This window comes from Callorhinchus milii, unplaced genomic scaffold (genome assembly GCF_018977255.1).
Source record: "Callorhinchus milii isolate IMCB2004 unplaced genomic scaffold, IMCB_Cmil_1.0 Scaffold19, whole genome shotgun sequence".
NCBI lineage: Eukaryota > Metazoa > Chordata > Chondrichthyes > Chimaeriformes > Callorhinchidae > Callorhinchus > Callorhinchus milii.
Genome location: NW_024704760.1, coordinates 2082567 through 2153938, shown reverse-complemented (window position 1 = coordinate 2153938; position 71372 = coordinate 2082567). Strand labels below are relative to the sequence as shown.

The 71372-nt window shown below is 46.1% G+C and overlaps 3 protein-coding genes across 5 annotated transcripts; 1 reads left to right on the top strand and 2 right to left on the bottom strand.

Moving 5' to 3' along the window:
* Positions 1-11314: 11314 nt before the first annotated feature.
* On the bottom strand, positions 11315-20407 carry LOC103182464 (proline/arginine-rich end leucine-rich repeat protein). Of its 3 annotated transcripts, none has more exons than XM_007899494.2 (3): positions 20310-20407; positions 13226-14203; positions 11315-11580 (listed from the first exon to the last, which is right to left on the bottom strand). In XM_007899494.2, the coding sequence occupies exons 2-3, from the start codon at positions 14184-14186 to the stop codon at positions 11405-11407; spliced, it is 1137 nt and encodes a 378-aa protein (XP_007897685.1). In that variant the 5' UTR covers positions 14187-14203; positions 20310-20407; the 3' UTR covers positions 11315-11404. The 3 variants fall into 3 exon arrangements, with proteins under 3 accessions (XP_007897685.1, XP_007897684.1, XP_042198145.1); XM_007899493.2 differs by lacking the exon at positions 20310-20407 and adding an exon at positions 19618-19797; XM_042342211.1 differs by lacking the exon at positions 20310-20407 and adding an exon at positions 16249-16320.
* Positions 20408-24961: 4554 nt separating this feature from the next.
* On the bottom strand, positions 24962-39559 carry zgc:113307 (uncharacterized protein LOC553753 homolog). The gene is made up of 7 exons (XM_007899616.2): positions 39543-39559; positions 37479-37525; positions 29922-29947; positions 28381-28453; positions 27044-27682; positions 26050-26367; positions 24962-25281 (listed from the first exon to the last, which is right to left on the bottom strand). The coding sequence occupies exons 1-7, from the start codon at positions 39557-39559 to the stop codon at positions 25130-25132; spliced, it is 1272 nt and encodes a 423-aa protein (XP_007897807.2). The 3' UTR covers positions 24962-25129.
* Positions 39560-42420: 2861 nt separating this feature from the next.
* On the top strand, positions 42421-60870 carry LOC103182549 (fibromodulin-like). The gene is made up of 9 exons (XM_007899615.2): positions 42421-42631; positions 45053-45165; positions 46626-46839; positions 47061-47174; positions 47862-47955; positions 48343-48481; positions 49364-49464; positions 57586-58502; positions 60610-60870. The coding sequence occupies exons 1-9, from the start codon at positions 42421-42423 to the stop codon at positions 60759-60761; spliced, it is 2055 nt and encodes a 684-aa protein (XP_007897806.2). The 3' UTR covers positions 60762-60870.
* The last annotated feature ends 10502 nt before the right edge of the window (positions 60871-71372 follow it).

Genomic DNA, 71372 nt, shown 5'->3' with positions numbered 1-71372 from the left:
CCAATAAAAGGAATAAAAGGAAATGGATTAGCCCCCCACCCCCCCCACACCACCCCCACCCCCGTGGAACCCGTATAAATGTGGCCACACTGACTGAGCAGAGGAGATCAGATACAACAACAACAACAACAACAACCAATTCTGTTTGTATAGCGGCTTTCATGTCAGGAGCACGTCCCAAGGCGCTGATACACACATGGTGTCTCACTGTACTGCAGCTCGTTCAGTTTCAGATCAAAGTTGTGCGCAGAACCTTCTTCTTAATATTATTATTATTATTAATATAAATTTTTGTGAGTCGGAAGTTGGGGATTTCCCATAAGAAACAAGTCAATGGAAAGATTTTCTATTCCCAGAAAAACAGCATGTGCATGGCCTCACTCTCCGAACGTCTTGTTGTTTTTAGCCGCAGCTAAATTTATATCTTCGAGTAGCGGGGGATGGCGGTGGGGGTGGGGGTTGGTGGGGGGTGAGGGGGTCAGAGTCAAGATGGGTCTGTGAGCTCTGAATCTTCCTTCTGCGTGGAGAGAAGGAGAGGGAGAAAGGGGGGAGGGGGAGGAGGGAGAGAGAGAGAGAGAGGGTGGGAGAGAGAGGGGGGAGGGAGAGGAAGTGGGAGGGGGAGCGGAGAGAATAAAATGACAGAAAGAGCATCCATTGTCCTCTAATAAGCCGCAGTCGCTGTACGTTAAGTGCCTTGGGCCGTCCTCCCGACCTGAGAGGCGCTATACAATGTCATTTGTTGTGGTTGTTGTAAACTCAGGACATCTCACCCTAACTCCCCCCCAGCCCTCCCCTCCCCTCACCGCCCGCCCGCCCCCCCATCCCATCCCATCCCCAATTCCTGAACCCGACCCTTTGAAAGATTTGGGGCACTCAATCATTTCCTCCCTCAGTGGGTCAGCTTGACATTGGGTGGCCTCGGAAACGGACAGGGGAAGCACAAAGAGATAAAAGATTTCCTCTGACAGTACCGGAGGTTAAAGAGAGGCCAGAACGTTCCTTCACCTCTCCCCAACTCCCTCGAGTCCCTCTCGTTTGGCCGGCAAAAATACACAGCCACTACGCTTTACAGTAAGTAGCGAGAGAACACTTTGCGACGTCCTCCTGATGTGTCAAATGCAGGATTTATAATATTACTATTATTATCAATTTAAGTTAAGCGTATGAAAAAATATTGACATGAATAAAGCTCGACCGTGTCTGCTCAGGATTTGGTGACTCACAATGTCTATAGCTGTTCCATTTTGTGGTGTGTGAGGTGGGGGTTTGTGGGGGAGACAATTGATTTCCTGGAACAAAATCCCGAGGCGGTGATAGATTTCACTCAGTCCAAACAGTACTGAAGGAAAGCATACTTTGTGTACCATGTTCATTCCCGGTAAACACCAGCCAGCGCTCATAATTTATTAGAATTTCATTTGAATTCATCAATAGTTCATTCACATTTCATCATTAATTCATGGAGAACTAATGAAACTTATTTTGGAGGGCGGCTGATGTTTGCTGTCCGGATGCCAGGTTTTCCGTGCCACAGGTAATGATTGTACCGTCGCTGTCAATTTTTGTGAGTTACGTACGTACCCATCGCGTAAGCAAGAGTACGTTTGAGCAAGCTTCCATTACAAATTGTACGTCAACTTGCTTTGGGCTAAGGCGCATTTCACCAGCTTGTGGCCAGACCGGGGGGAGGGAGGGGGATGGGGGTGGCGGTGGGGGGGGGTGTGATCTCCTGGGCGAAAGAGAACTTGTCAGACCCCACCACCTCTCCTATCAAACCGTGCTGTGTCACTGCTCGCTTTGGGGGAAGCTGGGACCTTGGTTGTTCTGCGCTCCATCTGTTCAGACGAGTTTGGAGTCGCTCACACTCCTGTTGATTGAATAAGTCACATCCACATTTCCGCAGTGTTTGGCTGCTCTGCAGGTGATGCTTATGCAACATTTGGTCTAGTTGCTAGGAGACGTGCCACACAGCTCCGTGGATTCCTCTCTCCCTCTATTGGAATACACGAAACCTCCTCCACCTCCTTCTCCAGCAGCGGGGGGTGGCAGGGGGGGGGGGGGTTGCGGAGAGGGCGGGGGGTGTGCAAGTGGCTTCTGGGCAATGCCTCCTCTGCCACCTTGGCTGGGATCAGGTTGGTATCAGCAGGTGGGGGATAATGGGTGGAGGACCCTGAACTTCCGAAGCACATTTCCACTGCCGCTGGTTCGTTTCTGGTAGTTTCTTGAAGCGTAAGCCTTCCGTTTGATGCAGCGCCCTATGACAGTAAGCCCTGGGAGTGTCTCAAAGCACTTCGCAGGACTTACAGAGCGAGTGTAACGACTGTGCGTATCGTAGGTGCGTTCTGAAGGAACCGTTTGGCCAGGATTACGAGCAGATTAGAAACCGTTCCTGAAACGCAGACAGCACTCGGGTTCACTGTCGGTCACCTCCAGTTTAACAACGCAATTGGGGTAAAATTTGTGGTGTTTCGCAACATTTCCATCGCCCGTGATAATAATCACACTCAAAATCAGAAACACACTCGAAATCACGATCACAATTACAATCATCAGAGCAATGGTAATTGCAATTTTAACCGCAATTATCATGTGATTATCACAACCTTACGAAACAACAATTATGCCACTCCAACTGTATAAGAGATACGCGCAGATCAATGGCTGAGGATTCTGGTGGTTGCTCTGTTGCCTCGATCCCTTGACACTAAATCTCAGCTGGAGACATGAGACTCATCCTCAATATTCCTAACACATCAGTCGTATTGTCCTATTGACTGTACCTCAGACAGCACTCATCTGTGTCAGCTTCGCCCACCCTCCCACCCCGGGGGCAAATTGATCTGGTCGGCCACACAACTGCTCTTAGGATTGTGCAGATTTACAGTATATTCTTCGAGGCGCTTGGAGACGTCTCGATGACATGATAAGGTGCCGTATCAAATGCAAGGATCGTTATTGCTATTGCTATTGCTATTAAAGGTAAAACGGCCTGAGACCAGGTGGAATTCTGAAGGTCGGAGGTTGTTTTGATGTAAGCGTCTGAGCAATTGAAAACAAAGTGTTGTTTTGACCACCAGAGACTGGTTCAGATCTCACAGCTGCTCGAATCCATATTTAACAGCTAAACAATTTTTATTTGAGGTTTAAAACAAAGATAATAAAACTTGTCAATGGCCCCAGAGTCTTAAACCAACATAATCATCTCCAACCGTGTATGAGTCTGGCCACCAGCAGACTCCGAAACCTACGCGAAACCATTAACTCCAAACGTTAGCTCAATCCCGCTGCTCGAAACGCACGGGACTGCGTCGACTTGATCTTGTATCTCGCGCAGATTTGGTCGCTCCATCCACGACCGTTTGTGGGACGCTGCTACGCGCTCCGCGATGGATCGTTTGACCTCACGGCGGTTTGCCAAACCGGCTGCCGCGTTCGTTGGAGCGCAGGCAGCCACGATGGCGCGTTCCCCAAGGTCGCTGGAATCAATCGCTCGTGAGATATTATTAGCGCGATTCCCATCAACCGGCAAGATCTGCTGAAACTCATTCCAGGGACTTTGGCCCCTGTCCACAGCTTTGAGAAATGATAGAGCTTTTTCGCACACCAGCATCCGACCTCCGCACTGGGTTGCTGGTGGCGCCGTTGCCTATAAATGCATATAAATGGACAAACCTCCGGCGAAGGCGCAAACTGCAATTCCCCACAACGCTGCAAGGAATAAAGCCTGCGTGTGCGAGGGTGAGGGGAGAGGGTGAGGATCATGATTTAATTCAGCAGCGCGTGGGTCCTGCTGTTAACATCAGCCTGTGACAAATGACAAATGACTTTTCCCCCCTCTTCTCTCTCTCTCTCTCTCTCTCTCGCGCCTGCGCCCGCGCTCTCGCTCTCTCTCCGTTGAGACGTTTCGCTATTAGCAAAATAAAAGGAGAGAAGAGAAAAAAAAATCCAATTTGAGTCCAGCTTCGATCTCTGAACTCAACCGGAAGGGAACTCGTATTATTAGCACATTAGCAAGGATATTTCTTCAGGCTTCAGGGCGTTCATCCATTTCTCCACCAACCTCTCCCTCTCTCTCTCTCTCTCTCTCTCTCCCTCTCTCCCTCCCTCCCTCCCTGCCTCCGCCTCCCCCCAATCTACGTGTTACTGCGAGGTTGCTTTCTGCCCTGCCTGAGGAGCGGCATGCATTTGTTTTCCACGTTGATTAATTACGCAGATATTTCTCACACCTCAAAAAACAAACACCGTCCAGGACAGCTTCATCGGCTTGTCACTGCCCAAACGTGCCACACCGAGCTCAGTCCAGCTCCATCCCTCGGCAAATTGGTTTCACTTCACGGCTGTTTACGTAATATATAATAATAATAATAATAATAATCCTTGCATTGGATACAGCACCTTATCACGGCGTTCAGACGTCTCTAAAGCGCTTCACAGGATACACTCTAAAGTGTAGTGATGCGCATTTTGCGGGAGCCAATTGCGCACAGCAGCGTCCCACAAACAGTCGTGGATTGAGTGACCAAATTATTGTGATTATTATTGTTTATTGAAGGGTTTATTACCCCTGGGAAGCGATCCGCTGATCGACTAACATCCGGGATCCTACTTCCTGCTGGGTAAACAGAGGCACATTGCGTGTGGAGTAAGGAAACTCACCTAAAGGTTTCGCCCCACCTGGGAATCGAACACGGGTCCTCTCGCTTACGAGGCGAGCGCTCTAAATACTGCGCTACAGGACCCCAGCCCTGTGCGCAGTAGACATCTCGAAGTGCTTCACGTGATAATAATAATAATCCTTGCATTTGATATAGCGCTTTTCACGTCGGGAGGACGTCCCAAAGCGCTTCACAGAACACACTGTAAAGTGAATTGACTGTACATTTGTGGGCAAACGCGGCAGCCAATTGCGCACAGCAATGTCCCGCAAACAGCCATCCTGACGTGTGGGTGTGGAAAGTCGTTTGCTGGTGACTAGGGGCAGGCCACAGCAACATAATTAAATGTCCGCTGTTTAACTTCCTATGTTCTCCCAACGCTAATCCGGGAAAAAAGTCGAAAAGCTAGCAACGTTCAACAGGTTCAAACAAATGAACCAAACTTACCCTTTGTTATTCAAACGCCGCTTTACCGCACAAACCTCTCCGAGGCAAATGGGAAAAACAGAAGGTCGTTGGCAAGGTGAGAAGGTTTGATTTCGCACATAGTAACGTAGGAATTGCAGGACATAAAAAAAGACCGGGATCCGTCTAGATCCATCTGGCTGCTGTGTTTCGCCCACAAAATACACGGTCACTGCACTTTACTGTAGGTCCTGTGAAGCGCTTTGAGATGCCTCGACGACATGAAAGGTGCCATATTAGATACAGGGATTATTATTATTATCATTATTTATAGTGGTCAGGTTCTCTCTCTTCAATAGACCTTGGACTGAAGGTTCCCTCATGTGGATTGTTATTGTATTTACACCAGCCTGGAGTTTGAGAGAGGTTTTCTCCAGATAGTCCCTTTCCACTCGTGTCTATCGGTTCACAGAGTTTGTGTCGTTGCGACTCTCCGCGAATCCAGCAGGAAAACCGGGGACCTTTCCGTTTCAGGGACGGCTTACGGTCAATTGAAAGGGAGATATTTTCATTCCAGCTGAGGGGAGGCGCTGCTTAATTGAAACTAACGGCGGAGGAACGAAAGAAAGCTCAACCGAAAGTATTGACGCGAGGAGACTCAGATGGCCCGAGGAGGTCAGAGGAGAATTAGTCCGGGCAGAAAACCTCAGCCGCTCCGCTGGTCGACAAATCGAGGAAAGGGGACAAGGGGGCGAAACCTCGCTGATTGCTTTGTAACAACCTGCTCGGTTAAGATAAACGCTCCCCCAGGGGATGTCAATTTTTACAGTCTTTTTCGTCACAACTTGGGTGACAAACCGAGGAATTGCGGGAGGAAACAGCCGTGTCTGTTGTGCCTTTTTTTTATATACTCGAGACCCTCCTCTTCGACCGCGCCTTCGGACACCCTTCCGCCCCCCACCCTCCCCCTCCCCCTGATCCCAAACCCCTCCAGCTCGGGTCCTAATCCCTGACTGACCAGCGCCTTGGGACGTCCTCCCGAAGTGACGGGCGCTGCGTAAATGTCATTTGTTGTTGTTGTTCTGTTCTTCCAAAGAATTGGGCAGCGTCTGCCTGACTTCTGGGTGGTCAGGTCGCTGTTGATGTCACTTCCTGAGTGGCTCCGTGCGCAGGAAATGGACAAGGCACCCCATCAAATGCCACAATTATTATTATTATAATGGGTGGGGGGGGGGGGGTTGGGGAGGGGAGAGAGAGAGCTTCTACGGACTTCCCTTCCATTTTGTCCTGGAAAATCCACCAGGTGGCGCTTTCTCCCCTCGGAATTCGTTCGATTGCCGACCCAACTTCAAAACGAAAGGTTTGCGTGGAACCAAACTTGTTCCTGTGCGCGTCGCTGCCCGATAGACTGAGGCGATCAATTGCGATGGGGGGTTGGGATGTGGTGTCGATCAGGATCGCTGACAATTCTCACTCGCTTAGTCAATGTCCTTTGGCCTTTGGGTGTGAGCTCCTGCCAACTCTGTCACGGTGGTTGAGCCCGAAGGTAGCGAGCTTGTGACACGGCTGTTTGTGGGGGACGCTGCCGTGTGCAATTGGCTGCCGCGTTTCGCCCACAAAATACACAGTCACTGCACTTTATGGCATATTCTGTGAAGCGCTTTGAGACGTCTCGATGACGTGATAAGGCGCTGTATCAAATGCAAGGATTATTATTAGTATTATTTGGCCCTAATCTAATCTGCCCGATTTTTATACCCCAGAGAAGTGCATATCCTGGCAGCCTAATCCCATATCCCGGCTTTCCCCCCACCACCCCCCCCCACCCCATATCCCTCAAGGAAAGGTGCTTAGAAAATGTTCAGGGCGGGATGTGTCCAAGGGAATAAAAGGCAAAATACTGCAGATGTTGGGAATCTGAAATAAAAACAGGGAACACTCAGTTCTGGCGGAAGGTCATCACCTGAAACATGAACTCACTTTCCTCTCTCCATAGATGCTGCCTGACCTGCTGTGGGTTCCCAGCCGCTTCTGTGTTCAGTTTGTGTCCAAGGGCAGATGCCCGTGGGATCGTAGGAAAGGGTCGTCCTGTGCTAATAAGAGGGTAACAAGGGTGTAAAGTGCCGCTGTGACGTGAAGTGTAGCCAAACCTCTCTGCTCTCTGGTTCTGGGCACTGCTGTGACCATTACTGATTAGTGAAGCTTTTTACGCTCCCATTCCACTTGGGCTAATTGCACTAACCCAACCCGCGTTTTAGAACCCATTTGGGCAAAAAGTCGGCTAGGCCTTATGTCGGTCATTAATGGGATTTCCTGTTACAATCGCACAAACGCCAAAGATGTAATGAGTCTGAACGGATTTTTTTTACCCAACTAGCGGTTAATGAGTTCTGACAGGGGGTCACACACCCGAGCTAGCGTTCTCTGTCACAGCAGTGCCTGGATATTTCAAGCGCCAGATTTCCAGAATGTCTCTCTTTAATCAACACGAGAGGCACTCGGATTGGAATTTGGCTAATTAAACCGCTGGCAGCTCAGAAAGCCAGCGCAGCCCAAAGGATTTTTTGAAAGAAATCGGGATTCGGGTAGAATTTCCGCTGATAATTTAGTCGCAAATTGACTGGGGCTACTTAACGAGCAGTTAATAATTCCTCAAATCACTTGGCAATGGCAAATCGCAGCCAAAACTCGACATCAAGAAATCCTGAAGTCTACGGAATCATCTCAGGCTCCCTGTTGGTGAGCGAGACGGCCCCAATGAGAAACTGAGAGGTGCAGAGATGTTCCCGAGGCTCGATGTCGAGTTAATAAACAAATAGTTAACTCTTTGATGTACAGCCCAACGTGGAAAGATCTCAAAGCGATTGACCAGCAATAGTTGGCAGAGGCAGCAGCCTCCAGCTATTCAACCTTCAACAAATTTGTTTTGTTGAGAAATTTGCCTTTCAATTCACGACCCAATTCACCGCCCTCCCAAGTTGAACTATTTTCGAGTCCCGCAGGGTAGCGGTTAGACTGCTCGCCTCGCGAGCGAGAGGACCAGGGCTTCGATTCCTCAAACAAGTTTCCTTAACCCACACGTCTCTGTTTACCTAACAGTAAGCAGGAACCCGGGTTGTTAATCGATTGGCGGATTGCTTTCCGGGGGTAATAATCCCTCCAATAAATAAACAAATAATAACAATTATATTAGATTTGTTTCACTCAATCCACGACTGTTTGTGAGACACTGCTGTGCACAACAGTCAATCCACTTTACAATATATTCCGTGAAGCGCTTTGAGATATCTCAACAACATGATAAGGCGCTGTATAATCATAATCATCATAATCATATATCAAATGCAAAGATTATTATTATTATTATTATTATAATAAACTGCTTATTGCCTCAATGAAATGTACCCGTACAATATTCGGCTTTTGGTAAAAGTTGTAGGAGCTTTTGGAACAGGATCACAACAGCAGAAATGGCTGGGACTATAAATCAGCGTGAGATTCAGAGCCAGGATTTTTTATTACTAGTACAGGAGGGAGCTTTGAAGATTTTCCTCCACACATCAGCGCCGTTTTAATAACACCAATCAATCATTGTTACTGCCAATGTGTCCCCTGAATAGATAGCACCACGACCTTACTGCGACGCGATCGAAATGGGTAGAACGTGACACGATGCTCTTTCAGAAGAGCCAGCGACGCATTAAAGCCAAGCATCGCATTGTATATTCAGGTCAGACCCGAAGCGAAGGGGCCTTGGAGATCGAATAGCCAACTGAGGGAGGTAGGGACAAAAACACTGGTGTTTTGGGTCGCGTTTGATGTCTCTCACTCCACAAACGGCCTTGCTTTGCGGTTGTTTTTGACTGACGTTATGACCAGGTGGGGCAAGTGGGCTCACCTTTCCGTCAGCAACGGGGAGTCAAGAGAGTTTCTCCCACGTAGGTTATCACGCTGTGTGCCCAAGAGGGGAAAGAGGGAGGGAGGGAGGGAGGGGAAGGGGCTTGGAACCCAGCGCGCAAGAATGTCAGTAAATCTCACCCACTCCTTATTCCGCACTCTCGCCATTGCCAAGCTGCCCCCGCTTTCCTTTCCCAAATGTTTCCGAGGAAAATTTGCCCTCAGCTGGTCTGTGTTCACTTGAACACAACCGGCTGCCGCGCTTCACCCACAAAATACACAGTTGGATTTTGTTCTACGGTGAGACGCCAGGCTACAACGGTAATAATTCCTGCCCCCAAAATATACTAATTTGGTCACTCAACCCACCGCTGTTTGTGGGACGCTGCCGTGCGCAATTGGGCTGCCGCGTTTCGCCCATAAAAGATACAGTCACTACACTTTACAGTATATCCTGTGAAGAGCTTTGTGACGTCTCGAAGACGTGATAAGGCTGCCTTTACCAACGGGACAATCGGGGAAGCCGTGCGACGTTAGGTAACTGGTCACAGCAAGCGAGAACCACAACACTGTAAAAGAGCCAACGTTGGAGACAATTTATGGCAACAGCAATTATCTATCGTACGTCCAAAGAGTTACCTTGGGTGGCCCATGACCCAACGGAGTTTGGTACCAGCGATGTTTGTGCACTGATCACTGAGCATTGTTGATCACTGAGTTCCATCACTGTGAACTCACACCTTTTTTTTTACACTCAAGGAAGAAATGATACGAATGATCATTCTTGCGAAAGATGAACATTTTATTCTCTTTACTTACTTTTAACCTTAAAGCTAAAAGTAGAGCAACCGAATCCTACAATATTCACCGTTCTGGCTTAAACACCGATGCACGAGGTTACAGGTCCCGGCAAATAAACATGTAAAAACTGCGAGCAAGTGAGAAGATTTGTAACTTAAGGCACGTGTGTGTGGATATGTGGAGGAGCTTAAAGCTGCAATTTATTATAGTCAAAAATATAATGGTTACATTATTATAGTTAAATATCATTAGTCATCATCGACATTTGCATGCATGAAATCGTCCAATAGTTTTGCAAATGATATACTTATTTATACTAATGCAAACACACGGAAAAAAAACAATAAATCTGTAAATACCCACAAGCCAAAAGGAGTACAACAACAACAACAATAAGTTGCACTTAGATCGCTCCCCTCATGTAGGGCAGCATCCCAGAACACTTGAAAATCTACCATTTGTAAAGCACAGCTCTGGAAGTGGACACATGGAGGAAATTATGGTTTCAATGTCTTTTTGGGGACTGTGTCTGCAATACGTTTGCAACTAAACCTTTGAATCCTCCCATTAAAACTCTCCCGTGTCTGTGTCAGGTACAAGGCGTAAATGGGTAATAAAAAATAAAACTTCTATAAAACATTGCAGCTTTGAAGCTCTTTATATGATACCAATGGAGCCAACTAGACCTTCCTGTCAATTTGTGCCACGGGTGAGCTGTGCGATTGGTCCCAGGAAAGCAACAGGAAGTTGGGTCGGTCAGACAGAATCCAAAATGCAAGTGTGTTTTCCTGTTTTGAAAAGAAATGGAGGATTGGGTTGAATTTTGCCATGTTGGTGTCCGCAGTTTCTAAACATCGTTAAACTCCCGCACCCAAAAAAAGAGAGCAAATCGGAGAGCGAAATGTCATCTCCCTCCTCTCTCTCTCTCTCTCTCTCTGTCTTTCGGTCTGTTTCGCTCGCTGACCATTTTGTTACCGAATAGAGTTCCGAATATGTACCCACCACCACCGCGTGGGAATCTCCCTGAGTCTGGAATGGAATGCACACTCCTTCTCCGGAGAGGGACGCGCCCAGTTTACCTAATCCTGGAGAGGAGCGGGGCGCAGGTCAGCAAGAGCTGAGACTTGGGGAGCTCGGCGAGTGGGGGGAAGGGATCGAGCCTTCAATTTAGTCTTATTTTGGCCAGCATTTTAAGAAAAAAAAAGTCTTCCCGATTAAGATTGGGTTGAAAAATTGGGCATAATTCTGCGTCACTTTATTTTGAAGCGAGTGTAGGGCGGAGACGAGGTGAAATTTCGGGCTGATAAATGTTCACTGGGGAAACAAAATGGTGCACGGTTTTAGGTTATGATGTGTTTTCCTGGTGTGGTCAGACAGCTCCCATCGCCTCCAGGTCTCTTGGGGTTTTTTGAGCTGAAACCACAGTGACCTCAAAGTCCAGGAAAACAACTCTCTTCTGTTTTGCTTCGCGTCGGAAAGTTTTGACCCGGAAATGATGGGGACGGGAATGAGGGAGAGGGGAGACACGGGGGACGGGGGGGGCGGGGAGGGGGGGGGTAGTCAGGCTGATCTGCTTGCTTGTTTTTAAAGAGAGAAAAAAATAGAAAGGTGGCCTCGAAAGGTGTTCCACATTGAGTAAAAAACATTCACAACACAATCATTCGTAAGAGTCTGAAACACATCATTATGTCCATGGGCACGGGCTGCTGCAATGAGTTCCCGTCTAGTCTCAGATAACGCAGTCGTGGCAACTTCTCCAAGTCATTGAACAGCAGGTCAATCTTGCTCACGGGGTAGGGGCAGATTTCAGTCCCGTTGATTTCTGTGAGGGTTCGAAAAAAGAAAAGGAAAATCGCAAATATGAATGTTGATTTTTTTTGGGTGTCCGACACACACGGAAACCCTTCGCCGCTGTATCCAAGAGCATCGAAACCGAACTAGGATTTCCATGCATCCCACCTACACATGGAAATCCCAGAGATAGATTGTTGAATGTCACGTACTTTTAATATAATTGTTTCATGCAATTGTAAAATATTTACATAATATATATATATCTACGCGTGTGTGTGTGTGTGTTAATGCAATATCATTTTGATTTGTAATACGAATGTCATTCTAATACGGTATAATATTTTAATAGAATTGTAAAACATTTTAATAGTGTTATTAAAAACGTTGTCATTCTTTTTGCGGGGTGGGGGGGGCGGGCAGTAGATTTATAACAATAATAATCCATGCATTTGATGTAGCCAGGACACCGGGAGAGAGAAATTATCTTCTCTATTCGAATTGTGCCGTGGAATCTTTAAGATTCAACTGCACAGGCAGATGGCACCTCGGTTTAATCTGAAGGACGACACCTCCAACATTGCAACGCACCCCAGCACTACATTGGAGTGTCAGCTTAGACTATGTGATTTAACATTGACCCAGAGGACGACAAGTTGTGGGTGATTTCTCACTGATATATGGCACAACGGCTTGGGGCTGAAGACTCAAACGACTCCCAGTAATTCTTGTCAGGAGGGTAGAAAGTAGCTGGGAGTAAATTGTCACGTGGAATGTCCTGTGAATGTTTGTGATAACGCAAGGAATGTGGTGGAGGCATTTGAGAGCAAAGTGAACACGGGATAGCACTCTTAAAAACATAATCACTGTCTGTATTACATTCTCGTAAAAAAGTCAGGCTTCTGGTTTCCAGTGTTTGGGGTCAACATTGCGTGTTTAGAGCCACAAAAGCCTGTGGCATGAAGAGAAACCACTGACTGAACCACAACTGTCCCAACGAATGCCAAGACAAGTGAATCTTTCATTAAGAGCCACACAGATGGAGAAACTGTTTTCCAAGTGCCACAGTTTCACTTAATTATTTCTTAATGGACATCTGAATTCCTCTGCCGTTTAATTTCCCAGCACGTGGGCTGGTAATAATAGTCCAGTGCACATGACTGAAAGCGTTATCACGGATAGTGCTGACTTTGAGCAAAAGCCTACAAAAGCAGGGACAAGTTTCACTGCAATCGCACGAATGGAAAAGGGAATTAGACGAACGTCTGAAAAGGAAATAAATAAAACGTGTTTTGGGGGCGGAGAGAGGGAAGCCAAGACAGGGGAGTGGGATTGTAGAGATGGAGGAGGTGACGGTAAGCACGGTCGAAAAGGACGGTCTTCAGTCATGAGGGGGCAAGGCGGAGAGATTGAGGGAGAGGGAGCTCTTACAGGGAGCCAATTGGGCACAGGAACATTGGATTAAATGGTCTCTTTCTGTGCTGAACAGTTAAAAAATTCTGTGCGCACAATACAGTCACACCACTTTACAGTGTCAGCGTTGTTGTTGTATCACATGAGACACTTTGAGATGTCTTAGCGACGTGATGAGGCGCTGTATCAAACACAAGGATTATTATTACTATTATTATGAGGGGAGAAACAATGAAACCCGCAAACAATAGATGGTAACGTACTTTCAATGTGGTTGTGGCTAAGGTACAGGTGCTCCAGCTTTCGGTTGAAAGAAGGGATGGCGTTGAGCTTGTTGTGGGACAGGTGAAGGTCCAACAGTGACGATACGTTAAAGATCCCATTGGGGATCCCGGTGTCCGTCAACTGGTTGAAATTCAGCCTCAAAAACATGAGGTGGTGGAAGTTGTTAAAGTAGCCGTTGGGTATTTCCTTGATGCTGTTCTTGTCCAGGTAGAGTTGGAAGATATGCTTAGGGATGGTGGGAGGCATCTTTCTCAGGGAATTGTGAGCCAAGTTCAGTTGCATTAGGCTCTTGAGACCCTTGAAGGTATTTTTGTTCAGGACCCGGTCGGTCAGCTTGTTGCGGTGAAGGTCGAGCAAGGTCAGGTTCTGCAACTTGCTGAAAGCCCCGGAGGGGATCTTAGAGATCTGGTTACCGGCCAATCGCAGCTGCTCTAGACTAGACGGTAGATTTGAAGGGACCTCTTCCAACCTGTTCTTCTCCATGTATAGGAAGAGAAGGCTGGTCAAAGTATCGAAGACCTTCTTATCGACCTTCTTGTTGGAGATCCTGTTGTTGTCCAGGTTGATCCACCTCAGCTCCGTAGCATTCCTGAAGGCCTTCTCCGGCAGAGAGTCTATGAAGTTATTTTGGAGGTAGAGGTAATGAATCCTGGATGGAATGATGGGCACCACTCTCAGATTCCGGCTGTCACAGTAGAGGGCATTGGGGTAGATCGTAGGGCACGTGCACTCTCTAGGGCAGTCCGGGAAGACTGAAGGTGGGCCTGGAGGAAAGGGCGGTGGGAGGGTGGTGGCATGGTTGGGTTCTGTAGGTTCAATGACTGGTGGTGGTGTGACCACTTTGGGACGCTTAGGTCGAGGTCTAACGCCAGTACGTTGACAATAGACAACAGTTGTCAGAATAATCCCAACCGAAAGTATGCATCCCAGTTGGCCCATGTCCAAGTGACTTATCCCTGGAACAACAGAAAGGTTAGAGCCATAAACACTTACAGGACGTTTAGCCCATCGCCTCTATTGTGCTCTTTGAATCCATTCAATCCCCTTAAACCTCCCCTTTTGTTTCGTCCACAAAATACACAATCAATTTGCTTAACAGTGTAGTCCACGAAACCCTTTGAGACAGCTCAACAACGTGATAAGGCGCTATATCAAATGCAAGGATGATTATTGTTGTTATTATTAAACCTACCTTTTCCCCAGTATCCTCTGTAAATTACTCCTCTTTAGATATCTATCTACTTTTCTCTTGAAAGTTAATATGGATCCTGCCTCCAGCCACCAACCTCCTAATCTCCCCTTTGCTATCGTCTTAAACTGATGCCCTCTAGTCACTGACTCACCAACCATTGGAACTAATTTCTCCCCATCGAGTCTCTCAAAATCCCTCATCATTTTAAAGACCTCAATCAGGTGTTCCAATGGAAAAAAGCCCGGTTCCTCTAGTCTTCTCTACACAGTTTAAATGTAATACAATCATCAGATGAAGACAAACGAGAAAACAGAAGTAGCCCCAACCTCAACAGATTCTCTCAAATGTGAACTGTAGACAAACACCCAAAGCCCTTGATTCTCATACTGTTGGTATATTTACAGATGCTGATGTTGGCAGTGGGGAACATTGTCATCTCTGTTGCTTCGTAAATTTACAGCCATTGGCAGACTGCATTTCCCTCTTTACAAGCACACACCAGAGACCTGCCAAGTGTCGTTGATGTAAAAGCTCTCCAATGGAGAGCAGTTGTGCTACCTGCTTGAAGCCCAACCATATCCTGTTGGACCTATTGTGAAGTCAAACAACAAAAACAACAAATTACACTTGTATAGTGTCTTTCACATCGGGAAGACATCCCAAGGCACTGAATTTCTAGTATGGATATGTGTAGACTCCCCCCCACCTCCAATCCTCCCAAGTTTTCTATAGGTGGATTATATTATGTGCGATATAAAGTATAAGCTCATTGTGGTGCAGGAGGTGAAGGTAGCTGTAGTGCTTGTTTCATTAATCAAACCCTGGCAGTCTAAACATCTGCCAAACAGAGAAATGACCACAACAGACATCCAACAATTGGAAGGTAGCACACAACGTTCATGCAGGCTGGCAGGCTGGCTGGCTGATTGGAAAATGCCTTGATTACTCCATTTCCGCTGTTCCCATAAGGACTAACTGGAGTCAACACAGATGGCTTATTATGATCCGTTCATTCAACAAATCCATTGACGTAGTCAGCCCATTCCAGACAAAGGCAAGATTCCAAGCAAACACTCAGTACTTTGGTTTGGATCATCTTAAACTCGGTGATGAGTTTCTGCGCAATGTCAGACGCCCGACTGATCTGAAAGAAAAAACTGTCATGCTCCTAACGTTGGTGAATTTGTCATGGAAAGATCCCATGACAGTATTCAAAATACAAGAGAGTTTCTTCTGATGTTTTGGCTAACCCTCTCCCTCCCCACCCACTGCCCCCCAGTTAAAATTGATCATTCACATCGCGACTGTTTGTGGGACGTCGCTGTGAACACATCGGCTACAAAATACACAGTCACTACACTTGGCATTAAAATCGTCGCAAGTAGCTTTGAGATCCTTTGATGACAATGACAAGTCACTGTTTCGAACGCAAAGGTGATTGCTCCGGGTTATTCAATATTCATCCAATTTTATATGTACAGCTTCGTGTAAGTCAGAAATTTCCATTATATAAAAATAAATTAATTTTATTTGGGAGTCGGGGGACTGACCTGAAGGGGAAATTGAGAAACACGCGAGCATTTTAGTCATTGGCTCCTGACACTTACCACCTTGTGCAGCCGGGTTAAGAAGTTCTAATTAAGCTCCAACAACGTTTTTTCTTAAACACTCATATCCAAGCCAAATCGCCCCCACCCACCCCCTCCACGATTGCCCCATGCGCCCCCCCGCCCCCCCCCACACCCCACCCCTCACACCCTCACTCTCCTCCCGCGAATCAGCAAACCCCCTCCACCACACACACTTTACCTGACGGTCAATCCCGAGATCCTTTCAAGCAACCAGTCTCCAGTCCGCCTCTGACTTTATTCCAACAGTCAAGAACGAAAGGAATGACTGCTTTCCGTGATTAAAAAAAAACCACAGGGGAAACTGCGGAACTCTCTCTCTCTCTCTCTTTCTCTCTCACTCACTCACTCTTTCTCTCAGAACTCTCTCTCTCTCAGTCTCTCTCTCTCTTTCTCTCAGACTAAGAGTCAGCATCAGACAGTGAACCTGCCAGAAACTGATGCCAAACGATGACTTCAAGGCATGGCTTTGTGCTCCATGGCAATGGGTTCAGGCTGCGGCAGTGGAGGAGACACTGTCGCACAAGGACTGAGGATGCCAGGGAACCACATTATCCTGCTCTATCGTAATCAAAACGGTTCAAACAGAAGACTTTTTGAACACGGCATGAGCAGAGTTTTTTCTTACACACAAAATGAAACTGATATAAAAGATATTTGTGCCTAACTGATTTGGTTGCCTAACTGAGGGTTTGAATAGGGATTTGGCACAAAAAACAAGAAGACAATTTCTTTTTAACCATTGAAGACTGTTTGTGGGACACTGCTGCCGTGTTTCGCCCACAAGAACATCCAGCAAATCCACTTTACAGTATCTTCTGCGAAGCCCTTTGAGACGTCTCGAAGGCTGGCTAAGGCTCTGTATCAAACGCAAGGATTATTATATTAGTGTAACTGAGCAGAGATGTAGAGTAGGCAAGATATCATTCGAATTCAAGATCCTCGTCCTCACTTTCAAGGCCATCCATGGCCTCGCCCCCTCTTATCTCTCTGACCTGCTGACTCCCTACCAACCTGCCCGCTCCCTCCGTTCAGCGGGCTCCGGCTGCTCCATGTCTGCCGCCCGACCCGCCCTACCATCAGGAGCCGAGCTATCAGACTCTCTGCCCCCACACACTGGAACTCCATTCCACGGTCCCTTCGCTTCCTCCCTCGCCTCCTTCAAGGCCGCTCTCAAGAACCCTTCTCTTCGACTGTGCCTTCGGTCGCCCTCCCACCTCTCTGCCTTCCCTCACCCCTACACCACCCCTCCCCTATGCTCGGGTCCGGACCCCTGATTATCCAGCGCCTTGGGAAGTCCTCCTGACATGAAAGGCGCTCTATAAATGTAACTTTGTTGTGTGTTATTGTTGTTGTTGAGGCTTGACCCATTTCACCCCTCCTGTAATTGAGCTGGCCCAGGAATTTTCTGTGGCTCACTTCGTGCAAGGCAAAAAGCTTGTTTGAGGCCAAAAAAAATATCTGTGTCCTCCTTCCCGAAGATAATGTGAATGGCTTTAACTTCTTAAAGTTGAACGGTTTGCACATCCCGTCTGTGTATCCACCATCAATGAGCCAGAGTACTTGGTGCTTTTATTATTATTATTATTACTATCATTTCTTCTTTGTAGAACGTGCAACTGTTGGTCGCTTGCGGAGGTCCTCACTTGCCTTGGTTGGCGAAAACGATTAAAACATGACACTGTAACATCGGTCTGCGCTTTCAGCCACTGCGCCACTGACCCTACCCCCACACCCAAACCCCCGCCCCCCACCAATCCCTCCGCCTTGCCCCCTTCCTTCTCCTCTTTAACATCACGCCTAGAGACCTTCCTGTGTAAACCCAAGTTGTTGTTGTAACGGCACAAAGCAAAGCTGAGATGCACAGGGGCTTTCTCAGCGAACAAGTCTCTGCTTTGTGTTGAGGTTTAACTGCTCCCCTTTCGGCACTCGAATAGTCTAACTCAATCCTCGTGTGAACCGTCGCCAACTCACAGTGAGCTGAAACCATTCCTAGACCCTGCACCGCTGGGAGAATTCCATCAGGTCCAAATCATTTCCCGTTTCAGGTATAAACATCCGTCATCGGCCAGGCAGGTTCTGCCGCCCCCAAACATGATTGCACGTTTTGGGGGCTAAACGCGGCAGCCAATTGCACACAGCAGTTGAGTGACCAAATTATTATTATTATTATTTTTTTTAAAAAGGGTCGGAAAAGCGACCCGCCAATCGACTAACCGCTAAGGTGAACAGAGGCGTGCATGCGGGTGTGGAGCAGGGAAACTTGCCTAAGGTTTCGCCCTGACCCGCCCGGGATTTGAACTCGGGTCCTCTGACTTGCGAGGAGAACGCTTTAACCAATACGCTGTAGATGTTCACGGTGTGTGTGTGTGTGTGCGTCTGTATAGGTTCCAATATGGGGCTGAGCCAAATTTACTCTTGCCCCAACTGAGATCAGATAACTCAGCACAAGCCAAGTCCTCAAGCTCAGGTCCGTAATGACTCAACGTTACCTGGAAAAAACAGTCAATGAACTGACCGACATTGGTTGCGAAGTAACCGCGGAGGCAAGCAGAGCTTAGGGTAAATCGCTCCGGTCGGCGAAGAAAGACGGAGGTTCGGGTGAAATGCGCAACATTTTTTGCGCTCGTGATAATTATCACCGGGAACGCAGTTGGAAACGCCGCAAATTTCGCCCCTTAAGTGGAAAACCCCCCCAAAAAAACAGTCACGGTCGGTCCAGTCAAGATTCAACCAAAACCCACACACACCTACGTAGACTGGTGTCCAATTTGAAACCCAGAGCTTTTTATTTGATCTGGCTCTCGCTCAAGGCAGATGGTAAGACAATTAGCAACAATTTACAATAAATAGTTTCATGAGCCACTCGCTACTGCCGTTATGTTCCTCGGGACTGTATGCCAACATCGCTGTATTTATCCAACGAGTCATGTTAAACCTTTAACAGTACACTCGTAGCTGTTATTACTTGACTTAACGTTAACCCTTCAGGCAAAGTGTCAACTAGTCTCGCCCACCCCCGAGGCTCCGAAGAAAACAGTTTACACTGAACTCAACGGTAAAGTAGAAGCTTCTTGTTTCTCTCTCAAGAAGAATTCTACCGTACCATCGAAGCCTTTTGTGTGTGTGCGTGTGTGTGTGTGTGCGTGTGTGTGTGTGTGTGTGTGTATGCGCCTCAATTTATTTTATAAAAAGTAATGAGAGTCACAATGAATAATTCAACAGCCACAACAACGACAATTGTGTTTACACAGCGCAAGCCCCTCGGGCAGGATAGCGTCCCAGAGCGTTTGAGAATCGTATCTGGTCCACCTAAGACCCAAAGGGCAAATTGATTGAAGAAAAAGCTTCCAGAAAGCAGAGAGGGAAGTGTAGCTATCCGCTCTCCGGTTACGTTCTGTGGAAAAGAAGTCAGCAATAAGACTTATTAATTTCCCGCAAGGTTAATAGCAAGAGCTGAGGCAAAACCATTTGCTCGTTCCTCCGCTATTTACAAAAACTCGCTGATCTGTCAACCGGTGTAAGGTCTGAGAAACAAATCCATGCTTACCAGAATCTGTTCAGCCAGACTCGAGCCTTCTTCAAAGCAGCCTCGACTGACTGACAGTGCTGTGTGTGTGTTTTGTTATGTTTCAGTTTGTTTCCTGACCCCAAGACTCCATCGAACTAACAATGCATCCTTTATCTCCGAGCCAACTCCTTAAGATGCAATCACTCTCCCCCCCCCACCCGCAACACCCCACTCCTCCCTTTCCTCTCTCTCTCTCTCTCTCTCTCCCTCTCTTCGCTTCTCAGGCACAGATGCCCTGCATTTTTAATAAAAAAAATGTTATCCCGGAGGTCTAAATGGGTTCATTCATCGCCGCATTCCCGGCATACTTCCCCGTGTTCATGTATCGTTTCACCCAGATTCGTTCTGGCAGCTACCTCATGACCCCCGCCGTTTGTGAGTGAGGGTGACTGCAGAAATTCGACCAGAGTTCAGAGCAAAGCGACTTGAGAAATTCCGCAGAGGGTTGCTAGTAAAAGTGGAGAGAGGTGACGGAGATGTAGCGGGAATACTGGGAAGTTTCCCCTGCCCCCTTCCCTTCGGAGCTCTGCATCTCTGTTCGAAACTCTTTGAACGGGCAAAGTGATTCCGACAGAGTGCCAGAGAGTTATCAGCCACAGAGTTCGTACGTTCTAACTGCTTTAAGTTGGAGACTATTTAAAAGGGTCCCGTACCCATAAAATAATACTCACAAACTTATTCCTTCGCACCTCCACGTGGTCAAGGAAAAACGAAAAGAGAGCTTGGCTTTGCTCTTGTTCAGATTTCCATTACGTTCTGTGCTGCTTGTGTGATTACGAGCAATGTTTTGGTTCCTGATGGGAGGAGGGGAAGGCGTGGGGGGGGGGGAGGGAAGGGGGAGGATGTGCATCGGGAGATTTGCCAATATCTGACTCCGCCAGCAATGAGAAACACTTATTTGGAGAACGCACTGGATTTGGCTCACTGTACAGCCACTTGAGTCGGTGCAAAGCCGGACAAAGGCATCAAGTCTATCGCACAGAGCGACCCCGACTCAATGTCGGGGCCAGAATACTGGCCGCCATGTTGCAATACATCTGTGAAATAAGACAGGCCCACTTCCGGGTCCTCAGGTTGCCTCTGAGGCGTTCTGCGCGCGGTGCAGCCTGCTGGCGGTGACCCAGGTTGCATCGCTCTGCGCAAAATGGCCAAGCTGGCGAGGCGGGAAAAGTGGCAAGAGATTTTCCCGCTCAAACCAGGCCAGAAAAATCCACAGGAAGGAAGTGGGATGATAATATCTGGGAGTAATATTTATCAACGTAACTCGCTCATCTGGGAAGGAGTTGGATCTTTACCTCACCGCCAGAGAGGGAGCGAGGAGCCTTTGTTGAGGGCAAGGGGAAGCATCTGGCTCCAACAGCTGGGACAATCACCCACAACCCAGCAATGTTCACGCCCATCCTCGGCAGATGTTACCACAACTCCACAAAATTAACTCAAAATTGATGAAAAAACACACACCATTTGGGGCTAGTAACACGCAGTGGGCAGATGTTTCTTGCAGATGTGAAATCCTTCCGTATGACTCACAAATTTCCTTTTCATCATGCAAACGTTCTCAATCCAATCCCCCCAAAACCTTCATTGTGCAATGTCGAGGTTTTGGCCTCAAGAGATTTTTTGTGCGCGTTTTTAAAAGGTTTAGCGTTTGGTTAGCTTGGGCAACCAAGGTCAATGCGCTCACACACGCTACTGCAAACGAGCACCTGGGATAGAGGATAAAAAATGATCAGCAAATTGGTTAATAAATACCTGCCTGAGAGGTTTAAAAGAAAAGCTGTCAGTGGAGCGCGAGGGGTAAGGGAGGGCAGAGCTAAGTCTCATTTCGGACCCCATCCTATTTAGACCCCAGTGTAGTGAATCGCACTGCTCCTGAAACAGTCCCCTACAGCCACTGTTAAGAGGCGAAAACCGGGGTAAAAGTTGAGGGAGAGAGGCACTAATTAAGGAATCTGGCATTTGGCCCAAGTAATGACTAACATCGCACCTTAATTGCTGACCGAATCACTTCAGAAACACGGCCTCTATTTAAGCCCTGGCACAAGGTTGGAATTGTGTATGTGGGAACAGTTGAGATACCACTCCAATGATAAATTCTAACAAATTAATGAAGCCTGAAATGGGAACCAGGTCTGGTTATTCCCCAGTGTGGGCTGTTTGAGAGTAAGGTTGAGGGGACACAGTTCCTGGTTTCAATCATCTCCACTCCAGTACAGTAAGCAATTGGGGAGCAATTGACAAATTAACTCTTATGGTGTAGAAATGTCAAACGGTTACTTCCTCATCAACTAACTGACCACTGACAAGGAACGGTCAAGCGGATTAAATGGTGGTGAGGATTAATGGTCAGATTTTATCCACATGAAGTTTGCAGTTATTCTTAAAGCACCAAAGACGGCAAAGGATCTGCTGTTTATCCTCACAGCCAACAACAACGTGATGAGGCCCTCTATGAAATGCGAGGATAATTACAATCATTATTAATTTTTAATGGGGATTTTTTCTGGACTAGTAAGACATAACCCCATAAGCATTAAGGTTATTATTACAGTAAGGTTAAGTGAGGGTGTTATTACATTTGGTCTTTCACTTCAGGAGGAAATCTCAAAGGGAGAAACAGTGTGAGGTCCATTCAAGGGACCCTTTAAGAGAGAAAGAGGGAAAGGAAATGGGCTGAGACTTTCTTATAACTGGGAATGTGCTACTCATAATTCTTCCAAGTCTATAACTAATGTCCCTGCAGTCATCGGATTCTGAAGAATGAGCTTCTAGACATGCAGCAACCGATGATTATGAGGTGTTTCCAAGACGGTCAGACAATCAGGAGTCAATCTGAGAAACACGATACTTCCCGGCAACACTGAGGTGGATTCGAATTTCCAGCGGAAATGTATGATTTGTGAGACAACTGTGTTAGTCAATCGCTGCCAGCTGCTAGGTTCCTTGGCTTCAGAGTTGACAGCGACTCGCCTATTGATCTCCTTCAGGCATGACAAAGAGATACACGAGGCTTCCTTCACGGGCTGGTGAGCCATTCGCACAGCGAACCCTTTACGGTCCACACCTTCCGATTGTCTCTCAAACCCGAGCCCAATTCCCTGAGAATCCACCCCAGTTCTTGACCAGGCAGCAAGGTACACCGTTCCAATTACTGGAGTGTCCGCGTTGCAGAGAGTACGCACAGGCACGGTGGCCTGAATCGCCTCTTTCTGCCCCGAAAGGGTCTCTGAATAACCTAACCCTAATCTGAAAGCTGTCGGTCCAACACAGTGCTGAGGGGTGTGCTGCAATGTTGGTGATGCCATCATTGGGATAACACATTAAACCAGGCCCCAGTCTGCCTGTTCAGGTGGACTTTAAATTTCCCGCAATCGCTACTCGAAGAGAGAAGGGAGTTCCTCTCCTTTCCGGTGTCCTAGCCAACAATCCCCCAGATAAAATTGGTCACTCACTCGATGGCTGTTTGTAGGTCAATCGCTGAGGGCAAACTGGCTGCCCACAAAATGCACAGTCACTCCACTTTGCAGAATATCCTGTGAGGCGCTTTGAGACGTCGCAACGACGAGATAAGGCGCTGTATCAAACACAAGGCTTAAACTCCTCTCAAAATCCTGAGTGAAATCCATTTCAAACCTGAAACCCTACCCAAAAGGAATAAATGTCATTGGATTTATCTGCAGCTGTGTTTTCCCCCTCCAACCCCCACCCCCCCACGGTACAATTAAAAACAAAATTCCCTTCGTCAATGTTCAAGGGAACCAGACAGACATTACCACACAAAGCAAACGTCCTTCAAAAACATTACATCAGTGATGGAAAGAGCAGGCAGCAACCGAACTGGAGAAGGAATTAACAAAAACTGATTGCAGATCAGAGAACCAGAGAAGCTTACAGCACAGAAGGAGACCGTTTGGCCCATCGTGCCTGTGCTGGCTCGTTGAAAGAGCTACCAACTAATCATACTCCCCTGCTCTTACTCCATAGCCCTGGCAAATGTTTCCTTTTTAAGTATCTGTCCAATTCCCAATTACTTTGCCTGCTCGACTTCACAGATTCTCAGCACTGACGGTGGAAACACTGTTGTTTGTGTAGAAAGGTTTCGCAAGAAGACTGATGTTTGATGGGGGGAAAAGAGAGACAGCAACTTGACTCCTTGCACTCAATACATTCTAAAGTACAAGAGTTTCGTGGCCAAACCAGGGTTTTTATGCTTTTCAGATGCTTAATTGAAACCATCATTGGTTCTTGCAGTGGCGATGTGCAGGAGATTAGGTTCAGAGAACATCTGATGGGTTTTGTGAATAGCGCTCAACAGGAAGGGGAGGAGGGGAGGGAGAGTTCTTGATATTACTGAACGCAAAGCTTCCCTGGGTTATGTTAAACCACGGCAGAATGGAGGCTTTAGTTGTCCATTTTGTCCAAATTGTGCAAAATAATAATAATAATTTGCTCACTCAATTGACAACTGTTTGCGCGCAATTGGCTGCTGTGTTTCGCCCACAAAGTGTACAGTCAATTCACTTTACAGTGTATCCTGTGAAGCGCTTTGAGACGTCTCGAAGATGTGATCAGGCGCTATATCAAATGCAGGGATTATTATTATTATGATTTACTGTGCGGTGCTCAGAGTGGGCAGTAAACAGACTGAGATTCCAGACTGTGTTACCCATCGCACTTTCGGCAATGCGATGTCACAATTAAGGATTGTGATAACTTTCAATTCGCGTTGTTTACACAGGAGAATATCTCGGAGCACTTCGCAGAGAGGGAGAGAGAGCTGGAAGTTACCGATGTAAGCATCTGAAAGAGAGCAATCAATTTGCAAGATTGAAGACCCACTAATGCAACGGGAATACAATGCTCAGCCTCAATGTATCGCTGGAATTTGCGGACTAACAAAATTGCGAACGTTACCTATTAATTCACAGCGGGATTTGCCAGACACACCAACCATGAGCAAATGCTGATGATTTATTTGCGGCGATTTTAAAATAATTTCATTGATAAATTCACAGCGAGCATTAAAAGCAGTCTCTCTCGCTACATCCAATACATGGTCAATTGAAGCCTCTGAAATCGAGAGGTTTCGCATGTAAAAAACAGTGAAAGGATTTTAAGGCTTCCCAGCTCAACCCATCATTTTATTAATTAATTAACTTGTATTTATTTGGTACCCAGCATCATTATTTTACCACTAACCATCTTCTGATAGATGGCAAGTGCTGCATAGAGAGTGATAGTGATAAAATGGAGAACCGTGCAAAAATCAGAGAAGGCAGCAAAGGTCCTACGAAGGGAGCTTGACAGGGTGTGCACATGGGCTGATAAGTGGCGAATAAAGTTTAATACAAAAGATAAAGAAAGCTGTGTACAAATATTCGTAACACGAGCGAGAAGGTAACTGCGAGAGGTTATTATATTACTCCGTGTTGTGTTAAATGGTTTCAGTTAAACTTTAAATTCCTGGCTATGTGATCGTGTTTCGAACACTCTAGATGTATATCTGGGCAATTATTCTCAGACACCATATCCAGTCACTGGGCAGCTGATTGTAGGTGAGTTTGTTCCCGTCCAGCCGCAGAATCCGCATCTGGGAGTAATCCACTGGGCTGACTCTCCGACAGAAACTGGTCACGTTGAACTCTGTGTGTGAAGTAAGGTTTTATGAATGAATGAATAAATGAATGAATGAATGAATCAATGATGAAGTAGTGCAGACTAAGGTAGGTCTAGCAGAGCTGATTCCCAAAGAGTCCCATCAACAACAAATTAGCTTTCTGCATGACAGCGTTGGAGGCTGATGTCCCATTCCCGAGGGTCAACCCAACCCGTCCCATCCCGTTCAAAGAGGCTGGTTCGAGGCTTCTCTGGAACACTGCCCTCAATCTCTCCTCTCCTTCCTCCATCTTCAGGTCGTACCTGATGACCTTCCTCTTCGACCGTGCTTACGGTCACCTCCCCCCGACCCCCCACTCTCTTTCTGGCTCGGTGTCAGGCTCCGCCACTGTCAAGCGCTCTGAGACACTACCCCGCGTGAAGGGCCCTGTGTAAATGTAAGTTGTTGTTGTTGTTGTTGTTGTTGTTGTTGCGAAGCTCTTGCCAGCTTTGCTTCCTTACTGACAAATGTGTTGTCAAATGGAACAACCACCCCACCCCCACCACCCCACCCTCAGCACATTTGAGCAGGACCTAAACAACAACAACAACGTGCATTATATGTAGCGTTCCCCACGCAGGGCAGCTTCCCAGAGCCCTTGAGAGTAGTTAGAGCACGACCGAGCTGGGTGGGTGGGGGAGAAGGGGGGAGGTGACAGTAGGCACAGTCGAAGAGGAAGGTCTTCAGGTGCGACCTGAACAACAACAACAGTTAAGACAGCGGAACGAGCGAACGGGTTGGGGGTGGCTTCTTACCATCAATCCGGTTGGCCTCGATGTAGAGATAGCGCAGGTTCTGGTGCACGAGAGGGACAGAGGTGAAGTTGTTGTAGCCCAGGTCCAACTCGATCAGCGAGGAGACGTTGAAGACGTCGCGGGCCAGACGGTCGCTGTCCAGGCTGTTGTGGCCCAGCCGCAGGTACAGGAGCCTCTCAAACTGGGCAAAACAGCCGGGCGGGAGGGAACCCAGAGCGTTCCTGCTGCAGTACAGCTGCTGGATGGTGACAGGCAGGTTCTCGGGGAATTCAGCCAGATGGTTGTTACTCAGATCCAGGTGAACGATGGACTTCAAGCCTGCGAGGGGAGAGGAGGAAATGCATTCGCGGAGACGTAAGCTGTTGCCTCATTGCTTTGCTCCTTTCGCTTTGATCGCGCAGTGATTTTTTTGTTTTGTTTTTTGGCAGGTGCCAGCTGCCTGCCAGCAATCCTGTGGCTCCTGGCGCTGACACCGTGCAGACAGGATAGAGTCCAGGGAAGCTGGGATTCAACACGACCACTCACACACAAAAAACAGCTGCAGCTTTCTCCCTCAGTCACTCGCATATGCCACAATATGCGGGCTGCAACTAGGAGCAACTATGCTTTGGAGTTCCGTAGCCTTAGTTAGAGTCCTCGCCTCGCGAGCGAGAGGACCTGGGTTCCATTCCCAGGCGGGACGCAACCGTAGACAGGTTTTGTGTACTCCACACGCCTCCGTTTATCTAACAGTAAGCAGGAACCCAGTTGTTAGTCGATTAGCAGATCGCTTTCTGGGGGTAATAATCCCTCCAAATAAAAAAAAATCACTCAATACACGACTGTTTGTGGGACGCTGCTGTGCGCAATTGGCTGCCGCGTTCCGCCCACAAAATAAAGTCGTTCTACTGTACAATATGTTCTGTGAAGCGCTTTGAGATGGGCCAGCAACGTGATAAGGCGCAAGGATTATGATTAATAATCACGACATTGAAAGAAAACCATTAAATTGGACCTTTCATCTGATTTCCGTCGATGGCTGACAGCTGATTGCCCTGCAGCAGTAAGATGGTGAGGTTCACCAGGTCTCTGAAGGGCTCGGAGGAGAGGTTAGTGATCCTGTTATGGGCCAGTCTCAGATCTTTCAAGCTACCAGGCAGCAATGTTGGTACCTCGGTCAAGTTGTTGTGATTCATGTACAGATTTTCCAACTGGCTGAGACTGCTGAAGACACCATTCCCAATGGCCTCGTTCCCGATCTCATTTCTGTCCAAGACGAGCCATTTCAGCTCGGTGGTGTTGCTGAAAATGGCTGCCGGAAGGTGTTGGATGCGATTGCCTTGGACATAGAGATAGCGAGTCCTCCTTGGCAGCGTGAATGGCACGTGGCCGAGATCCCTGTTGTCGCAGTATATGGCATTGAGCCACTGTATCGGGCAGTCACAGGCCGACGGGCATCCTTGGATGCCGAAGGGTCGGAAATAGTTGTGGGAGATTCTCCCGCTGAGCGTCAACAAGCTGGGATCGTTGTCCTCGCGGTTGAAGTTGACGGGGAGCCCACCGTAGTCGGAGTAGTCATCAGCACAAGTTGTCGCGGAGAACAGGGCGGCCAGGAGAGAGAGAAACCTGACGCCCATTCCCATCACGTCCACACCTTACGGAAGATCACCGGGAAGAGGTGCTTAGAGTTATCGTATTCTGGGGGGAAAAAAGGATGATTTTCTTCAGCAGCATTGCAGGAGGACTTTGGACGTTTACAGCTCAGAGCAAAGCCATTCGGCCCGTCCTGCCATCCAATTCTCACAATTATAATGATTAGAATATATTATAATATTAAACAAAAGTCTTCTACTTCTCAAACTTATAGCAATAAGCCCCGCTTTTTTTTTATTGCCCCTTTTATGTCGCTTCACAAGATTTACTATGAAGTGCAGTGACTGTGTACTTTGGAGGCGAATATGGCGGCCAACACACAGCGATGATGTGAGTGACCAGTTTCATCTGGGGGATTGTTGGCCAGAACATCGGGAGAGAGAAACTCCCTCCTCTTTTCGAATAGCGCCGCGGGATCTTTAACACAAACTTTAAAATTTCATCTGAAGGACAAGTTTGGGTCTTGAAACCCTAATTTTGTGACTCAACAACAACAAGTCACACTTACACAGCGTCTTTCACGTCAGGAGGACGTCCCAAGGTGCTGGACAGTCAGGGATCTGCACCTGAGCTGGTGGTTGGGTTCAGGAGGGGTGGAGGGCGGGGAGGGTAGGGGTAGGAGAGTGACCGTAGGCGCGGTCGAAGAGGAAGTTCTTGCTACTCAAGAGGCAAGAGTGCTACCAACTGAGCCAGACTGACCCCACCAATATTCACTGTAGGCGAACTGACGTTTGATCCAAGGTGGTAACTCGATGGATGACGTGACATGGTGCTAGATCGAAAGCAAGAGTTGTTAGATAGACAACTGCCCAATGATCAGACTCTCGCCCGAGTCTAACCATCATGGCCACTTTAACGTTGCCTTTAAAGGACAGATCACCTGTACGCACCCAAACGTGTCACCGTGTACTGAAAAATCATCTGAAATCGTTATTCTGAAAGCATCTTCGAGCCCGCTCGATAACACTGGGCTTCACTCTTGGACGGAATTTATTTTTATATATTTTTTTTACATGAACTTCAAAAATAATCTTCAAAGAATCTGCGACTAAATTCAAACCATCTCAGCCTTTCAGCTCCCACATGTGTTTCGAATAACAATTGGCTCGCCGCAACGCTGCGCTTTCAAACCGCCCGAAACGGACGTTATCTATTCCTCGCCATCTCCTCGAGCTTATACCAACTCGAAATTCTAAGGTTTCATGTGTAAGGTCTCCAGTGATGACAATCGCAACCCCTGGACCGTAAACCCTTCACGAATAAATCTACAACAAAGGGAATAAAAAAGAATTGCAATGCTGCAATCTCTCCCCCCAGAGATGGGTTCTGCCTTGCCGCTGTCAGGAATCGAGTCAAACGTAGAGATCAAAGTACTCAGGGTCACAGCTGCAGATCGTTAGTTTCAATTCAGGTCCGTGAATCGTACCCAGGAAAGCTAGACCGACGATAATAATAATAATAAAAATAATATAATAATAATCAATAATAAGAACATAGAACATAAGAATTTGCTGGCGAAATAAGACCAATGTCCATCCATTTGGCCCCTGCACCATCTTAGCAATCGCCTGAACACGTCCTGACCCCAACTATATATTGTACCGAGATATTAATCCTTGTGTTTGATGTAGCGCCTCATCACGTCATTGAGACGTCTCAAAGCGCTTTGCAGAATGTACTGTAAAGTGGAGTGACTGTGTGCGCATATATTGTGTATGTTTCACCCAACCCACGCGCTTTCCTTCCTTTTCCTTTCCTTTCCTCCCGACTTTTTACTTCTTCCCCAAAGGGGACAAACCGACGGAGTCACATCACGACCAAGCGAGCAGTTTTATTCGAACCGGGGGCTGCTCGCCAGTGATCCGCACATCAAACACTTCGGAGTACTGTACGAGGAGCCGTAATTAGACTTAACATTTTCCACCGAGCTAATGAGAAGCTCTGTGTGGATTTACTGCACTCCCCCAAACCCACGGCATGATTGGTGCCTTGCTCCACTCGGATTACGCAGTACAAAGGACACAGACACCCTATGTCGGAGGGTGGGGGGGGGGGGGGGAGTTCCTTAATCTTCAAAGTGACCTCTGATTGTCTTCCTAATAAAGTAATTAATATTTTTAAATGAGGATTAATTAACCTTTTCACCGCGTCTCCTGGCAAAGCACAAATCAACACGACGTGAAGTCGAGCAAATCCTTTTGGAAAGGGAGAAGCCTTAACAGAAGGTAGAATTGACTTACTTTCAGGAACAGGAAGGCTTCGCGAGCTAGAGAAAGAGAAAGCGAGAGAGATCGAATTAAACCTGCGTCTAGGTTCCTTCTAGTGCTGCGTGTGTAGGATGGATTTTCCAAGTAGAGAGCCTGACAGTTTTCGGGAAGGATCGGAAAGTTTGCTTGGAGTTACATTGGGTTACATTGCAGTCTGAACATTTCCTCAGCTGGTTCCTGCACATAATCTGTCCGATTTGTGCCATGAAGAAGTGGAACACATTACAGTCTCCCACTTAAACCTCATTAAAGAGACGCTCGGTTGTTTTCCACTTCTGTTTTCTGGACGTGAAACGAGCGTTTACAAATTATTCCATGTCCCACGTCCAACACAACCATCTTGACAGTGCTATTGAAAGCTACAATAAAGAAATGTTCCGAGCATTTAATTTAGAAACGTCTCAAACTCTCTCTCTCTCTATATATATATATACACACTGCAATAGACAACTGAAAGTTTCACAAGGTGCTCACATACCAAGAGGTTATTAATATTAATAATAACAATAATAATCTCTGCATTTGATATAAGAGCCTTACGTCTCAAAGCGCTTCGCAGAATATACTGTGAAGTGTAGCGGCTGTGTATTTTGTGGGCGAAACGCGGCAGCCAATTGCGCACAGCAGGCGAGGATTGATTGACCAAATTATTATCATTTTTCGGGGGAAAAATTGTCAGGTTCAGGACAGGCTGTGAATTACATGAGTGTTTCTAATGTTATTTGAACCCAACGCTTCATAACGTCTCTTTAACTAACTATGTGACATGCAAAATAAATACAAACTGAAATCATCTGACCCTTTCGCTTATGCTCAAACCAGAAAGACATTTGGAGATGGAGAAGGCTGGAGCAGAGGTAGTGTTCACTGCGTTTGTACAATATCACAGGACTCATGTTGAGTGAAATTGACATGAAATGTCTTGTAGGCTAATGGTAGGAAACGCACAATGATGTACATACTTCACATTCTCACACGTCTGGCAGAAACAGGACAGGCATCAAATTTATGGTCATTTCTTGTCAGTGAGGTTGGGATGACTCCAGACTCCAGATGATCTGGTTTCATGTTTGCTTATCAAGCACCCAGTCACTACACTTTACAAAAACGATGCCAAAAGTTCCGGACTAAATGCAGAGATTATTACCAACCATAATCCACAATGGGGAGTGGGGGGGGGGAAGAGGGGATGGGGGTACAATCTGCTACAATCAGCTACTTGAGGAAGAAAGTCACGATGATTGGATCCAAGCATCCTCTCCTCAATATAATAATAACATATAATAATAAGACTTTAGATTTAACGCCTTTACGTCAGGAGGACGCCTCAAAGCGTTGTCACAGGATGTAGCGTATAGTAATTCACTTCACAGTATATCCTGTGAAGCGCTTTGAGACGCCTTGAAGACGTGATAAGGCACTATATCAAATGCAAGAATTATTATTATATTATTATTATTATGAAAGCGACTGGGTATTTTGTAGGCACAGTTGAGGAGTCTAACATGTGCGGAAAGCCAGGGCCAACTATTGTTTCAGTAAAACCCATTATAAAGGGAACAAAGAGACGATTTGCTTTTGTGATGGTCATATAACAGGACCCCCCACCTTGGCGAGAACAATGGCTGCTCACAGAGCCGTAAGGAGCAGGATTCAAACTGGCAGAATATCAGGCGCAACAAGAGGTTTCCACTCGGAAAAAATCATTGGGTGGAAAATGTGACCAACACCTGGAGAACAGTTTGCTTGGAGTTCGCACAAAGAGTCTCGCTACTGACACGATTCCCCGTAAACAGATCCCCGAGTGAGCTGAAGACACCCGCCTTACGCTTTCTGTCACTGCGGATTTCGCATATGGAAAATTTCGCCCACAAAATACACAGTCGATCCACTTTACAGCATATTCTGCGAAGCGCTTTGAGACCTCTCGAAGGTGATAAGTGCAAAGATTATTATTATTATTATTATTATTCTGCACCACAGCTCGTGCGAAGGAAAGGTCAGGGTAACAAGGTTAGTTTGCTCTCGGTTGCGACTCTGATACGTACAGGCAAAGTAGATGGGGGGAAAAAAAGACTCCAGGCCAAAGTACCACCAAACCATCTTGACAACGTGATAAGGCGCTATTTCGACCGTAACGTTTATTCTTCCCATTATAGCCGGTTGTTTGTAAGTGATCATCAGGTCACCAACTCCCGCAGTGAGAGGTCAGGCTCGGCCCGCGAGAGATTCTAAAAAAATATATATTTCCCGACAGTAAAAGTTTATGTGTTTTTGACAGAGAGGAACATAGGAGCGCAGGGTGTACAGGATGTGCACGCCGAGGCTTCTGAAATGCCTCGGAGTATTGTTGGTTCTGCCTGAACGACCTGCGGAATTTCTTAAGAGAATCTCCAGCCCAGCGATGGAACAGGGCGGTCCAACTGGCGGCCCGTGGGCCACATCTGGCCCACCCACTCCCTCCATCATCCCCTTATGTTGTGTTTCTGAAGTGTTGTGTAGTGACCGTGGGCGTCTTGTGGGCAAAAGGCGGCAGCCAGTGTGAGCACACACAGCGACACCGCCCAATAAAGCGAATGACCCATTTCGTCTGGTGTCGTTGGCTGGAGAGACCGGACCCAACTCTCCTTTGTTTCACTCGCTTGCAAAGAGTTAAAAGATCAAAGAAAATAATGAGAGAACCGTGCAGTGTTTTGAGAGTACAAGTGAAGCGCTGATTCTTAACCAGAGATAAGGAGGACTGGTTTAGATCCCACAGATACAATAAGCAGGATGCCTTCGAACAGATGTTCCCTATTATCTAATGAGTCTGGCTTTATTCCTGTGATAAAACAACAAAAGTTGAACGGTGCCAGTGTGGGATGTGCCTAATTCACGTCTCCCTGAGTCGAGTATATACGCTCAGAGCTCCGGGTAATTATCTTGATACAAGTTAATTGCGAGTTTATGAATATTCATATTTACAAAATTACGAAATTAACCAAGTAAACATTCAGGGCGGAGCGGCTGTGAGGCTGTTTGCAAAATAGATGTTTATAATAATCATCCTTGAGACGTCTCAAAGCATTTCATGGAATATGCTGTAAAGTGAATTGACTGTATACGTTGTGGGCGAAACGCGGCAGCCAATCGCGCACAGCAGCGTCCCCACAAACCGGCGTGGATAGATGACCACATTGTTACTATTTATTTATTTGGAAGCGATATTACCCCCAGAAAGCGATCCGCCAATCGACTAACAATCGGGTTCCTACTTACTTCCTAGGTAACCAGAGACATGTGGAGTAAGGAAACTTGCCGAAGGCTTTGCCCTGCCCGGGAATCGAACCCGGGTCGTCTCGCTTGCGAGGCGAGTGCAGGCATAACCACAGCTCTCCATTTGAGCAGCCAGAGTGAAGACAGAAGCCCACGTCTTTGGTTGACTGGATGGTTGTGATCCATAGCTCTCTTCCCTTCCTTTGCCTCTCCCGTCCCCTCCCTTCCCTTCAGGGCTCTGCTGATGACAGCACAGCCCAGACTGCTCATCGGCAGGATTTGGAAGGGCAGACCCGTCACTGGGGGCAGGGAATCCTCCCTTCAGCTCCTGTTAACCCTGCAGCCAAACCCTTGACATGTAGGGTGGTCGTAGCTGAACAAGTCAGTGGGAAAGTTTGGCAAACAGCGATATCAATGGCAAGCTATGTGGTTTTAGCTGCTTAGACTCCAGCAGTTACCCCAACCACACTCTGATGCCTCCAAGCCTTGGCTCTTGCCAATCTATGCCTAATACTTTCCGGAATTGGGTAAGCAGGATGCATCCCTCCAGGGAGAGAGTATGCATTTCATTCCAACATCTGTAGGATTAACAAGGATCCTAATGTAATTCTTGATTAAGGAGGTAAAATTTTAGCTGGGTCTAGATTTCAATGTGTCCATAATTTGGCATATTCTTCCACACGGCCTTACGTTAATTTAGGTTGAAGCCATTCTTTTTCCTCTCTCTCAGGAAATCTCTTTTTAATAAGGGCTGCAAGAAAAACAACCTCATAGATAAGTCTGAATTCAACCGTTCACCAAATTAAAGTTTGACAGAAAACAAGAGTATATCTAGAGGCAGGTGGAATTATAACGCAACCATTAGGACACATTCCAAATGGCGTTCCCATCACTTTTCTTTCTCCCAAAGGGTATTAATCTCGTGTAAGCAACTTTTCTCTTTGTTCCTGAGGAAATGAAAGCATTGTCGTAAAAAGGAGAGCGATTTGTTGATTCCAAATACTAGCTGAGCTGTCTGGAGTCTAAAATAACTTAAGTGGAATGGAAAGGCTTAAAGCAAATAAAAACGCACGAGAGCTTGGCCCGAAGTGAATTCTTCAATTTCCTAGCTGTCGTTTGTTCTGTGAGCAATTAGTGTTTTTTTTATTGCACAAACTCGAATAACCTAGGGAGCCAAAGAGACCCAGGGTACTGTAGAAACACACACAAGTTTGCTCCCTCTCCTCTCATGCTATGCTGGTTCAGTCGATTTAAGAATGCTGACATACATTTTTGGATCATACTCGCAGCTTGAAATGTTTCCCAAACACCCTGGGGCACTGGCTGACAGCAAACCAGCCAGCCTGGCTCTGAAGCAAGGACTCGGAGAGCAGATTCTTCCCTGCTCGTCTCCTGTTAACCCTGCAAGCCAAAGCCCTCACGGGTAGGACTGTCCTGGGCTAGACACCGGGGTAGGCTTGCTGGACGGTGTGCGTGATGCCAAGCTACGTGACTTTAGCTGGTTAAACTCCAGCGCGTTCTGAGGTCTCGCCAACCTGCGCCTAATGCCCTCCAGAATTAGGTGGGCAGGGTGCCACCCTCCAGGGTGAGAGCGCGTTCTCCGTTCCTTGCCAGGTTCCGTGTGTAGGTGGAGTGGCGTTCACACGTGGAACTCTCAGTCTGGTTTGAGTAAACTCAAGCACAGCGGTGATGGGTTTGCACATGTCAGACACCCGGCCGACCAAAAAAAATTAACTTCACAGCTGGTTTCAGTGCGTAAATTGGCTGCCGCGGTTGCCCTACATAAACACACAGTCACTACACTTTACGGTAAATCCCGCAAAGTGCTTTGAGATGTATTGTTGGCATGATGAAGCGGTTTATCCAAAACAAGTGTTGTTAATGGAGGAAACTCGCACTGATGAGAAGCTTGGAGAGATTGAAGGACGAGAGGTGAATGAGATATTTTGCCAAACGTGATATTTTTTTCCACAAGAATGCTTTAAAAAAAACAGAGAAAAAATATGTAATTCTATTCCAGGAAATGTCACTATATGCTTCAATTATTTCTGAGTAATACTGGCGCAGAATTAAATGGACTTAAAAAGTGTGCGTTAATCTGAGGTGAATGATAAACAAGTTCAACACGCACACTCACACACGTTCCAGGGAGGGAAAGTTCCACCTGGGTCTGGTTCTATTCGATTAAAGTAGTGTAGAATCGTTTATTACGGCTTCACTATTGAAGCCTTTTTGGTTCGTAAGTTCCTCTTTGAGAACTTTTTGCAGAAAAACGATTTGGTCGCTCAATCCACGGCTGTTTGTGGGGTCGCTGCCGTGCGCAGTTGGCTGCCGCGTTTCGCCCACACAATGTGCGGTCAATTCACTTTACAGTGCATTCTTTGAAGCGCTTTGAGAGGTCTCGAAGACGTGATAAGGCGCTGTATCAAATGCAAGGATTATTATAAAGCCGAAGACTGAATTAAACAATTTGCCGAATCCTGCTTGCTCTAAAATGTTGAGAGAAAAATAAAATAAACCTAGACTCGGATGGAATTTCTCTCCCACCCCCCACCAACCTCCCAATTGCTTCTCTTTCTCTGGAAACTTTTAGACAACTAACACACAAACAGTTAACAAACAAGTTGAATAACACGACTGAAGCGAGACTGGAAAAACAGGGTGAAAGTAGACAGAAATATATCCAGCGACCCTTGAATTTCTCTCTTTCGGATTACCTTCAAATCACTTTTTTCCTTTAAAAAAAAAGAAAAAAATGCCTTTGCCGCGTTTTTTGGGGTTGGGGGGTCCCCCTGGTTAAAAAAAAATAACATTTTTATATCTTTTTACCGTTTTACCGCCATTGCTATTGTTGATTATTAATAATGACGAATTAATCAATCGATAAATAATAATACTATTTATTATATTATTACGATATTTTTAAAAATATCAGTCTGCGTCAAAACACAAATCGTTTACCAGCCGGGAGGATGAGACGAGAGTACACTGCGCTGCGAGATTCTCCAGACTCCTGGCTCGTTGGGAAGATCAATCCGGGATCAATCAAAGGGTGAGCTGTGATTTTGCCCAGCGAGCGGGTTCACTCAACTCTCTGCCTCTTCCCCTAGAGGTGGGGGAAAATGTCTGGCTGAGAACTTATCCGGGTGAGGTAAGAGAGAGCCCTGGAGACACATCAAATCAGACTTGGCTTCTCCAATGTAAGGGACTTGGCATCTCCTCCTACACCTCTCCAATCTGCTAAAACCCTTCAATTTGCCCGTCTCGTAACCAATCAACGTTATCACTCCTTCGCTTGGTGCAAAGCCTCGGCGGTTTGGAATAACGAGAATAATCCTTGCGCTTGGTACACAGCGTCTTTCAGGTCGGAAGTGCAATGCAGGATCTACGGTAGAATGTAGTGACTGTGTACCTTTCTGGCAGAATGGGGCAGGCAGTTTTTTTGCGCAAAGCAACAAACCACGTACCACAAGCAGCCACGGAGTGAGTGACCTGTTTTATCCGGGAGATATTGTCGGTCAGGATGCCGGGGGAGAGAGAAACTCACTTCTCTTTGGTAAACAGCACGTTGTGGCTATATGCATTCATACATTGCACACAGGGCCAGAAGCCTCACGTGGTCTGGACTCTTTTTCCAGCAGGGAAATGAACGCAGGTTAATACAACATTTTCTGTCACCAGTTTCTCCCTGTGTCCTGGCCAGCGTTTCACCCACAAAATACACAGTCACTCCACTGTACAATATATTCTGTAAAGCGCTTTGAGACGTCTCAACGTTGTGATAAAATGCCATATCAAATGCAGGGATTATTACTATTATTATAATAACACTCCGCTGGATAAAATTGATCACTCGCTCCATGGCTGTTTGTGGGATATTTCTGCGTGCACATTAGCTGCTGTGATCACCAACAAAATTCACAGTCACTACAGTTGACTGTAATCACCTGTTTTGACTCATTGACATTACAGAGATCTGAGCGGGGCCCTATTAAATGCAAGGATGATATAATAATGATAACCCTTGCATCGACCCTGCGCCTCTCAAGTCGGGACGACATCTCCAAACCCTTCACCAAAGTGTAGTAACTGCGCGTTTCGATTATCAATAATAATAATAATAGCAATAATAAACCTTGCATTTAATATAGCCTCTCATCACATCATTGAGACGTCTCAAAGCCCTTCATAGAATGTACTGTAAGGTGAATTGATTGTATATTTTATGGGTGATTCTCTAATAAACTTCAAGTGTGGAATCCTGATTAAACTCACCAAATCGTTTGTGCCCTGTTAGAGCCAGAAGCATGTAAACCATTTGCCTGTGAAGAGCAATGGACAACACATGGATTAGCTGCTTAATACCTCTGGAACAGATTGGTTCTTTGAAGAGAGGGCTCCCCCACATCTTGGTTCAAATGTTTCAATCAACACCTCCCCCGGGTAAAAAAAAAAATCTCTACAAGGCATAAGGATTTCATTCCGAAACATCTGCAGGATTTATTTAAGTCCCGGTCTCCTCTGCATTATGTCCTCAATCTAAAGGACTTTGCAAGAGTCTCAACCAGGACATACCAACCAGCATTGACCACTGGCCACATCTGGCATTGACACTGAAGAGTATCTTCTCTTGGTTTCAGCTCTAGTGGTGTGACTGACTCGGACTGAAATTCTGCCCCACAAAACACACAGTCGCTACACTTGACAGTACGTTCTGCGAAGCGCTTTGAGACGTCTCGAAGACGTGATAAGACGTTGTCTCGAACGCAAGCTGTTGTTATTTACTCTGCGCGTTCACAACAGAAGCAACAACAACAACAACAGAAGCAGCAACCATGACAACAACAACTTGTGTTTATGTAGCGCCCTTCGCGCAGGATAGTGTCTCGAAGCGAATCTACGTTTGGCCTTAAATGTAAAGATCGCACATAATTGTGGGAAATTTCCTAAATTCAGCCTTAATTTATTTTTTATGAGCCGCACGGAAGCCAGGCTGTTGAATTAAGAATTATTTGTGCAATCTCAAGGGCAAAATCCGCTTTGATAGCCCGGGCTAAGGTCTCGGGCTCCATTTTTCAAAGCAACGAATAGCAAATTGGTGGAGACTTGCACCGTAGTGGTTAGAGCACTCGCCTCGCAAGCGAAAGGACCCGGGTTCGATTCCCGGGCAGGGTGGGGCAAAACCTTAGGCAAGTTTCCTTATTCAAATGCAAGGATTATTATTATTATTATTATTATTAATATTATGAAGTCTGGACAAAGAGAGCAAAGCATTGAGAAAGCCCATCTGAAGAGGGAATAAAATTCACAGAATCTCTCGCTATACAGGGAAGATTTGGGTACCACAGACTGACATCCCTCACTTCCGTGATATTGTTACGCGGTTCGAACCCCTGGATTTGAAACTAACATCTCGAGAAGCTCTTTGAAGAGCCTTTTCTTCCAGGTAACGTAACAGTTTATTGCAACAGCACTAATAAAGGACCTGCTTTGCTCTATTTCCCCCCTCATTATGAAAACTGCGGTGCGATCCAGAAATCGGTGGCTATATTTATCCGCACGGCTGCACTCGATCAAACAGCGAGGGTGCAGGCGAAATACTTGACAGAAATGCCTTGGAACTCCTTCAAAAGGGCAGCAGGTTTACAGAGAAGTGTGTGGTGTGGGGCGTATAGCGTTGGGGTTAAAGCCCAGAATAAGAGGAAAAGTACTGTTTTCAGGAAATGACTCACAGTGTTGATGTGAAAATGACCAACTGATATTATGGCTTTTTTTTTTAATGTAGGTTTTATTAACAAATTTTGCGGGGGTTAGAACAGCGAGTTTCCACCTCAGCCCTCACCTCCCCCCCTCCCCATACACCCACTCCCCCCTTCCCTCACTGCCTCCTCCAGGCTATTAATTACCATCTCTTACCGTGAACCTTAATGCCTGGCCTTGTTTCAGTCTTATCATTTCCATATGATTAGACGCACTATTATTTAGTCGGTCAGCCTGACTCAAGTTGTGTTTGGGAGAATACAGACCGAGCAAGACTCTGCTTCGCTTACGGTTAGGAATCTCGATTCACCAACTCTCCCCAGAACGGACTAAGACTACAGACTTCATCCACGTCCATCGCACTCGCATTCTGACCATCAAACCCCACCACTAACAGGTATGGAGGAACGACTTGAATGCTTCTCATTGTGGATCCAGGTGCTTCATTTGTACTCAGTATCATAAGCTAGACTGCGTTAGCTCGTGGGAGACAACATCAGCCCAGAGGCACGTCAGAAAGATCACTCTTGGATTAACGTGCTCCATTATATTCAATACGGTATTTTTTGCATGACTTACCCGATGATTCGCACCATTTCGTCTTCACGAAACATTATATCTGTTCCTCAAAGGATTCAGCGGGTGAATGATTAAAGGGTTCATTACTCGAATTTTGGAGGCAGTCTGGAGCATTAGCAATTATCTATAGCATTATCGAGTGTCTAGATTATTAGCGAATATTATTATTAAGATTTCTTGGTGTGTCCTGGCTGCAGTTCCAAATGATAATACTACTACAGTACTTATAATAATAATAATAATAATCCTTGCATTTGAAATAGTGCCTTATCACATTGTTGAGATGTCTCAAAGCGCTTCACAGGATATACTGTGAAGTGAATTAACTATGATCTCCTTTGCTCATCAGATCTCTGGGTGAAGATGTTCGTAAACATCGTAACCTAAGTTTCCTAACACAGACATGACGGGAAGACAGGCTCTCTCTTCTGTGCCACAAACTTCTATGAGTCTGTGGTTTCACAATAAATGACAACTTTACAACTTGTACAGTAACTATTCAGATTTTAACTGAGGACAAACCTTTCCTCACTGCACATCTCAGCAACTTTCCTTGACTAGAGCCCCGAGATAGCAAAAGTTCATCTAGATTTTACTGAAAACATTTCGGTTTTATAAGTTTATTTCTGAAAACCATCAGAACAATTGCAGTCGTCATGCATTAGCATTCTGTCTTGTCAGCCGGTTGCACTCTTGCCTCTGAGTTAGAAGGTTGTGAAGGGGTTCAAGCCCCTACATTTGGGATTCATAGTCTTGGCTGACACTCCAGAGCAGTCTTGGGGAGTTTGAGGGGTTGCATTGTCGGAGGTGCCCTCCTTCAGGTGAGGTATTAAACCAAGGTCCAGTCTTTTTAGGTGGACATTAAAGATCCTACAGCGCTACCCAAAAGAGAAGGGAGTTTCTCTCTCTCTCTCTCTCGGTGTCCTGGCCAACAATCCCTGAAAATAAGAATTGGTCGTTCGCTTCACGGCTGTTTGTGGGACATGGCTGCATGCAAACTGGCTGCTGCATTCGCCTATAAAATACACAGCCACTGCAATTTACAGTAATTCCCGTGAAGCACTTTGAAACGTCCTCCCGGCATTAAAGGCACCAAATCAAACACAAAGATTCTTCTTGCTGTTATTTATTATATATTGTTAATCACTCCACAAGATGGGAAAGCTGTGCACTTAAAGTTCGACTGAAACTGAATTGAAGTTTTATCAAAATATAGACTCAACAGGATCTCTGTTACAAGTCTGTGTATGGAGATGCTACATTTTTTGGAGGGGATGGGGGCAATGATAGTAGATTATTATTATTAATCTATGTGTGTGTGTGTGGGGAGGGAGGGAGACTGATCCTTGAGCCAAGATACCAAGCATCTAGCTGCAGTTTTGAGACTTAGACTTCAGATCATTGAACCTTTCAGGGCTGTGATTTTAGTCAATTCTCAGTCAAGCGCTCTGGGACTCTATCCTGCTTGAGGGGCGCCATATAAATGCAAGTTGTTGTTGTTGTTGTTGTTGGGTGCGTCAGCAGAGCTGAACGAAACCAGGGCGACGCAATGAGCCGAGATGGAGGGTGTTTAATGGTTAATGATGGAAGCTCTTGGACATTCACACACTGTCTTATTAACGGAAAACTACAGCCAGAGCTTATTAGCAAAAGCTCCCCAGGATAGAGGCGGAGGCGTAGGGAGGGGGGCGGAGGGGGGGAGGTTGAAAGGTTCGTGTTCAGCAAAATTGCAAAGTTTCATCAGCCCCAGTAAAGAACACAGCTGGAGAGTTAAGGATATTTATATTAATACCGTGTGTTCCTTATGTTAAGTTGAAGTCTTGACGGTTACACGATGTGCGATCGAGAAACAGCCACGGTTGACTTCATTGACTTCATTCAGACGCCTCAAAGTGCTTCACAGAATCTACGGTAGAGCGAATTGACTGTACACCTTGTGGGCGAAAAGCAGACAGCCCGTTGCGCACAGCAGTGTCCCGTGCAATTTGTTGGTGTTGGCTCCACGATATTTTAAGGCCCCTCTGTCAAACACGATACTCGTCATTTATGTGATCAAATGCAGGACCTATTGGCTTTCGGTTCTTCTTGTATTTTCTTGGCCAAGTGCTGCAGATGGTGTTGAGAGAATATGTTATCTGCCATACACATGTTTCTCCCCCAGTGCCAGGAAACCGGTAGAAACTCCCTCCACTTTTCAAATAGTCTCTCTAACGTCCATCAGACACGCAAATGCACTCGGGGGGTGGGGGGGAGGGATGTGGGGGGCCTGTTTGATCCTCTCTGCGATGCCCACCTTCGCTTCACGTTCATTGGTCGGGGCCGATCGCACAGGGTCTCCAGCCGCTTGGCAGCTGAGCGCTCACTTTGCGAGGAACGAGAGGCACGTGTCTCGTTTCGTCGCCCGCTCTCCCTCCATTTATTTCGCGAGCTTGCCGACCAAATACACAGTCACTAACACCTTCACGGTAAAATCCTGTGAAGCTCTTTTTGACGCCCCCAACCACGTGATAGAGCGCTACGTCAAATCAAACACAAGGGCTGTTATTCTAATTATAATTATCTGTGTTATATGACGCAACTCAACCACCCCACCACCCACCCCCACCCATCCACTGTGGCTCGCAGCTACAGAGTAATGCCATTTCACCCACAAAATACACAGTCACTACACTTTACAGTATATTCTGTGAAGCGCTTTGAGACGTCTCGTAGACTACTGGTGTAGTGGAGAGTGCTGGAAGTTGCAAAGTGACTAAAGGTTGCTCACCGGGCGGAGGAGCTGAGGGAGATGTGGTAGGCATTGCGTAAGGACCTCTTTCTCCATATCTAATGATAAGGAAACGGTAAACGTCTGAATTTCTTTCCTTCGACAGCGGCCATGAGTGGAGCTGCGTTGATGTTGGTTTTCTGTCTCCTGGCCTACGCCCACTGTCAAGCCAAGCCCTTCAAGCAGTCCAGCTTCTTTGACTTGGTGGGAGAAGACGGGGGATCTGGCGTGGAGCCAATCGAGGAGAAAAGCCATCGCCCTCGGTACTTCTGCCCTCCAAAGTGCATCTGCCAACGCAATGTGGTGCAGTGTTCCAACCTAGGTGAGGGGGAAGCTTTGTATTGAAGTGACTTATTAATGCACGAAGGATAAATTCAAGCTCAGGTTCCAGAATCAAAGAGTTCATGTCCTTATGACATTGGAATCCTTCTGAACATTGGTCTTTGCTTTTTCAGATGTTGGAGGATATCATCCAAAGCAAACTGAGCGCTCAAAGTGTTAACACAACTTCTTTAAACAGCTGTTAGATCAATGAGGGGGAAAGGCTCAGAGTAGGGAGAAATATTTATGGCGTAGACCAAAGGAGATGTTTCCTTTAACCCAACAAGAAAACAGTGTCTTAACATCTGCCAAAGTGATTTCTAAATAATTACCGTTATCAAATTGACTCTCGGGGCAGGTTCCAATTCACTCTAGATTGGGAAGCAAATCTTGAATGGGTTAAACTTGATTCAGGCCCCAAAATAACAACAGTTAAATACCGCACTTGCAGGTGGCAACGGCATTTGATCATGTCAAAGACGTCTCAAAGCCCTTGGTGCCACCGGTGACCAGGAAGCTCAGTGACCGGAATCTGGACAAAATGTCCTGAATTTGAGCCATTTTAATCCGTGCGGAAATAATGGAATTACAACCAATTGGTTACCTTCAGGAATGACAGGAAAACAAGAACCAGAGGAGGCCATTCGGCCCTTCGAGCCGGTCCCATCAATCTATTGGGTCTTGGCAAACCTTTTTAAGACGTTACCCTCTGTGAATTGCGCTATGTAAATGCAAGTGGTTGTTTTAGTAATGTCAGGGGATCTCTATCTGCTAAGGCCAGATCCAAGATTTAAAAAAAAAGCCTTGGTGCCAATATTTATATTTTGATTTTATTTTTGGAAGTGACCTATTCAGATTGGTTCCAAAACAGAGTCCGATGTCGGGACTTTGAACTCACGCCGTCTCGGCTGATGCTCCAACGCAGTGCTGGAGGAGCTGATTTGTTGGGGGTGACGAGATGTCAATCGGAGACAATTAAAGATTCCCGCAAACAATATTCGAAAAGACAACCGAGTTTCTCTCCCGGTGTCCTGGCCGACAATTCCAACCCCGAGATAGAATTCACAGGTGATTCACATCACCGGGAAATTGCTGTGTGCAAAATTACCCGCTGTGTTCACAGTAAAGTCTTGCGAAGCACTTTGAGACGTCTTGACGACGTGATAAAGGGTTGCATCACACACAAGGATTATTAGAACTGTATTATCAATGTTTTAAGCTTGATCCCCTGCCCCCTTCATTTCTCTCTGTTGGCTCCACACACAAGTTATTGCAGGCAATTTCCAAATAGGGAGTGTTAAAGACTGATTTAACACTCCCTATTTGGAATTATATAATCCATTATAATCCATGCCATTGTCATTGCTCACACAAAACCAGCAATTTCCTATGACTGGTTCTGCTGCCACGTTGAATGTTTCCTCTGGATCTGAAGATTAATGAGTTCAACTTGAACTTCATACTTTTAGACCAATGCAACATCACGAGACAGTTCAACGTTGAAAGCCAGTATTTTGGGGGCTGTAAAATAACGTTGAAGTCTTGTAAAATATATTAATTTTCTTCTCAATTTTCCTCCTTTCACTTTCCTTCGACCCATCTTGGTTTGGCGAGGAGACCGGAGACATTCAAGATGGTCAGATCTCTCTACAGTTGCAACCACTGACATCAAATGAGCCTAACAGGAAATTTACTGACTGGGCCAGGCAGACTGGAGCTTACAATCAATTTTTTTTCACCCCCCCGTCTTTGATAAAAGTCCCCAGCCTCTATTTTTCCCTCTGCATCAGTCAGATGTCTTGATTATGAAAGAAAACGTTTGTCAAATAGGAAAGAGGAAAGAGATCTGCTTTATTTAAGATTTCATTAGTTTTTCTGGCACAAAATCCTCTGTGCTCTGATGATAATAATAATAATAATAATAACACTTGCATTTGATATAGCGCCTTATCATGTCGTTGAGATATCTCAAAATGCTTCACAGAATATATTGGATTGACTGTATATTTTCTGAAACATAGCAGCCAATTGCACCCAGCAGTGTCCCACAAACAGCTGCGGATAGAGTTACCAATTTTTTTGAGGAATTATTATCCCCGGAAAACAATCCACCAATCGACTGACAACTAGGTCCTACTCACTGCTGGGTAAACAGAGGCATGTGGAGCAAGGAAACTTGCTTAAGGTTCTGCCCTTCCCAGGAATCGAACCCGGGATCTCTCGCTTGCGAGGCGAGCATGCTAACCACTACACTACAGGACTCCACGATTATAAGGATTGCTGCACTTTGATCCATCGGCTGATGGAGAGCTCTGCTTTCAACTGTGGTGAAGGCACAAATATTCATCACGGACAATCCAGCGGAGAAGATAAAAGTGCTCTGTGGATTTGCTTTGACATAACTTTTTTTTGTCTGCTGCAGGTCTGACCAGAATCCCCACTTACATTCTCCCTGACACTTCAGTGCTGGATCTACAGAACAACAAGATCAGAGAGATAAAGGAGAGAGACTTGAAAAACCTAAAGAACCTCCTTGTAAGTGAATTGACTCCCTTGATTAAAAAAAGATTGTCATCTGGACAAAGCGAGTTTGATACTTTTTGGCGTGAACAAACCCTGAATAACAGAGACAACCTCAAAGGTCCTATGTCTGGTCTGGTTTTGTTTTGTTACTGGACATAAGTTTGGAGACTCAGAGACTCCATCTTCTAAATATCTTAAAGTTCCTTTGCGTCACTTCCTATACAGTCTGGTAAACCGGAAATGATGCGATGTCTGTGTCTTTTCAAAGATCAAATGTGTGCGATCAAAAAAACAGAATACGATAATAATAATCGTTGCACTTGATATACTGCCTTATCATGTGGTTGAGACATCTCAAAGCCCTTCACAGAATGTATTGTAAAGTGGAGTGACTGTGTATTTTGTGAGCGAGGAAGGGGGCGGGAGAAGGATGGGCAGGGCAAGAACAACAACAACAAATTACACAGAAAGATGTCCCAGGGCGCTGGACAATCAGGGGTTTTGGCAAGGGTGAGGGGGAGGAGGAAAGGAGAGGAGGAGGGTCGATGGGATAGATGGAGGTGGGGGAGGTGGGGGGAGCGGCAGGGTGGAGTAAGGCCAAAAAGGTTCAAAATATTTTTCTTCTTGAGACGGGAAATGCCAAGGCTGAGTGAGAAAACCAACAGCATGGATTAAATTGGGTCAAACCGACTGTTTTCATCCTATATCATTCCAACACAATCCCAATACAATGAAGAAAGAAAGCCTCCTCTTCTCCAAATACTTGGGTTGGCTGTTCCCATCATTTCCTTTCTGGCCACAAACTCAAAGTTACTATTACTAAAATTGACTCCTTCCTTGGAAGATCCACAATTACTGGACAAAGTTGTTCTTCAAATAGTCTGGGGACGGAGAGCAAAAGTTATTGGAGCCATCTGAAACTCATCCTGACACATCTACAATTACTCCAAGTATTTTCTTAAAGTAATGGTAAGATTCTCTGTGTAGAGCCCAGTGGACATCGTATGACACAGGGGAACTGTGAGAAAATTAACAATAATTTGCAAACAGGGGAATGTCTCGGGGGTGGTTTATAGCGATGGCGTGGGAGCCTGAACAGGGTGGGAGAAGGCGGGAGGCGACTGAAGGCGCACTCAAAAAGACCCTAAAGGTTTTTTTTTAGGGTTTTCGGAGCAGAAAGGGAGGAGGCAAGGAGGAAGGAGTTTAGAGTTCCAAAGAACGAGGTAAAGCAATACAAAGCTTACCCACTGATGGTGGGGAGAAGGGCACAGAGATGTCTCAACGACGTGATAAGGCGCTATATCAAATGCAAGGATTATAATTATCATTACTGTTAATATGAAGCTGGCCTGAGTACACAAAGAAGAGGGAGTAGGCTGTTTTATTTCAAGGGATATATCAACCAGTTATTATTATTGTTACCCGAACTAGACGATTCAACTGGGTTTTTCTCCGTTTTCTCCCCCGTTTAGATTTTAATCATTGTGAACAACAGACTGCGAAGGATCCATCCCAAAGCCTTTGCCCCGCTCCAGAACCTCAAGAGGTTGTACCTGTCCAAGAACCTGCTCAAAGTAGTCCCAGACAATATGCCAAAGTCGCTCAATGAACTTCACATATGTGACAACAAGATAAAGTATGTGAAAAAAGAGCCCTTCCTTGGAATGTCCAAAATGTTGGCTCTTGGTAAGAGACATTCTCAAATCTTACAAAATGCACTCATTTCATTCTCGCACATTTAGTTTCGTGATTTCATCCAACTCCCCCCCCCCCCCCCCCCACCACCCCTCCCCACCGCCTTCCATTTCATCTGGCCCAACAGCTCCCTCTATAACCCGTGAAAGTTATCTTATGTTGTGTGTCAGGGTTGCCGTAAGCCTTTAACGAGTTACTTTTCCTCCAAACAGAATTCAGTAGAAACCCAATGACGGGCGAAGGGATTGAAAAAGGAGCCTTCAAAGGGTTGAAAATGCTCTCGTACCTTCGTATCACTGAGACAGGACTTACTCAGATCCCAAAAGGTGAGGTTTACTGAACATCAAATGGGGTGGGGGGGGGGAGAGAGTCACTGACTTGCGAAGTGTGTGGCTGTTTGGGGGGACCTCTCTGTGCCCAATTGGTTGCCGCAATGACCTAGAAAATAGAGTCAATACACTTCACAGTAAAAATTCTCTGAAACGTTTTGAAATGTCTCGATGATGTGATACCAGGCTCAACCAATACAGGGATTAATATTATTATTATTATTATTATTGTATTCCATCAACGTCAACTAACCATTAGATTTACTGTATTCATGTAACATTTCAGTATCCAGAATTTGGGAAATTCTTCAACACTGTCTTAATTTTGAAGCCAATTTCCTGCTTTTTTTTTACTGAACTACGGAAAAGCAGCTTCACAGGTTAAGGGTGAAATTCAACAATTTGCCAAACTCTGACTCTTTAAAATTGACCAATAAAAAATGTGGACATCTATTATTAATTATTATTATTACTTATCAGCCACCTTACGTTAAATCCTGCAAAGCACTTCGAGACGTCCTCCCGATGCAATGTACAAGAATAATTATCATTAGCGGTGAATGCTTCCAGTTGTTTGATTGAATTATGCGGAATTCTTTTCAACGCACGCTCGTTCCTATCCACCGTAAGTGAAAGGTAATGAGTGAGTCGCATTAACGTCCTTACTTTGCTTTGTTTCTTAAGACCTGCCGCGTTCATTAACAGAGATTCACCTTGACCGCAACAAGATCGTCAAAGTGGACATGAACGATTTCAAGAACCTTCACAATTTGCGCAGGTAACAATACAATACAACACAAAACTACATTTGTATAGCTTCTTTCTCATCGGGAGGCTGTCCCACGGCACTGGGGACTTACCCAAACCACCTCGTAAGACTCTCTCGTTTGAAATGTCTCATTCGGAAATTGGAGTTGAGGTACAGATCAGCCCACTCCTGATCCTATGTTCCTATGGTCCTAAAGCGGTTTCGGAGAACGGACCTGGATCTGAAGCCAGAGCAAAACATCACCTATGTTTTGTAACACCGTGATCCAGCTAGAGTCGTAACAACGATCTGAGGTGATCGCGCACCACAGAGAGCAAGGTTAGCAAGTACTGTATATATATTCTAGATCTAAGTTCCTCGCAAGTTCTGATGTATTTTCTTTTTCATTGTGTCCAGGCTGAGGTTAAGCTCCAACAAGATCAGATATTTTGCAAATAAAACTCTCAGTCACATGCCAATGCTCCAGGACCTCCACTTGGACAACAATAAGCTTTTCTCCATCCCCCCCGGCCTGCCCCAGCACAAGAACATCATGGTAAGCTCCGAGATCTGGTGAACAGTGCAGTCACTTCTCACGTTCAGGATCATTCCAGCAAGATCATTTGGGGAGGACAAGTTTGCAGGGCTATGGGGATAGAGCGGGGAAGTAGGATTGATTTGGATAGCTCTTTTAAAAGAGGATGACACGATGGGCCAAATGGCTGCATAACTCTATGATTCTATGGTTCTAGGAAGTATTCGGCATCATTATTGTGAGACAGTAGAGTAAGAGGACACGGGTTTGGAGTTGCAAAAGGGGGCAATTTCAGGGCAGTTTTCCTTTGCCTAGAGAGTAATTAACAACTGGAACAGGTTGTTAGGAACGGTGCTTGAAAGCAGCTCGATGCTGTGATGGGAGGATGGGAATGCGGATATATTGGAAGGATGAGATCAGATGGTCCGAAGGGCCTTTTTCATCCAAACCGATCTTGTGGGCTCTGGTGAACCTCCGCTCAGCCGGAGTCTTTAACAAGCTGAGGTGAATATGGGGCAGGATAAACATCATCCACCTGGTCCTGGCACCTCACGGTGTTTCAAATCCAGCTCGTGGCTCCTGCAAGTTCTCCACCCCACATGAAAAAAAATGTTCCGCTATAAAATGTCCCTGGGAAATTTTGGCTCGAAAACAAATGAGATTCTCGTTATTTTTTCGCTTGTGGAAAGTTTTATAGCATAAGTACAGAGCACAAGCTGCCTACAACAAAGAACTTCAATGAATGACAGCACCCACCCCATGGCGAGGGACAATCAGTATCCCATGTTGGATTTCTACCTGATACACGTGTGGTTCCTAGCTCTAAAAGGGTCTCACCGCACTACGCTACGGGAACTGCACATTGGTATTAAAACTGTTTTACTTACATGATGTCGATTGCAGGCACTCTACCTGAATGACAACCACATAGCACACGTAAGAGAGAACGACTTCTGCCCGACCAAAGAAGACTCATTGAAGACCCCTTACAGCCGGATCAGCTTGTACGGAAATCCCATCCCATACTGGGAAATCGAGCCCGGCATCTTTTACTGTGCGGTAGACTGGATATTCATCCAATTGGAACGCCCCACCTAAGGCCCGAGCTTCAGAACGGTAGCAACGTATTGAAACACAGGACTGATAAACACCCATCAATAGGCACCGACCGAATAGCTGATTCTTTCAAGTGTAACAATTGGTTTTACTTAACCGTGCACACGAGAAATTTGTTGTTGGTGTTGTTGTTTGTTTATTTGTTTGTTTCTTTGTTGTTGTTGTTGTTGTGGGAACACATTAACTTGGCACCACCGCCTCCTAACACTCCTACACCTTTGTCTATCTTGTTCAAAGTCAAGATCGAGCAGAGATTGTTTTAACGGCTTTTATACATCGGCCAAACCTTGGAGCCCCAAAATTATACAAGGCAAGAAAGACCCAGACCACGTACAGAAATAACCCACTTATTGAGTTTGTCAATGCATTTTATACAATAGAAATATGACCAAGTGTATTAAAGTATACTGGCAACAATCCATTTACCAGGAATTGAAGGCCTATACCTGGGACTAATCAGTTAGATGTGACATGGATTTACATGGGGTGAAAGGCAGAGAAACAGGCCAATCGGCCCAACTAGTGCGTGCCAGTGTTAATACTCCACAGGAGTCTCCACCCCTGTCTATTCTCTTCTCCCTCCTGTTATGCATCTGGTTTCTTCTTAAATACATCGATGCTCTGTGCCTTGTGGTTTACTTGCGACACACAGCAAATGTAAGTTGTAAGATTGTGGTGTGTGGCTGTTATTATTGCAGTGCAGGTCCTGCAAGTGGGTGTGAATGACAAAGCGAGCTGGATGGGCTGAGCAGCTCTCTCTCGTTCCTACATTTTAATTTGCTTTGAAATAGTTTATTTTACTACGTGAAGTGGTGTTATTAAACTATCCTAACTGGGTATCAATAAGCCTTGTAGTTAAGGGTAGAAGATAGATGTAGATAGTTTGGTTTCACATAACCCAGCGCCACAGTTCGACAAAGTCAAGTCAACAGCTTGATCCTATGTATTTATATGATGGATGAGATTTAAGCAATGCAGTTTATTAAACAGCAGCTTACATCTCCAAGGATTATCCAACACCAGGAGTATTAATAATCTAATAATAATCCCTGCATTTGATATAGCCCCTCATCGTGTCTTTGAGACGTTTCCAAGCGCTTCACGGGATACACCATACAGTCAATTGACCGTATACTTTGTGGGCGAAATGTTTATACATTTCAACAAGTTTCAATCCGGGATCAGAGAAGTCGTGTCTGCTATCATGAGCTGCAGAGGACTCGCATGCATGGATTCATCCAATACAAGTGGTCAGTCATTGGTTATGGACACTGGCAAGAGACCTTTGTGGGTTTCATCTTATAACCAGTAATTCTTGTTAGCGTTAAAAATGTTCCCATTTGTTGGGGAGAACTTGGATGTACATGATATAATTATGCATGATATAAGTTATCCCAAACACAGTACACTTATCTGTCTGAGCATACACAGGATTTATATTATTTTCATTTCCCGCACCCCACCCCCCCCACCACCCCACTCCATTGCTCCCTAAGTTGAATGGTTTCTGCTCAAATCTTTCTCCTCTTTCTGAGCTGTCTAGCAGTGAAGTTATGTTTTAGATAACTAGCTCTCACTAGTTATTGTAACCTGTATATATAATATATAGATATATTCCGAAATAAACACTTTTGACAAAAGCGAAAAGCTCTTACGCAATGTCTTTTGCCTCGTGTAGTACAGGGGACGCTCCCTGGCATGTAGGGCGCTATATAAATGCAAGTTGTTGTTGTTGTTTGGTGCGTTTTCAAAGAGTAGCCCTCAACAAGTAACACATGGTGAGTTTTGAAAGAAATTCAACCTGAACCGCTGTGACAAAGGCAAAGTTTGGGGCCAGGTTCTTCTTAGTAAAAAGGACGTCACAGTATCTTGGTGGAACGTTTGACAATTTGCGATCAAGAAGAACATTGATGGAAAAAGACGTGCTAAGATGGATAACAGACAGTACCCACCATTACAGCAATCAGTCTCTCTGGGATTACGTACATCAGGCTGAGAAGCCTGTACTTTTTTCCTGTCCGCACTCCATTCCCCTCGGCATATCTGGCACAGAGAAGGCCATCTTGCCCAATGGTCCATTAACATCTAGTCATCCAATAAAGATTAAATCCACTCCCGAAACCAAACCATTTCCAGATGTTTGACTCAAACCTATGGTTAACAATTATAATAATGGATCAAACCGGCTTAAGACCTCATGTTTTCGAATCATAATTTAAGCCGATAGGTAATTAAGAACATTTGTTTCAAATTCACCCTATTGTAATAACCTGCTAACCACATCTGAGAGGCTGTAAATCAAGTCTTCAACGCATCAAATCAGCCAGTGTGACGTCCTTTGACATTATAGATGCTATAACAAGCTCAAGGATTAATGTTGGGTTAGTTCTTAACTCAAAGACAAAGCAGAAGTGGTCAAACAAACTGCGAAAATCTATGTGCGTTCAAAACTGGTGGGAGGAGAAATACAGTTCAGCAACATTGATATCGGCAAAGTTACTCAGTCTCTAATATTTCCAATTCTCACTGGTCAGATCCAGTGAGTTAGAAGCTAGAAAATCATTCAGCATATATTGTGTTGCGAGATGACTGAGAGAGAGGGAGAGTGAGAGAGGGGGAGAGAGAGAGAGCCCTTTAACAACCAGCTCTTTCATAACTTCCCACATGTGCCTGGCAGACTGCTCTCCCACCCCACCCTCGCACCTCGCCCCCCTCATCCCCACGCGCACACACACCAACCCCATCACGCTTTAAGGCAGATCAGTAACCTTCTCAAGTCGGTGGACCTGCATGAGTTTAACTGGAAAAAATGTTGGCGATGAGAATCATTTCCACATGGACTGACCTTTGCAGAGTTTCCACTAAACGAGCCAGGTTTAGCAGAGCAGCACTCGATAACGGTCACCCTCTCCCTCTACTACTACTAATAATAATCATCATAATAATAATCCTTGCATTCGACATGGCGCCTCATCACGTAGTTGAGATCATCTCAAAGCGCTTCACAGGATTGACGGTGTGAAGTGGATTGACCGTGTGTTTTGTGGGTGAAACGTAGCAGCCAATTGCGCCCAGCAGTTCACCTCTTCCTTTCCCTTGTCCAGCTCTGAATCCAAAGTCCCTCAGAGAAGAAATACAAAGAGTATTTCTTAAGAGCCGTATATGCCTGCAATACCAAACTCTGGACAAGGAAGCAGCTTTATATTGAAAAAAAACAGACAAGTGGCTGCTTTACGCAATGAAAACATCATAAGATCATCAATAAGACCCCCAAACCTCTCGAGACATTTACTCCGCATGTTCTTGAGCTCCTGTGGTCATAAAACCATGGGAGACGCGCTGTGTAAAAGGTACCGGAATCAAACCTCAGGATAAATTCATTCCGTAATGTCAGGAGCAACTGGAAAAAATGCACGGATGATGCCAAGATTCACAGTCAAATAAATGATTGAACAAAACCCTTCTGACAGACCTCCCCCCCCACCCCGAAGCTGAAAGTCATAAAAACATTTTTGTTATCTCTGAACGCTCAAATTATTGGCATAACCGCTGGAGAATGAATAACACCAATAATAAAACCCTTGGATTTGCACTTGCTAATGCCCCTCAAACTGCTTCACAAGTTACGGTGAAGTGCAGTGACTGCGTATCTGTAGGCAAACACGGCAGCCAATTTACACGGACCGATGGGAAACCCTATTAATCGCTGACATCCGAGGGCGATGTGCACAGAGCTGAATGGAATTTCCCTGAGTTACACGTGAGAATACCGAGACAACATCTTCCCCCCACCCCCCCACCATTCACCCCTCCTCCCCCACAATAAGGTTTGGGGGGGAAAAGCACAACAGGGCAGGTTTTGCGTGGTCTTTGGAAAGGGTGAGCGTGATGGACCACATGGCCTTTTCTCCCTTCAGTGATTTCCTTTTGATCTTAACACTTCACAGCGACTGAGCCACATAGAGATGTCGTAAACGTTCGCTGAGCAGCTCGCTCTGAAAGTAGGTAACATCTGCACCAGCCAAACTGTACATTGTGGGCAAACTGTAACCTTTTCACAATAATACGCGCGTCAGTGAGCGAATTCACCTTCAACACATGCCTTCCAGATTTCGCCAGTAATGTGTAAAAGGTGGATATTAAAATTATTTGCAGCAATGATCCCCCGTTGATTTAAGAATAACCTTATGGCTGAGAGACCAAAATAATATCACCAGCGGGAAGCTAACAGATCAGTCCTACAAGTCAAGTTTTATGGCTCCTGCTACCAATAATCTTCCCATTAAAACCTGAGATTAAAGAAATGCTTATTTTCATCTTAAACCGACCTTTCCAGATCTAAAACACCTTTTGGGATTGGGTCAGAAATTCGGCCATAAGTTTTGAAAAGTGACAGAGAAATTGTTTTCTCTTAGGAAACGTGAATCTGTGCGTTTCTCGAATTCCGAATTCCTGGGTTATAAATAACATGGATCCCTCAAATCACTTCCTTTATAACGTTCGTTTGATTGAAGTCTGTACAGCCGTTGTGGTTTCAAGGACTTGAGCTCACAGTCTAGGCTGATGCTCCAACATTACTGAGGGGAGGGTGGGAGAGGAGTACTGAAATATCAGAGGTGCTTTTCTTCGGAAGAGATGTTAAATCGAGGTCCCATTTTGCCCATTCAGGTGGATGTTGGAGAACAATCAATTGACTTTACATTATATCCTGTGAAGAGCATTGCGACGTCTCGAAGACATGATAAGGCGGTATATCAATTGCAAGGATTATTATTATTATTATCCTGACAGTAGAGCGGTTACTAGGAATGATGAGATGAAAGTGAGCCTTCTTTATTCCAAACCAATCTCAGGATCACCTCTGATCACATGTGCCTTCCCGCATCCCAAATAGGTTGAGAACATCACAGACCACATTAGAGCCTCTTTAGTTGCACCGCTCTCCTCCTTTTCCTATTTAGTCTATGTTTTTGTCTAAGGTAACTTTTATTTTTGCTTTCCCAATATTAACAAGTCATTTTAAAAAAAATCACATACACACACTCTAGGATTAAATCTAAACGCCACAATTTATTATCCTATTCGGGCCTTTTCGCTGTGAGTTTGCCTTTGATGTGGATTCACAAGGTTCCCTGCACCTTCTCATTTAATTGAAACCCTTAACTCTGATCCTTGTAAAAAGGTGGTGGGGGTTGGGGAGAGAAGTGGTCTAAAAAGGGCTTATGAATGCCATTAGTTAGTGGGTTGTTGCAAAATTGCCAGAATGGCAAACAACAGCATGGAAGCTGTAATTTTCTCCCAAAGATCAATCAGTTCTGAATATGTCCTCGGGTGGTGAGGTGGGGTGTGCGCGGAGGGACAGAAACCTCGTATCTAGGTCAGTATCTCATGGTTTTGAGCTGAGAATTAGACACAAAAACGGCAAACGTTGCCTTATCAAACCGGGGGCACTTGAGGCACAATGATAATCAGAATCACCCAGAACGTACCTAGTCAGTGAGACGCGATAATTTCACCCATATCTGGTTTCACTAAAAGAAAACGAGAGGATTAATTCTTGCTGCAAAAAAAGGGGGCCTTAATGACAGGTTCATAAAAACAGCTTGAAACGTCCGCTAGAGCGCTTGCTTAATTGCGAGGCCTCATTTATAATGAGAACAGGGCAAAGGAGTTGCTGGAGAAATATAGTTTTTTTTCAAAAAAAAAACAACAAATACACACACACACGCGCGCGCGCGCGATGCCCTTCACAAACTGGCTGCATATTTCTGCGGTGTGAAGTTAGCATAAGGAAGGCTTGAAAGGACCCTTGTGTGTGTGTGCGCGTGTTTTAACTGGAGCTCGTCCAGCAGTCAAAAACCTATTGATTCACTGTCAACCGGTTTGTGAGGTCACTTGCAAAGTGCTAGTTTTCTTTTCAAAAGTTTTTTTTCCCCCCAACAGAATCACCTGGATTGAGCCACCAAGGATACAGGAGATCTCTTTCTCTCTCTCTCCCTCTCTCTCTCTCTCTCTGGGAACTGAGGTTGGTACCAGTATGATTGGAACGTTAAGATATTTTTGATGTGCGCTGTTATAATTCTCTCCCCACATCCCGCTCCCTATTCCACAGGAGGAACTCCCGCCCCCCACCTCCTCCGCACCCCACCCCACATCGAACGACCGAACCGCTAGTACTTTATGCAGGACGTTTGTTAAGCGCAGTTCCAGCAAGTTCCAGTTTCAAGCAATAAGCTGATGGCAGTCGAAGATCTTTTGTGCGCAGGCTCCACGAGGCGTGATGTGGGCTTTATCGACGCTTTGAAATTGGACTGTAAAACGTGGGCACGGAAATGATTCACCATCAAGGAATCGCTGCCTAAATTCACGTGGAATACCTAAAGTTTAGCAGAAAATCCCACGCGGTTGCCATTTGGGTCATTTGGAGCAGTACGTGCACGAGACGTCTCAACGACGTGATAAGGCGTTCTATCAAATGCAAGGATTATTATTGTTATTAATAGTATTAATATTAATTAATATTATTAATATTAATATATGGGTGGTATGCATCTCAAATCGGGTCGAACCTTCTCCTTAGGAGGAATAGTTGCCATCAGCAGAGACAAAACCATTCTTGGCTTCATAATTTGGGACAGGGAACCTCACAAGATGAATCTTATAAGAGCAATTTTTATTAATGTACAAGTTCCAATGTTTTCATGAGAATTCTTACATTAGATTGGGATTTTTATTTCATTTAAAAAACAAAAGATATTTCGACACAGAAATCCTTAGCCTCCTTTTTTTTTCTTTTCGGACTGATTTTTTTTTGTGGGGTGGTGGGGGTGGAGTGGGGGGGGGGGGGGGGCGGAATATTTGACCGGATTCCTGGCTTCAAATTTTACCTTTATAAAAAATATTCCGAAAGTAGGTAATGTGGAAAAAGTAAAGTAAAAAAGTAAATGTTTTCGCTTCCCTTCCAATCCTCAAAGAGGACTCTATTCACGAGTTTCGTCTGTTTTTTTAAAAAAAAACGAATGAATCGCTACGATTTAGAAAACGTACACTTTTGGAAATTGTTTAACTTTTTTTTAAAAAAAGCGAAAAAGAGCCAAAGCACATGTGGGAATAGCAGCCAACTTCGCTAACTACTTTTAGAACAAGTTATTTCACTGTTGAGTCCCTTTTGGCACAGACAGACAAGAGTTTGGAAAAACACCAACATTTTATATATAACCTGTCGTGGAAACCCAACACGTCTATAGGTTGTGTTTTTTAAGGTCAATGTTCCATTGCAGGAATAATCCTATTGGAAAAGATCAAGGCATCAGAGTAAAGCCATAGCAATCCTTGCATTTGATACAGAGTCTATGACATCGAGAATGTCTCAAGGCGCTTTACAAGCTTTGCCCTGTCAAGTGTAGTGACTGTGTGTTGGTGGTAGATTTATGAATGGGCGAGTCCTTTGGATCAAACGTAAAACCAATAACCCTCGAGGTGAAAAACAAATTGTCTGCCTAAGAAATAGGCATCGCGTGCACTTTGTAGTAAGCCTTGTGAAGCGCTCCGAGATTTTGATATCGTTATACGGCGATGTGCGATAAGGCACTATATCTAATGCAAGGATTATTGCTATTAATTATTAGTGTTAGTATTAGTAACAATATTCCGTTCAGCGGAAAGTGACCGGGTCGTTAGGATCTGCAATAAGGTCAATTGGAGAGATCAAGAGCAGACTTGATTGACCAAATGGCCTTTTCTCACTTCGCATTTCCTTTTGCCGTTATTTGTACATTGCGTGTAAGATTAATCCGTACATTTGATATAACGCCTTATTATGTCTTCGAGACGTCTCAAAGTAATGCCCTGAGATTGTAACAATGGTGTTTGTTCACAAAGTCTCTCTTCTTTATGGTAAAAATGAGGTGAAGCGCTTTGGGACTGACGAGTAAACATTATTCAAAACGTAAGGATTATTATTGTAATAATATGACACATAATTATTATTGATTTCCGATCGCTCGCAGGATGAAGCTCACTCACCTGCTGGTGTTTGCGGCGCTTTTCCCTGGCGGATTGTGCCAGTACGGCTACGAATACTTCACCTGGCTCGCGCACATCATGGGCTATTCCCGATCGGTCAGGAACGAACAGGTCGAGGCTCCTCCCAAGCAGCCGATGACATCCGACTGTCCCGCCAAGTGCACCTGCCCTCCCATCTTCCCCACCGCCATGTACTGCGACACACGCAAACTGAAGCACATACCAGTCGTGCCGGCCCGCATGCGGTATGTCTACCTGCAGAACAACCAGATCGAGGCTGTTCCCGAGGGAGTGTTCGACAACGCCACCAGCCTGATCTGGGTTGTCCTGCATCGCAATAAGATCTCGAGCGAGAAGATAGGCAAAGGAGTCTTCTCCAAGCTGAAGAACCTGAAGCGCCTGTACTTGGATCACAACAGGCTGACCAAAATATCCTTCCCGTTGCCGAGTTCGCTGAAGCAACTGAGGCTCACTTCAAACAAGATCTCGAAGATCCAACCGGACCTGTTCCAGGGACTGAAGAACCTGACCATGCTTCTGCTCAACGACAACCAACTGCAAGACGTCGGAGGAAGCTTCGAGGAGCTGACGTCTCTGGGTCTCCTGGATCTCAGCAACAACCAACTGACAAAGCTGCCCGCTGGACTCCCGGAGTCTCTGCACCAGGTCTACCTGGACTTCAATCACATCAGCTCCATTCCCGAGGAGTATTTCCAGAAGCTCCCCAAACTGCAGTATGCCAGGATCTCGAACAACCACCTGACAGATAACGGGATCCCGCAGAACACATTCAACGTCTCCAACCTGATCGAGTTGGACCTCTCCCACAATAAGCTGCAGACCATTCCCCCCGTCAGCACCAACCTGGAGAACCTGTACCTTAACGCCAACAGGATCAGAGGTGAGAGCCTCACCTCATCTATCATTTAACAACAACCGCATCTTGTGTTTATATAGCGCCAATTAAGGGACTTGGCGTTAAGAATTTTCCCCAAGTCTACTCCAACTTCCATTAGAAGACAGAATAATCTTCCGGTACCTACGGAATATCAGGCGGTTTCGTAAAACGTAACTCACTCCAGCATTCACATGGTTTTAGGAGCTGTTAGAGCAAGGGGAACTCCACATAACGATATTCATATAATAATAATAATAATAATAATAATAATAATCCTTGCATTTGATATAGTGCCTAAAACATAAATTCGCCTCAAAGAGCTCGACAGGTAATTGTGTATTTTACGGCACGCCAAACATCCCACAAATAGCCAAGCAAATGACCATTTTTTTTAACAACTGGGGGATTGTCAGCCAGGACACCAGGAGAGGGAAACGCCCTTCTCTATACCAGTGTTGCTATGGGATCTTTACTTGGGAGACCTGAACAGGCAGACGGGACTTTGGTTTGACGTCTCATCCGAACGACAGCACCTCAGGTGTTGTGGCTTGTCGTATGCGCAGATGCCAGGCCGCAGGTCTCAAACGTCACCAGGGTTGAAGTGTTCCTTTGTCTGGGTATCCATTTCCTCTCTCGTCTGCTCTCATTTAGGCCTTAAATACAACAATGGCCCCCAGTGAACGTTGCCCCAACCATCATGAGGTGATTGGTATACTCAGCTCATGTGCCCTTTTCTCTTAACTCATTAGGTACAAAATCCCAGATGCAGGTTTCCCCCCCATCACTGTACTGGAGCGTCAGCCTAGACTGTCAACCTCAAGGTCGCCGCACTGGGGCTCGAACCCATAACCTACTGACCCAGAGACAAGCCAGTTACCAACTGAGCCAAACTGAGGACAATGTAACATAATGTCTGCCACACGCCACTCTCAGTCGCCACTCTTATACCCCAATCGGTTTTGCTTTACTTTTCACACTATTTGTGCCCTAATGTCACTTGCTCTCAGTCCGATACCCCACTATCGGTGATCAGGCCTTCAGCCTCTCCGCACCCCCCCCCCCCCACCCCCACCCCCCCCCACCCCCTGGAACTCCATTTCACAGGCCTTCATCCCATCGCCTCACACCCCCCCGCCCACTCCCTCCCCTCCCTCCCTCGCCTCCTTCAAAGCCCGTCTCAAGACCTTCATCTTCGACCGTGTCTTCGGTCAACCTCTCAACCCCCACCCTCCCTGCCCTCCACCCCCTCCTGATCCCTACCCCCAGCTCGGGTGCAAATCCAGCACTTTGGGACGTGCTCCCGACGTGAATGGCACTGCGTCAATGTCATTTGCTGTCGTGGTGGTGGTTGACTTTAACCAAAATCGGACAGAGCAAAAGGGAATCGATTGAGAGGCAAAACAAAAGTTTGGGATTTTAACGTCAACCTGGGAAAGGTCCCAAAAGTGAGGATCAGCGTTAAAAATAGATTTTCATATTCTAAATAGTTTAAGAAAGGACTTGGCCTCAGCTCTTTGGTTTAGAATAACTCGCTCTCTCTTCCAACAGTGTTGGCAAACGTCAGAATTGAAAGCAAAACAAAAAAATGTCGTCAAAACTGAATTTACGAGTGCAAACGAGATCAAACTTGAGATTGAGATTGAGATTCCCGGATTATATGGATTTCTTCGGCTCTTTAGCGAAACGATGAGCGTTTGGTCAGTTTGTGCCTCTCTGACCGCACGTGCGTCCAGTGGCTTCAACTTTGCCGTGGAGTCCTGTGGCTCAGTGGTCACAGGGCGCTCGGCTCGCAAGCGAGCAGGACCTGGGTTCGAATCCCGGGCGGTGGGACGCTTTCTTAAATTTCTTACCCCGCGCTCCTCTGTTTAGCTTGCAGGAAGTAGGTTGTTAGTCAATTGGCGGATCGCTTTTCCAGGGGTAATAATCCTGCTTACGGTCAACTTCCCCCCACCCTTCCCCACCCCCGACTCGGTGTCGTGCTCCGCCACTGACCGGCGCTTTGGGCCGCTATCCCTGCGTGAGGGGGCGCTGTGCAAATGCAAGTTGTTGCCGTAGTTCCTTGCCTTCCGACTGTGTAGCCCCTTGACTCTCCCGGCCTTGTGTTTTGCAGAGTTCACTGTGGACAGTTTCTGCAAGAACACGGGCATAATGAACTTCTCCAAGATTCAGGTTCTTCGCCTCGACGGCAACGCCATCAAACAAGACGAGTTACCGCCCAACGCACATCAGTGCCTGCGCCAAGCCAGGATCATAGACATTTAGCCCATGTTCACCCCACGCGTGTCAATCAGTAAACCTCCCTGTGTCACTGTGTCCTTCATGGCTTGTCTCAAGACCCGCCTCATCGACCGCGCCTTCGGTTACCCTCCTACCCCACCCCCTCCCTGCCCTCCACCCCCTCCTGAACCCAACCCCCGGCTCGGGTCCAAATCCCTGACTGTCCAGGGCTTTGGGAAGTCCTCCCGACGTGAAAGGTGCTGCGTAAATGTCATTTGTTGTTGTTGTTGTTACAGTAAACCGTAGAGACTGTCTGCCTTACGTTGATCTAATCATTCCTCGCATTTGATACAGCGGCTTATCGTATCGGAGCGTCTCAAAGCACTTCGCGGAGTTCCTCTGCCAAGTGTAGTGACTGTGTTTTCGCAGGTTGGACAAAGCAGCCCATTTGCGCTCAGCAACCTCCCACAAACAACCATGAAGTGAATCCATTCCGACAATCTATCTCTGGGCTTTCCACGTTGTAGGTGGGGGAGGTGTGGAATTCTCGATCCGTTTTGGAGACTCTTAAGCAACGGTGATGAGTTTCCGTGTGTGTCAGACACCCGGCTGAACCCCCACCCACCCCCCCCCACCCCAAAATACAAAGCGAATGATCAATTTGATCTGATTGTTGGCAGACGGAAGGCAAGTTTAGCGTTCAGTCCAGAGGGTAGCTCAGCCATGAGCTGGTGATAGCATCTGGTATGTCGTAGGTCAATGTTTTCTTTTCTCCTGTGAATATTCAATCTTAATTCCGGATTTCCCTGTTCTTTTAAGAAACCGGCTTCAATTTTAAGACGGAATTTAAGGATCTGTCAAATTCTGCTTTCTCTGAACCGCTAAGAAAATAGGAGTAAATCTAGACCCAGTTAGGAATTACTTCCCTACTTTGCATGTAGTTCTTTGGATGTTACTTGAGGTGTGGACTCTAAAATAAACGGTATCTGTTCTATGATTCCTTTATCTCTCCCAGACATTAGAGCTGTGTATTGTCTTGTATGCGTTCTGTTGTTTCAATGTTTATTTCTCCCCTTCTCTTGAATATCGCTCACCGATCCATGACACCGTCTTATTAAAGAACAACTACTGACTAACGGAAATCTCGCTGACAAAGCCAAATGCAGGATAAGTCATAAGTCTTACATAAATCGTACCATGCAGTTGTGACCATACATTTGATGTGACTCACGCCAAGTATGAGTCATGTCAAACTTGCGTAGAATACTCTTGAACGGAACTTGGGCAGATTAGGCGATTGTACGATCGTAAGATCAGACTTAAGTGGGGTTTTACTGTACCTATCCCTGCCCCATACTTGCGACATGGCATTGACAAACACAGAGGGAAAATTGATGCGGTGTCATGTAAACCACGATATTCCCAAACCTGGAGGCTTTACGTTACATTTCAGGCTCCTCCCAGGGAATTCTGCCAACTCAGCCATGGGAACGGTTGGCACGGCGCCCGCCGACCCCGACTGTGATAATAAAAAANTAATTCTTGCATGGATTTGATTTGATACGAAGCCCGTAAATCCTTGAAACGTCTCCAACGCTTCACAGGGAAAACAGCTCTCAAAGTGCAGAGAATGTGCCTCCATAAGCAAACCCACAATTTGGTCAGTGAGAGCGCAGTGAGGTCCCGCAGACAACCACCAAGTCAGCGGTCAATCTGATCTGGAGGTGGGGGGGGATTGTCAGCCCGGGACACCAGGAGAGAGAGAGAGAGAGAGAGAGAGAGACAGAGAGAGAGACAGCCCCCACTCTCTTTTTCCAATAGGGGGCGGGAACTGATTTATAATATGCGCTGACGGTGTGTGGGACGCTGTGTGGTCTCGCTGGTATCAGAGCTCGTTCTGGTTTGGGTGTCTGCGCTCGTTTGGGGTCAGTGAAATCATCCGACAAAGACTCCAGTCGCCTACGTGGGGAGTGTGACGAGTTGACTCAACTCAGCACTGAAGGAGGTCATTTTGAGTGGATTTGACTTGAGCTGCAGCCAAACTATGTTGGGATCCTCAAGTCGTCAGCGTTACAAACGAACACAAGCGAGCGGGCTGTGTTGGACAATGGGAAACCATCGCCAGCATTTTTCTAGACTCTTCCCTTAACCGCCATCCCAATCCGATTCTGCCATCGAGAGAGTTGTCATGGCGCCCACCAAATCCAGCTCCAATAATATTAATATTAATAATAATCCTGGCATTTGATCCAACCCCCAGAAGCTGCCAGCAGCTCCCCCACTTCTCACGGACCGGCTGTTGGCTGTTGATGTGTGGTGACTGTGTGTTTGCACGAGGTAAACACCCCTACACACACACTCACACACACATCCACACACACACATACATCCACACATGCATCCACACACACACACATACACACACACACATACACACACACACACACAGGTACCCACACTTTCATCAAGCGAACATCCTTTGCCCTGGAGGATTGATGCCCGGTTCACGACTGCATTAGCTTGAGCTCAGGAGAGAAAAAAACACAGATGAGATGATACTTTCAAAATCTTCTCCAACACCATCTCCTCACACAACAACAACAACAACAACAACAACAAAAACAACTTGCATTCATACCGGGTGACCAAAAAGTCTTATTTTTCAAGCTACCCTATTATCTAAAAAAAAACATTCATCATTTCTTTAAGGATTATTCGACGTTGCAATGGTATCACAATGGTTTGGTCTCCCTGCGTAGAGCGCCCTTCAACGCAGAGAATGTCTCGGAGCGCTTCACAGAGTGTCTGCTCCGGGGTTGACGTTCGGAAGCCCACATTGCAAAGACTCAACAGCGCATCCCTTCGCTCCCCTTTTGAAACGAGACGACAGTGGGTTAACTCGTGATGGTCTGAAACCTTAGCTGGTTAGTTAGCTGTGCTCCCTGCGAATCCGGGGAACCAGGAAATCCTCAGCAGAAAAGAAAATCACTTAAGGATTAAATTCACAAGGAGTGGCTCCCTCTTTCAGCCTCTCCCCCGTATAACATCTCGATTACCAGCCTCAGGCCAGAAGAAGGAAACACAACCAGACAGTCTGCATTTCACGATCTGTTTACACACCGAGAGCGACGAATAATAAATTTGGTGTTTGACGCAGCATCTTTTGCGACGGGAGGACACCTCAAAGCGCCTTGGGACGTCCTCCCGACGTGAAAGGCGCTATACAAATGTTATTTGTTGTTGTATATCGTTAAGCGTGGTGACTGTGTGTTTTTGTAGGGCTGTTGTGTGGGTCCCATGGTTGCCTATGTGACACTGCGGAGTTTTTATTCCCCGCAAGAGGCAACTTCAGTTAAATCCTAACAACATCAGGAGGTTTTATAATAAGCCACTTCAGTCTTTCTGTCCCTTTCTCTCGCCCCAGCGACACTGGTCTACAATACAGCTCTCGCTTAATCGTGCTTCATGTGCGTCTTGTGAACATTAATTCCCGTTCAGATATTGCTTCAGGAAGGAAAATACACGCGGCTGGACATTTAACGGATAATCACCAGTTACGTGAAGTGTAAGAGGGCTTTCTGCGAGTCGTTTTAGTTTTCTTTTTAAACATAAATGTTTACTGTCGGGTTTTCAGAGAGACATTCATTTCCCTTCGGGTCGAAAACCATGCCAGAAACTTCATGTATGATCCACTGTGTATTGCACCTCTGTGAGCATTTGCCTCATTTTGAGTTGAAATTTGGGGGTTGAGAATAATAATAAATCCTTGCGTTTGACACGGAGCCTTATCACGTCTACGCGACGGCTCAAAGCGCTTCACTGGACACACAGTAAAGAGGATTTGGCTGTGTATTTGGGCCAAATGAACAGAAGGCGCAGATGGGGGTCTATAAAATATTTTCTAATATAATTAATTAATCCATTTTTGGCCGTTTACTAATCCAGGTTAATCCAACTCTTTTTATAATGCTGTAAAGGGGCTTAAAAAAAAGTGTTTTCATTTGCTCAACACCCCTCCCACTCCCCCCGAAAACATCTGGAAGTCAGATTAAGCATCAGGTGCCCTCTTGTGGTCCCATTGATACTGTGCTAAATAAAATGTCTGATTGACACGGTTGATATATACGTACGTATGGTCCTTGGAAATGTTCTCACGGCCAAAAGTGACGGTGAAACAATGTTATTTCAGGGCAGCTCTGAAAACAAGGACCAGTTATGCCTTTGAGTTATTTTCGGGTGTGATTCAAAGCTGTTTGTAGCCTCTGTTGCTCGATGGCAGGCGAACGAGAGAGAAAGCGAGAGTGAGAGAGACAGAGAGAGAGAGAAAGAGAGAGAAAGAACTCGCATTTGTGTACCGGCTAATCACGTGGAAAATGTCTCAAAGCGCTTCCGAGTAATTGCAGCCAGGTGTTGGTGACTGTTTTTATATATATATATATAGGCAAACGCAGCAGCCATTTTGCACCTGCAAGTTTCACAACAACAACAGCATTTATATGAACACCCCTCATGCAGGGCAGGGTCCCGGAGCGCTTAGACACGCTTGCATGAAGCGAGCGACCACTTAATCCAGTGGGTCAAAACGCTGGGAGAAACTCCTTTTCCAGTCTTCCAGTGGTGTCACGAGATCTTTAATGTCCACCCAGACAAGGAAATGGGGGGCTACGGTTTAATGTCTTACCCGAAAGATGGCATCTCTGACAAAGCAAAACTTTTTCCCCTGGTCTATCGGTCTAAACTGGGGTGGTCCAAACGGTAGCCCCCAGGCTGACTCCCCCTCTCCTCCACTCCATCTGGCCCACCCACTCCCTCTGTAACCCAGAAATCTTGTGTTATGTTTCTGGAAGGGAAACACAAAAATATTGCTTATGTGTCATGTGGAGTCCTGTAGCTCAGTGGTTAGAGCACTCGCTTTGCAAGCGAGAGACCTGAGTTCAATTCCAGGCAGAGGGCGAAACCTTGGGCAAGTTTCCTTACTCCACACAGAGCCTAATAATAATCCCTCCAAAAACCCCAAAACAATAATAAAATTGGTCATTTTCAATCTACGACTGTTTGTGGGACATTGCTGTGCGCAATTGGCTGCCGCGTTCGCCCACAAATATACAGTCAATTCACTTTACAGTATATTCTGTGAAGCGCTTTGGGACGTCCTCCCGACGTGAAAAGCGCTATATCAAATGCAAGGATTATTATTATTATTATTATGAACTCAAGTCTCGTAGGGGGAAGGAAGGGGCTGAACCCACAAACAATTCCCCTGCGGTCACACACACACACACATACACACACACACACACACACACCACTTGTCCTGTCACTCTGCTCGGCTCCAACGTTTGCAATCTTCGGAGAAAGAACCCGGTTCCTTCAAGAGAAAGAACAAACATGATGACGCTCCTAACCAATGGCTCCGACCAAAGGTGCACAAGACCCTTTCCGCCTCCAGGGAGCAGCAGAGTCCAACAGGTCTGCCTGCGAAGCGACAACAATTTGCATTTTCTATCGATTAATCATCATCGTAATACTTGATGAGCGCCTCATCACATCAGGAGGACGTCTCAGAGGGCTTTCGGGATTTACTCTAAAGCGTGGTGACTGTAAATAGACTGGTCAGAGCGAGTGACCTTTCAACCCACACGCACACCCACAGCCAATATCCAAATTGAGTTGTCCTTAAAGCCGAAGCCTCCCACACGCCCTCCCTGCCCTCTACTCGAATGACTGGACAGAAACACGCCCTTGTGCTAAACCCAGACATCAGGCTTCCTTTGCGACAACAACTTGGGTTTATATTTACCGGGCGTGGGACTGGCCTCCATTTCTCCTCCATTTCTGAGGTTTGTGGGTTCAATAATAATAATAATAATAATAATCCTTGCATTTGACACAGCGCCTCATCACGTCGTTGAGACGTCTCAAAGCGCTTCGCAGGATACACTGGAAAGCGAATTGACTGTATATTTTGAGGTAAAAACGCCGATTGCACACAGCAGTCTCCCACAGCCGTGGACTGAGTGATCAAATATTTTGGTGTGGTTTTTTAAAGGGTTATTACACTTCCTCTCTGTGCCTGTTCAGATGGGTGTGAAAGCACTACAGGGGAAAGAAAGAAGGTAGTTTCTCTCCCCTGGTGTCCCGGCCATCAATCGCCCAGATAAAATATCATTGGTCTTTCACTTCATGGCTGTTTGTGGGACATCGCTGGGTGCGAATTGGCTGCGGGGTTCACTTACTAAAAACTGGTCATTACCCGGCACCCTGGGACGTCCTCCCGACACGAAAGGCGCTTTACGAATGTAGTTTTGTATTGTATTACACTTCACAGTAAAATCCTGTGGCTTGAGGCGTCTCGCCGAAGCCATACATTGCTATGTCAAATACGAAGATTATTACGATTTTAAATAGAAATATATATTTATATACCATACAAGCGCAACCCCAGATTTCTTTCCATGTCTTGTCTCTTGCTCTCCGGACACTGGTTCGGCTGAAAGCTGTGCGTTAGGGTAACACGCACCGCCTGAACCTGCGACAACCGCAATAACTCCTTGCGCTGCGAGGCGCAGCAAGAGAAACAAATGGATATTCTGAGCCGCTCTCAATGGCTCCTTTGAGTTCTGCTGTGAAAGGTGCAGCTTCTAACAGTTTGACGAGCCGGGCCTTATTGACACAGCTGCCGTGTACCACAAGCTTCCTGCTGCCCAGCAGTGGAATGAGCAGCTCGTGTGTGTTTTTTTTTCCTCTTCCCTCTCACCTGCACGCAAGCGAGAGACGGGCAGCCAGCACGGCTCAGCTTTGCTGCTCAAGCTACCGAGGCCTGTCTAACCCACCCTCCACCTCTCCTTCCCTCCATCCCTCCGTCCCTCCATTGCCCGTGCACAAGACTGCAAACCGCCCTCCATTCACCAGTGCATTCTGTGAAGCGCTTTGAGACGTCTCGAGGACGTGATGAGGCGCTGTATGAAATACTAGGATTATTATGATTATTATTATTATTATTATTGGATCCTGCCTAAAAATCTACCTTTTGGACTACACCTACAGTCACCTTTCCCCCCCCACCCCACCCCATTTCCCCCCATTCCCAAGACAGTCCGTCAATACAGATGAGCTTCGCATCCACCCGACCATTGAAACAAGCCGGGGTGGGGTGGGGCAGTGGGGGGATTGGGGGATGGGGGGGAGACAGACATGTTACATCAGGAACCCATCAATCTCCCTTTTTTACCACAGGGAGGAATTTTCCACCATGTGTTAATTATCACAGCAACAGGTGAACAATCTTCAGCCCGACCCCTTCTGCCACATGTCCCTCCAGCTCTGAAGGCCTTTCACACCTGACATGCGTGTGTGTGTGTGAGTGTGTGTGTGTGTGTATGTGCGAGTGTGTATGTGAGTGTGTGTGTGTTGTTTAATGTGAGCGACGGTACGAGACAGACGCTGATGTAACGTTAGAGCTATGCACCCACAGACTGTACGTTTATTTAACATCAACTTCCTGCACCTCGTCTGCTATTAAAGGGCTCCACTGTGGTCCTGTGCTCCCCGCACAGTGTCGCTGTGGCTGACCAACAATCCACCATCAGGTCTGGAACTCTGGAAGGAGTTATTGTGTCCCCCCACCCACTACACCATCAAGTCCTGTAGCTCAGTGGTTAGAGCCCTCGCCTCGCAAGCGAGAGGACCTGGGTTTGATTCCCGGACAGGTCAGGGAGAAACCTTGGGCAAGTTTCCTAACTCCACACGTACACACACACACACACACGTACACGTCTCTGTTTACCAGCAGTCAGTAGGAATCCGGTTGTTAGTGGATCGCTTCTCCGGGGGTAATAATCCCTTCAAAAGATAAATCGGTCATTCGATCCGCGGCTGTTTGTGGGGACGCTGCTGTGCGCAATCGGCTGCCGAGTTTCGCCCTAAAATATACATCCAATCCACTTTATAATATTATTCTGCGAAGCCCTTTGAGACGGGTCGAAGACGTGATGAGGCGCTATATCAAATGCGAGGATTATTATCATTATTATAAATCGCCCTCGAGGTTTTTGCTCCTCAAACTCTTTGCCTGTTCCTGCAGGTGGAGTTCCCTCAGGCCACTCAATTAACCTGTTAAATTGCGGAGAGGTCGAGGAGCCTAGAAGGAGCTGATTGCCTGTCTCTCTCTCTCTCTCTCTCTCTTTCTTTCGCTCTCTCTCTCCTGCTCCTTTGTTTCCTTTACAGCTTTACAGCCGAGAGCTTGGACCAACCCACGGTTTACTCAGAGCCAGGTGTAACTATGGCTCTATGATTGTAGCTTAACAATGACCCCGTATTTACCAAAGAACATACAGTCCGTTCGTCCACTTATCTTCATCTGTGTGTGTCCTTCCTCGCTGTGTTTTGGCTCGGTTATCGCCCACGTACCTCACAATACAGGGATTACACGGTCACTTGCCTGAACCGTAAAGATCGGCACTTGTAGCACCGAGATACAAACAGCTATTTTTTTAATAGAGAGAGTAGAAAAACGCGGCTTTTGTTTCAGCTCAAGGCATGTACCTTGGAGGACCCAAGTTTTCCAATTGAGATCCTTCTCAAGTGGAGTCCCACACCCCTCTGTTTACTTAGGCAGTAAGCAGGAACCCGGTTCTTAGTCAATTGCCCAGATCGCTTTCGGGGGATGAGAATCCCTTCACAAATAAGTTAGTTAATAATTTCGTCACTCAATCCATGACTGTTTGGGGGACACTGCTGTGGGCAGTGATATTCAAACTATAATCAATCCACTTTACAGTATGTCCTTATCACGTCTCAAAGATGTGATAAGGTGCTGTATCAAATGCAAGGATTATTATTATTATTATTAATATTCCCATGAGATCTCCTCCTTCCTTAAGACCCTTGTTTCAACGCCTTGGGGCGTCCTCCCGACTTGAAAGGCGCTATACAAACGTAATTTTGTTGTTGTTGTTATCTCTCCTTTAAATCACCAACCTTAAAACTCCGCACTGGATGATCTGACTCCATAGTAAATAAATCCTAAAACTCGTGTTTGCAAAGATCTTTGATGGAAGGTTCGACCTTGGCGCTAAATGTTTATAAATGAACGGAGGTCGGCTATAACACGAACACTTCAGTTCAAAGGCAGATTGTTCTGGCGTTTGAATGAAAAATCCCTCCTTTGTATGTAGATTAAGATTTAAAATTGTGCAGAATGGTGGAATAGTTTTCACTTTACTCTTGATAGTTTCCAACCTCCCTCTGCCTCATTCCCTCCCTCCATCTCACACCCTCCTTTCACCTCCCTCCCCTCCCTCCCTCCCTCCCTCCCTTCAACTCGCTGCTTTAAAAACCTACTTACAAACCTATTTCTATTCCTGCAATTGAAGGGGGTTAAATTCAAATAAAAAATCTGCCGAAACGTTACATCAGTGAGCGAGTAGTCAACGTATGTCACAGATGCCCCAGAGAGACGGTGGAAGCAGAAAATGTCAATTCTCTCAAGAACAAATCAGATAGATTTCCGGTAAGAAATAATCTCTCGGGGATACAGCATATAGCTTGGGACACGGCATGTGCAAGCGACTGCCAGGATGGTGGAAGGCAAACCTGATGGACTTTGGTCTTCTCTCGTCCAGCAAATTCTTATGTTCTTAGGCTGTGCCTTCTGCAACCACCCCCACCCTCCCAGCCTTTGCGAAGCACTTTGAGACCATCTCCGAGGTGAAAGATGTCGCGTAACAGCAAGATGTTTTTGTTTGGTGAGGCCCGTAATAGTTTGGCTCAAAGCACTTTAGCCTTTAGCAACAAAAGGCCGATCAGCTTCGGCAGATGAAGGCTGAGCTGAGTTTTATTGACACGGAGGAAGTATGGCAGTGTTTATTCAGGTTTGATGTGTTAGTGTTTAATGTCACCTCGCACCTCTCTCCCTGCGTCAGGCTGGAGAGGAAACTCCTGCGGATTACAAAGAGCGTGGTTAGCAATCAAACACTTCAAACCCTAGCCTGAAATGCCCTTCGATCGCAGCAGGTAAAACATTAATTTTTAAAGTGGATCCCTGCGTTATAATACCAACGCAAGCCAAGGCTCATCATTGATACCCGGTGATATGAAGAAGAAACACAGTTTTCTCTTGCAAGGCATTGCACCCTTAACTCTGACATATACAAGGGGGTGTGGGGGGGGGTGATAACCCCTTTCCCCCCCAAAAAAAAATTATAATAATAATTTGGTCACTCAATCCACCGCTGTTTCCGGGACGCTGCTGCGCGCAATTGGCTGCCGCGTTTCACCCACGAAAATGCACGGTCAAGCTACTTCACACCGTAATCCGTGAAACGCTTTGCGGCGTCTGAAACGACGTGAAAAGGAGCCGTATCAAACGCAAGGATTATTATCGACGTAAGAACTAGCGCATCAGCAGTGCGCGCAGCTCAAACAGGAAGCAATAATGAGCTTATGTATATGTGTGCGCGCGCGTGTGCTTTGTTCGAGGTTTGTCAGACGGTCGCCTACAGGGTGCGCTCTTGCACGTCGTTTCACCCCACCAATGGCTTCTTCAAGACAGTTCAATAGACAGAGGCGAGTACAGACAGACCAGGGCTGGCCTCGAAGCCAACCCCGGCAGTGACCACAGAAGGACGCAGTCAGACACCGGTGAAAGGAAAATGT

Excerpts from the sequence above, each read along its gene's own strand:
- LOC103182464 (XM_007899494.2), bottom strand. The coding sequence starts at position 14,186 with ATGGGCCAACTGGGATGCATACTTTCGGTTGGGATTATTCTGACAACT. Across the intron at positions 11,581-13,225 it reads TAGCCACAACCACATTGAAA|AAATCAACGGGACTGAAATC; the intron begins GTACGTTACCAT and ends GAACCCTCACAG.
- zgc:113307 (XM_007899616.2), bottom strand. Across the intron at positions 28,454-29,921 it reads AAGCCTTCCTGTTCCTGAAA|CACCATGTCACGTCATCCAT; the intron begins GTAAGTCAATTC and ends CTTTCGATCTAG. Across the intron at positions 27,683-28,380 it reads CTACAGTGAATATTGGTGGG|GTGTGGACGTGATGGGAATG; the intron begins GTCAGTCTGGCT and ends ATCTTCCGTAAG.
- LOC103182549 (XM_007899615.2), top strand. The coding sequence starts at position 42,421 with ATGAGTGGAGCTGCGTTGATGTTGGTTTTCTGTCTCCTGGCCTACGCC. Across the intron at positions 42,632-45,052 it reads GGTGCAGTGTTCCAACCTAG|GTCTGACCAGAATCCCCACT; the intron begins GTGAGGGGGAAG and ends TGTCTGCTGCAG. Across the intron at positions 45,166-46,625 it reads AAAACCTAAAGAACCTCCTT|ATTTTAATCATTGTGAACAA; the intron begins GTAAGTGAATTG and ends TCCCCCGTTTAG.